At 37.9% G+C, this 72,089-nt stretch overlaps 5 protein-coding genes and 1 pseudogene across 5 annotated transcripts in view; 2 read left to right on the top strand and 4 right to left on the bottom strand.

Annotated features, from left to right (window-relative positions):
• Nucleotides 1–8,857: 8,857 nt before the first annotated feature.
• LOC137734783 (3-ketoacyl-CoA synthase 1-like) lies at nucleotides 8,858–10,923 on the bottom strand. Its single transcript, XM_068474067.1, has one exon. It carries the CDS (start codon nucleotides 10,722–10,724, stop codon nucleotides 9,090–9,092), a length of 1,635 nt encoding a protein of 544 aa, XP_068330168.1. The 5' UTR covers nucleotides 10,725–10,923; the 3' UTR covers nucleotides 8,858–9,089.
• A 7,062-nt stretch (nucleotides 10,924–17,985) lies between these two features.
• On the bottom strand, nucleotides 17,986–22,205 carry LOC137733409 (CBL-interacting serine/threonine-protein kinase 9-like). Its single transcript, XM_068472560.1, has 15 exons — nucleotides 21,897–22,205; nucleotides 21,545–21,607; nucleotides 21,266–21,337; nucleotides 21,035–21,142; nucleotides 20,834–20,914; nucleotides 20,554–20,607; nucleotides 20,339–20,464; nucleotides 20,165–20,254; nucleotides 19,823–19,945; nucleotides 19,549–19,656; nucleotides 19,148–19,264; nucleotides 18,945–19,001; nucleotides 18,708–18,782; nucleotides 18,526–18,596; nucleotides 17,986–18,410 (listed from the first exon to the last, which is right to left on the bottom strand). The coding sequence occupies exons 1-15, from the start codon at nucleotides 22,071–22,073 to the stop codon at nucleotides 18,404–18,406; spliced, it is 1,329 nt and encodes a 442-aa protein (XP_068328661.1). The 5' UTR covers nucleotides 22,074–22,205; the 3' UTR covers nucleotides 17,986–18,403.
• Nucleotides 22,206–43,224: 21,019 nt separating this feature from the next.
• On the bottom strand, nucleotides 43,225–46,428 carry LOC137734126 (probable protein S-acyltransferase 12; annotated as a pseudogene).
• A 3,307-nt stretch (nucleotides 46,429–49,735) lies between these two features.
• LOC137733853 (GRF1-interacting factor 3-like) lies at nucleotides 49,736–53,695 on the top strand. Its single transcript, XM_068473048.1, has 4 exons — nucleotides 49,736–50,068; nucleotides 52,311–52,387; nucleotides 52,713–52,797; nucleotides 52,880–53,695. Exons 1-4 carry the CDS (start codon nucleotides 49,991–49,993, stop codon nucleotides 53,258–53,260), a joined length of 621 nt encoding a protein of 206 aa, XP_068329149.1. The 5' UTR covers nucleotides 49,736–49,990; the 3' UTR covers nucleotides 53,261–53,695.
• Nucleotides 53,696–61,087: 7,392 nt separating this feature from the next.
• LOC137734125 (probable protein S-acyltransferase 12) lies at nucleotides 61,088–64,766 on the bottom strand. Its single transcript, XM_068473414.1, has 7 exons — nucleotides 64,442–64,766; nucleotides 63,186–63,429; nucleotides 62,976–63,067; nucleotides 62,551–62,677; nucleotides 62,387–62,472; nucleotides 61,999–62,064; nucleotides 61,088–61,906 (listed from the first exon to the last, which is right to left on the bottom strand). The coding sequence occupies exons 1-7, from the start codon at nucleotides 64,628–64,630 to the stop codon at nucleotides 61,790–61,792; spliced, it is 921 nt and encodes a 306-aa protein (XP_068329515.1). The 5' UTR covers nucleotides 64,631–64,766; the 3' UTR covers nucleotides 61,088–61,789.
• A 5,907-nt stretch (nucleotides 64,767–70,673) lies between these two features.
• Nucleotides 70,674–72,089, top strand: part of LOC137733887 (GRF1-interacting factor 3-like) — a 3,933-nt gene continuing 2,517 nt past the window's right edge. Inside the window, exon 1 of the mRNA XM_068473090.1 lies at nucleotides 70,674–71,009. Coding sequence (XP_068329191.1) covers nucleotides 70,932–71,009 — 78 coding nt within the window. The 5' untranslated portion in view covers nucleotides 70,674–70,931. The remainder of the gene's footprint in view (nucleotides 71,010–72,089) is intronic.

Genomic DNA, 72,089 nt, shown 5'->3' with positions numbered 1-72,089 from the left:
CCCATTTGTCTCGTTGTGCCCTTTTGATGTCCTTGAAAAATGGCTTGCATTGATTGGTGGACAGCAAGAAAAAATGGTTGAGGGTAGCTACTCATCCAATCAAGCTTTGGATCTCCTTCAAGGTAGTTGAAGATTTCATCTCTAGGATCGCTCAGATTTACTTAGGATGTGCTTCGATTCCTCGTTGGGTTACTAGGTACCCTAAGAATCTGCCTAAAGATACTTCAAACGTGCATTTGGCGGGATTGAGCTTCATCTTGTACTTTCTAAAGATGTTGAAAGTTTCCACCAAGTTATTGATGTGGTATGATCGCTGCTTGCTTTCTACCATGATGTCGTCGACATAGACCTCCATAGTTACTCCAATTTACTTCTTGAACATCATGTTTACCAACCTTTGGCAAGTGGCCCCTGCATTCTTGAGGCCAAATGGTATGGCCTTGTAGCAGTAGGTGCCTCGCTCGATCACAAACATGATTTTCTCTTTGTCGGGCTATTGCATGGTTATTTGGTTGTAGCCGAAGTATGCATCTAAGAAACTGAGCAGCTGGCTCCCAGAAGTTGAATCTACTAATAGATTAATTCGGGGAAGTGGATAAGGATCATTTGGGCATACTTTGTTGAGGTCAGTGTAGTCTACACAAACCCTCCATTTTTCATTCTTTTTCTTCTTTACTAACACGACATTGGCAATGAATTCGGCCTTTAGTAGCTTGTCAATTTCCACTTTGATGATCGTCACTCGTTCGCGTGTAAAATGCCTTCTTTTTTGGATCACTGGTTTGGCAGCGGGTCGATGTGCAACTTGTGGCAAGCTATCTTGGGGTCGATGTCAAGCATGTCAAAAAGTGACCACGCGAAGATATCACGATTTTGCCTAAGGAAAACCGTGAGTTCTTCCTTTTTCATCGGGCTCTAACGTAAGCCGATACAAGCAGTCTTCTCTTGCTACTGGGGATCAAGAATGATGTGCTCGGCGTCCTCTTCGGGTTTCCATCCCGTCTTGTCTGCTGGCGCTTTAGTTTGGACACCATCTTCTTGATTCGTCTACTGTAATTGCTATTTGGTAGCACATCATCCCCTCAAACCTCGATAGCCTCAACGGGGGTAAAGGTCTTCTTCTTTGATTCTTTAAATACTTGCACAGTGCATTGTCGAGATGCGGCCTGGTCATACTTAATTCTCTGACTCTTCCTCCTAGATGAGGAATCAAATATTTTCATACTTGACGGAAGTGATAGCTTCCAACTTTATCAGCCAAGGTCACCTTAGAATCCCATTATAGGGATGCGAGTCGCTTATTATCGTGAACGTCTGCTTTAAGACAACTGGTGATGTTTTCACGTCAAGTGTGATGTGGCCGATGGCAGTCGAAGTGTGTTCGTTCAATCCGATAAATACCTCAACTCGGCGTATGATTGTGTTTTCCAGGCCCATCTTCTAAATTACTGAGAGTTGAAATAGGTTGATTGCACTTCCATTGTCAACCATCATTCTGTTGACTATGGGCTAGTTGGACAAATACTACCAGCGCATCGTTGTGCGGGAAATCAATGCCTTCGACATCCTGCCCAGTGAATTTAACAATGGATCAAGGTTGGGTGTTGACTGCTGGACTTGCGAGATTAGTAAAGCCTACCAGATCTTCCTTTTCTTTGAATTGTTAGTAGCCCCTAAGTGCTCAAATTCGACGAATATGTCGTTAATCTGAATCGTCTTGTTGGGTGGCTCTTCATCGACATTCGCGTTCCTTCTAGGCTACGCAACCGACTTGTCCAAGTATCTATCGACCTTGTCTTCCTTCACGAGTTTCTCTAACTAAGTCTTCCAAGTGTAGCAGTCATCAGTTGTGTGACCGGGACCTTGGTGGAATGTGCAGTACTTGGTATGATCCAACTTGGAAGTATCTCATTTTTATTGTTTCGGCAGCTTGAACCATGGCTCGCTCTTGATGTCGAGGAGGATTTGGTGAATCGGGATCGACAACTTTGATTAGTTCTTGAATGCCAAGTCTTCTTTAGTCGTGGGTCAATTACCATTTGGCATGCTGCTTACTTTTGTTGTACTATTTCCCGTACTCATTCTTTTGAGCCACTGCCGACTCTCTTTGAGGCTACTCAGGCGTCTTGGCTACTGTCGAGCCTTGTCCCAAAGTGCATGCTTTTCTGCTAGAGAAAATGAGTCTGCCAGAGTTAGGTCTTCTTTCATGATCAACTCTCCAAACAGGGGGTGGTTTGCTAGGAGTCCTTTTTGGAAGGCTGCATTATTGAGTTGTCGCATTTGACTATTTTGGCCTTCTCTTCTTTGAACCTCTTCACGTAGTCACGGAGTAACTCTTTTAGATTCTTCTTCACATTAAACAGATGATCGGACTTCTTCTAGCGGTAGAATGAGTATTCTTTGGTAAAAACCAAAGAAAGATTATCAAAACTCCTGATGGATCATGGCGGTAGGGTGTGAAACCAATCTTGTGCCTTGCCTTGCAAATTGATGGCGAATATCTTGCAAATAAAAGCATCGTTGTTCTGATAAAAGACCATCGTGCTTCGGTAGTGCTTCAAGTGTTTCTCTGGATCTTCATCTCCTTTGAAAGATGTGAAATGTGGCATGCTAAACTTGCGTGGAGGCTTTGCCTGCTCAAACTTGTCCGTGAAGGGTAACCTGCTCATATTAGTCATGTCATGTCGTAGCGCTTCGTTGGTGACTTCGTTGCGCTGAAATCACGCAATCACTCACGCAAGAACCTCTCTACTTCTTCCTGAATTTGCCTTTGCTGGGGCAGAAAAGCTCTTGGTTGTCCTCTACTTTTTCCATTCGTCGATGCTGCGATAATGGTGCATGTGGTTCATTCCTAACAGGCAAGGGAATTCTTCACAGGCTACCGGTTGAACTTAAGCTGAATTGAGTGACTGCTTCTCTCCGTCCGTCATGTTGCCTACTCCGATGCGAGGTGAATGATGCTTCTTGCGAGCCTAGCCGCGAATAAACAGTTCACCTGGAAGGTTGCTCATGTTGACTACCAGAGTATGGTTCCAACCATGAGTGTATGCTCGTCCGTGGGTTTAATCGAAAGTGCACGCTCCTTTACGTGCTAAGACAGAAGTATACACTATCTCAGGGCCCAGTCGGGAATGTACACTGCCGGAACATTCAGTTCATGGTTGGTCTAGTGGCTACTTGCCAGGACGCTGCTAGAAAGGTTCCTCGTCTGCCCTTGTCCTACTTCGAGACACCTCGTCAGGGGCACGTTACATCTCGGTGCACTGCAAAAGCTGATTGACTAAGGTTGTCTGTTGTGCGAAGGTGCTTATCAACTCTATGACTTGTTGAGACAATTGTTATTCTCCATTTGGGTTGGAAAAGCTTGGACGAAATGCGTCTCCTTGGGTAGTAGAAGTGTAGTAGACTCCGGGCTCGAGATTTGAGTTGGGAAATGTCAAATTCACAGAGAAATATGGTGAAAATGTCCCTGATTTAATCGTCTGCCCAGAAATTTGGAGCCGGGGTGGTTGAACTGGTCTTAGACCGGTGTGGGCTGCTTGGAAGGCCACAGGAGTGGGGTTGGGCTTCAAGTTGAGCCACGGGAGCAGGCCGAGTTATGGGCACGGACCGAGCCATTGAAGTGCATAGACGTTGCGCTGGCTTCTCTTGGCGCAACTTAGGCTTGCGCAGCGTCTTGGGCTTGTAGGCCTTGGGCTATTACCTTGGCAGCTGCGGCTGCAGCTTAGACTCGTTGAATTTAGGCCATGCTAGGCATTTCCATGGAGCGAGCCTGGCCTCGTTACTGCAAGGTGGCACGGGCCTAGGCTTGTGGTTGCAAGGTGAAGCCTTCATTGTGGGTGTGGATCTCGTCGTGTATGGCCACGGTGGTTGTTGCCATGGTGGTACCACTCCACTTGTCGTGTTAAGCCTCGTGGATCACCGCGGTCCCAATTCTTGAACGTTGGAACTTCCGTTCGTCATGGTTTAAGAGTTTCTAGTCATTGTACTTTTCTTTTACGTTTTATCAAAGAATTTTTATAAATAAAAATCTCAAGAATAAAAACGTACAAAAAATCTACAAATGAACAAGAAAACGAAAAACCTTGAATGCGAGAGTCTTTTACAAGCGTGTGAATCAAGACTCTGAATGAAAGCACCAAGTTGTGGATGCAAATTTCCGCCTTCTTCTTCTTTGACGAAAATGCACTTGCAAAACAATTAACACCTTAGGTCAGGCCAAGAGCTACACTCTCCCTCGATGATTTTTTTTTTTTTTTGGGGGGGGGGGGGGGGGGGTGGTGGTGGCCTTTGGTCAAAGAACCTCTGATGCCAAAGTTAGAATTTGAGGGAAAAGTGTTTAGAGAAATTTGGAGATTTTTAGAAGAAGATTGGACTTAGGTTTTTTGGAGAAATGAGGGCTTTTTATAGGGGTGCGGCCAGCCCTCTTTGGAGAAAAGGGGTCCGACCATATATGGTGGTTTTTTTAGCTCTAATTGCAAGATATTTTGTCAAAATAATATCTTGCAATCAATTAATTTTGGTAATCAATCCTATTTTGAAAGAATAATTGGAGGTTACCTTGTGAGGAGGATTTGATGAGGATTGATGAAATAGGTTTTGAGTAAATACCTATTTTGACCACCTTTGACCTTGATTGAGCTGTTATTATCCACTGCTTGCGCATAGGAGTTCCGATGTGCTTCGAGGGTAATTTTGTCTTTTTAAAAATTCACGTGTCGTCTCCATATTTTTCTTGATTATTTTTTGACTCCACAACATGTCCTAATCAAATTTATTGAGCAACAAAAGGCAAACAAAAAATTCTCAACCAAAGTTGCATGTCCATAACATAAATTTTTTTTTGCATGTGTGGTCCTTCCATACCATATGCAGTGGTGAAGCTACATAGGGGCGAGGAGGGGCGGCCGCCCCTTCCCTTGCCGTAAATCAAGTCCAGGAGCGGTGGTTTCGCCCTTCTGGTCCCGTCAAAAATGGTTGTTAAAGCGGTGGTTCCGTCTGTGTTCATCTGGATTTGGGTTTGTTGTTGGTGCGCAACTTTGCTGCGTTTGGTTTTATATATTTTTTAAAAGCCAGGCCAAACAACACCGTTGGTCCTAGTTAAAAATTTTCCTTTAATGCAACGACATCGTTTAGGTACTTAATTGAAAAATAAAATTAATCAGATAGCAGCAAAACAGATCCTAGCAAGCAGAACAGATCCCATTGGCCCCCTTATTCCCCTGCTGCCAGAAATTAAGGCTTCAACTTCAAGCTTTTAAGCCATCCAAGCCGCAAGCAACTAGCCTCCAGCAGCCATTCTTGGCCCCCTTTCTCTTAGATGAAGTTTTTAATTTCCAAATTTATATTAGCCTTAACCCTAATTGCTTATTTAATTTGAAATTTTGTTTATTTTATATAGAATCATAGAGTAATTAATCAATATGGTTATTAATTATTGATTATGAATATGAAATCTTATAATTATTGATGAATAAACTTGTTATTTAAAGTAAAAATTGAATTCTTGATTATTTATTAATTGATCATTGATATTGATATTGATTAATTGAATGAATTTTGTTTCATGAATAATTTATATGATATTGGTATTGATTAAGAATCTAAGACTTTTTTTTCTTCCCATAGTATACAATTACGTAATTAAATGATACTATAAGAAACAATGCTTAAACCCTCCTCCAAATATTCCAAGTGGTCATCCTTCAAATATTTCAGGTAGTCCTCTTCGACTATTCCAGGTAGTTCTCAACAAAGCGAGGACACTTAGTTTGATGAAATAATGGCTAATCTTTTTTAAACTTGCACTCTTTTAAGTTCACCCCAACCCGCCATTTAGTACTACGATCTAGTGGTATTTCTCTTCACTTGTAAGTGAGAGGATTTAGGTTCAATTCTCGCTAAAGGCAAATTTGAGCTACATTATTGTTAGCACATCGTCAGGCTTAGCCCACTCCCCTACCCCCCCCCCCCCCCCAGTGTAAATAATATCATTTGTTCGAAAAGAAAGAAAAAAAAATCGCCCCTCCCCCTTACAATTCCTGGCTTCGCCACTGACCATATGGATAGGGAAGAAAGATAAACACAAATTCCAATCCTAGCCACACGATTTTTCTTTGTTGAGGTCCGAGGCCTAGTTATGTTAGAGTTACGTACCCTATCTTCGAGTTTGGTTTCATTTTATTTGAGGAACCTCGATGACATGACAAGGATTTTTGTTTAACAAACTAAAAGCATGTACAAGACCAATCTAACCCTTTTCAACTCTTTCAAATACACGCTAAAATGAAAGCTCGCTTTGATTGATTGCAACAGCTTTGAGATATTTGAGATACTCGTTAGCGGTTCAATCCCTAAAACCAGAAGTTTCAAACTGGGCCATAGAGTTTACATACTGATTTCGCATACCGAAGGGAGGGCCTTGGCTTGGCAGTATCAAAAATATTCTCAATTAAGGGCATCCTTAATGAAAAGGGGGCACAAAGTTTGGATTGTAAAAATATTGTAGCCGCTAGAGAGAAAATTCTACACCCTTCAACTCTAGCCTCTGGCCTTGGTGTTGGTGACAATCTCTCTTCTATCCTCCATGTTTTTTTTATCTCTTTTAATCATCTCCATCTCCTTGTTGTAGTCGCTCTTTTGTGCTGTCGAAAAAAACCTTTGTGTGTTCATATCTCACTTTGTAAAGAAAAGTCTTTTGTAGCAGTTATGGATTACTGCTTAACATAGGATTTTGTTTAGACATGAGATTGTGGTTTTTGTGATTCTTGTGCTTTATGCATTGGAAAAAAAAATATTATGAGGAGGAAGCTTAAAAGAGTACAAGGTAATCATAGTATAGTCGGCTCTAGTAAGGTCGTTCTCCTCAGGAATTGAATGAATAATTTATGTTAAATCAAATCGTAATCAATTATTTAAAAGAAAGTTTGAAAAAATGTTGATTTTGCGATTTAAAAAAATAAAAACTAATTTAATAAAAATAATTAAAGAAATTAGCAAATTAAAGAAAACAAAAGAAAATAGTTTTTGAAAATTAAATTGTAAAAGAACTAGGGTTTTGTTGTCACCTTAACAATCATACATAGTTCTTCCAATTACTTGTGCCTTACACATGCGTATTTGAAGGTTAGGTTTTCCTAATATATGCCTACTTGGACCCCAACATAGAGTGTATATCAAACATGCAATCCATCCGTGGTATTCAGATCAAATCTAAACATGCATGACTCATTAAGTTTTATGAAACCTTTGGAAAAACCATACAACCCTTAAGACTTGGTATTCAACCTAAGTGAACTTGCACGTATTAACCACAAGAAGCCTTTGTCAATTTCAGGGACCAACATCCGACCAAAATTGTATCAAATTATTTTTCTAAATATCCTAATGATGATCAAACATCAAAACAATTAGATAGTTTAAACCGGTGATTGATAATTCAAAACTTGCATGCATAATATCATAAGTAAATTGAAAAGAAACTAAATATTCTTGCTAAGGCTCGTGGCCTCGCTCTAGCAAAAGAAAATTAATTATGAACAATCATAAAGTAAAAGGAATTTTATTAAAATAGAAAAGAAATAGAAAACACCTTGAAAGAAAAACACAATTTGTCAGTCTAGCAAAGTATTGATGAGTTCTTCCTTTTCTCCCCCTCTTCTTAACCCTAATGGCTAAAAAAAAAAAACCTTATTTATACTACCACAAAATTAAAATCCTTACTAGAAAAGATCTTCTAAAAACTAGGAAACATAATAAAATAAGATAACTAAGAAATAAATTCTTATTCTAACTTTAGGAAATTTGCCCAGCTACAAGAATCCCACGTTTTTGGATTTCCAGGGCTCCAAAGCAGGCCCAAAATGACTTGAATTAAAGCTAATGTCCCAATCATAATTGCAGAAGGCCTCGAACTCAAAAGACACCATCTTGGACACCAAAAAGCTCAAATAAGCCCAAAATGTCACTTTGACAGCACTACGCTGCTCCGTTATTTCTTTGCCATAAATAAACTGCTTGGTAGAAAAATCTGAAACTTTGACACGATCGAGTTGAGAGACACATGAACGTCCTCCAATTTGAATCACTCCAAAATTCGTTCATTTGGTCACGTTTTGCTTAAGAGGAAGTTGAATGTCCTACATTGAAAGTACATAACAAAGTATCTAAGTTCTACCAAAAATAACCAATAAATTATAACTAAGATTAGGATAAAATATAAAGTATAATATCAATTCATCAGAGGTGACTCACAACAATGCTTCTTTTGCTAGCCCTGCAAGATCATCAAGGGGTAGTTTAATCGTAGTGCTTTGACGGTAGTTCATCGGATTGCAAGGTTTAGTCCTCGTGCATGTTATCTTCCTTGTTGGTTAGAGTTCTATAGCCTCTTGCTAGCTCCTTTGCTCTAAGGGCCACGTTTGACTTACTAGTCCTATGTACCATTTAGATTCATTTTCATTTTTTTTTTTTTTTTTTTTTTTTTTTAAACAAACGATAGAATAATTTACATTAAACTACAATGATGGGGTTTCAAACACAAAACTTTAAATGCAAAGATGAATATTTTTAACTAACTGAGTTACAAGTCACTTGCTTTATATTCATCTTGTTGAAAGAGATCTTAATGTTTGACCTTTTTCTCTAACCAATACATGATTAATTTCTACTTTCTGGTAGTTGGGATTTTAGATTGAGATATATTAACTTGTTCTTTTATGTGCATTGAATATAATTGTTCAATGCAGAACATATCAATGCCATTGATGTACTGGGATTTTTAATCTCCTTGTCCCCTTCTAATTGCAACTGAATAACAAATCAGTAAATCAATCTAATCGAGCAACACTACAAATTTAAACAAAATTAGCAAAACATTAAGAATAATTTTCTAAAAACCTTAATATTCAATTATTTTTTAAATAATTCATTCTACAAATTGGTATATAGGAAATTCAGTAATAAACAGAAAAAATTTAAAAAAAAATAAAGAAAAAAAAGAAAACAATCCCAGCCACAACTAATTCCACGCGCGAGAGTACAAGTGGAGCTCTTCGCCCACTGAAACAACGCTACGTGGAAAACACAGACTAAGCCATCTGGACTTTGACCGGGTACTTGTCAATCGAGTCCATCCACGGGTTACCCAACCCGTCCCCGACAGAAATCGGCCGGAGGGCCCGCCATACCGCGCTGTTACACTTAAAACCCGACCCGAAAGCAATCTGCCAAACCCGGTCACCCCTCCCGACCCGGCCCTTGGCCTCCGCGTACGAGAGCTCGTACCACAGCGAACTGCTCGACGTGTTGCCGAACCGGTGCAACGTCATCCGAGACGGCTCCATGTGCCACTCAGTGAGTTGAAGATTCTTCTCCAGCTCGTCCAGGACGGCGCGTCCACCCGCGTGTATGCAGAAGTGCTCGAACGCGAGCTTGAAGTCCGGAATGTACGGTTTGACCTTCGCCTTGAAAACCTTCTTCCTAATCAGCGTTATGAAAAACAACACCTGTTCGGTAAACGGCAGGACGAGTGGGCCCAGCGTTGTTATGTTCGTTTTCAATGCGTCGCCCGCCACGGCCATCAGCTCACGCGCCAGCGAAACGCCGACGGTCCCTTTGTCGTCTTCTCGCTGGTAGACACACTTGTAGTTCCTGTCGTCGGCGCCCTTGTGGGTCCGGACAGTGTGTACGAGCTCGTACTTGGACCGGGGGCGGTCGCGGTTCCTGTTCGATAGAAGAACCGCGGCGCCGCCCATTCGGAAAATACAGTTGCAGAGGAGCATTGATTTGTCGTTTCCGAAGTACCAGTTCAAGGTTATGTTTTCGGTGCTGACGACGACTGCGTAGGAGTTGGGATTTGCTTTGAGGAGGTCCTTAGCGAGGTCGATGGAGATCAGACCGGCGCTGCAGCCCATGCCGCCCAGGTTGTACGATTTAATGTCGGTTTTTAGCTTGTAGTGGTTGACGATCATGGACGACAGCGACGGCGTCGGGTTGAACAGGCTGCAGTTCACGATGAGGATGTCGATTTGGTTCGGTTTGATTCCTGTTTTTATGAAGAGTGAGTCGAGCGCGCCGAACATGACCGCCTCGGCCTCTGACCGGGCTTGCTCCATGGACAGCTGTGGCGGGTTGGAGGTGATTCCACGCGGCAAGTACGTCTCGTCGCCTAGACCGGACCGGTTCGAAATGCGGGTCTGGAAGTTAACCGTGTCCGGAGCAAATGCGCCGCTGTCTTCAGTCATTTTTAGAAACGACTCAACGGACATTTTGCGTTCGTCTTCCGGTTTGTAGCATGAGAAGTCGACCAGGTAAACTGGTCTAGACCGCTTGGCCCAGTAGAGACCGAAGAAGAAGAGGAGGACCCCTGAACCGGCGAGCCTGGTGGCGGCGTCGATGCGTTCGATCCGGACAGCCTGGTTGGTCCAGAGCTCTGTGATCCGTTCCAGCTCCAGACCGGTGAGCTGGATTAATACCGAGATGAAGAGCGGTAAAATGAGTATGAACAAAATAATGGTGGCTGCGTTGACGGTGTAGCCATAGCCGAGCTTGACGTACTTGAGCTTGACAGACTGTAAGAAGTCCGGCAGGCGCTGCCGTATTTTGATGACGGCGGAGGACGAGTCCTTGAACGCCATCTCCGCCGTCAATCTCTCCTTGTCCATGTTTATGCTACTACTGTTATTACTATTACTGCTGCTAGTATCAACAGAAACAGCATCCATTGATGATAAACTGGATTGAATTTTGGTTTCTCTATCTGGGTGTTTGTAAATTAAATAAACAATGAAATGATGAGTATATATAATTTATAAAATACCCAGATGAAACAAGTTGAGAGAATGCTTGAATTAAATCGAGCAGGACAAGCAAAGTCGAAGACGTCCAGAGAGAGACGTGAACTTGTGAGGAAGAAGAAATAGGGAAGTTTATATAAGAAGATATCGATGTTGGTGTTGTTCCACATGGGGCGGGGGGAGGGCATAGAAATAAGTTGGAGGTGCATGAAAGCTGGAATGACGGTGTTGAATTAATGGTGAGTCGTTCCTACAAGGGAGATTGGATAGGCAGATAGCTCAACCACCATTAGGGTTGATAGACTAAATTAATATGGATAGTACTAGCGAGACTAATTTGTAGATAAAATTTGTAAACTAAATGTCACAAATATGAGAGATTTTTTCAATATGATTGGTATACGAGATGATACATCACGTGTCACCATACAAATGATATGATATGTGTGTTAAAAAATTAATAACTCAAAAAATAAAATTTCTCACCACTTATATAAAAATACCTAATGTACCATCCGTATTTCGATCACAATGAAAATTTTCTTTGCAAATAGGAACAAGCACGTTTATCAACGCTTAAATCATAATCTAACCATCAACTTTCATGTCATTTAATTTATAAAATAATGTTTACAAATTTAATATTCCTGTCATTATCCAATTATTTGGATCCAACTTCTGGTTTTGGAAATTTGTTCTATATAAACATTATATGAGTGTGCGCGCGTTCATAGTGGCAGCTGACAATACGGCCCATGTGAGATAATTGAGAGAGAGAGAGAGAGTGAGGTTTTTTTCGAGCAAGCTCGGCCTCAATTAGATTGAAAATGAAAACATTTGATATATGAGGTCATACGTTTGAATTCAGGTCTTGAGTTTTGTTTCTTGATTCTTGCGCTACAGAATTAGAGTAGTACAACTATTGTTCCCTTCTTTCTCAGGATAAGTTATCCTACAAGAAAGAAAATAATGAGATTCCGAGGGATTAGTTTTTTATTTCATCTGAAACCCTAGTCATATTTTAGCACCAAATATAGGGTTGGATTAACTAGTTCTACAAACAAAACGAGGTCTAAGTTCTACCTAACTGACGTAATTAAATTGGACAACAGTTCAACATAGTATAGCTTACAAATCCTTTATGAAGCGGGTGAGATCCTGCAGGACTCTTTCCCTTTTTTTGTTGAGCAGGAGAAATTTTTAGTTGTGACGGGAATACAAGTAGTACACTACATGGTTTTTAGGTAAGTGATGGGGAAATTTTATTTTTTTAAGTTATTAAATTTTTAACACAAATATCACACCATTTATATAACGACACGTAATGTACCACTTCGTGTGACGGTCACATTGAAAAATCTCTCTTTGAACAGATGCACATTCTTGGCATTTCCACATATTGGGCGTAACAACTCCCCCCCTCCCCTTTTTCCAATTTTTAGTTGAACAAGAGAAATTTTTAGTTGCGACGAGAACACGAGTGGTACACCACATGTTTTTATGTAAGTGATGGAAAATTTTATTTTTTTAAGTTATTAACTTTTTAATACAAATATCTCACCATTTATATAACGACACGTAAACAATCACACTGAAAAATCTCTTTTTGAACAAACGCACATTCTTGGCATTTCCACATATTGGGCGTAACAACTTCAAACACCACCACCCCCACCCCCAAAACAAAAAAAGGCGCAAAGCAGCAGCAGTACAAATGGTCCCCAACTTTTACAACTTTAAAAAATAAAATAAAATAATTACAGCTTACATAAAATAAAATACTTTAACAAAAAATCACGAACAATAATGTAACCATTTTTTTTTTTTTTTACAACAAACAGTAATGTAACTTTATATAAACCAACTTTAATGTTTCTTCTTTGTTCATTTACTAACATATTATCGTAGCATATATTTAATGTAAAAAAATAAAAATATAAACATCCCTCTCTCTCACATTTACCTCCAACTTCTCTCTCTTCCGTAAATATTTTTTAAGAAAAAAGAATAACAAAAAAAATAAAAATAAAAAACTGTTTCACAGTTCAGGCACAAAGTTTGTGAGCTTAGGCAAGTACTTTTTTATATAATGGGAGTGTGGCGAAGGAAGCAAATAGAGGGAAGGGGTATTTTGGGCATGCGAGGAGGAGTGTGGTGGTGGTGCGTAGTGGTTGTAGGTGTAGTTGACTGACTAAAGCCGTCAAAGAAACAATAAATTGAGGTCAAACCAATTCACGTAGCCGCTAAACTGTCCACGAAGAAGAAGAAGCAATTGACCAAACAAACAAACCGTCCACTTCGCCACGTGTGTTTTTTGTTTCAGGATCGTTTGGATGTGCTTTTAAAATAATTGAAAATGCTTTTAGAGAAAATATTTTTAGATTTCAAAAGCACTTAAAGTGCTTTTTACAATAAGTATCAATTATGTGTTTCTTCTAGGAAACACTTTAAATGTTTTTTCAGAATTACTTGCATTTACTCATGATTGGTTCTAAAAACATTTTCACCAAAAGCGCTTTCAGTAATTTCAAAAGCATATCCAAACGAGTTTTTAATTAATTCTTTCATCACATGGCTAAATAATATTTAGAGTTAATTTGCAATTTGATATTTTTAATACACCGATGTATTTACATTAAGAGTTGAAGAGTCAATTTGTATCGAATTTACTGTCTATTAGATTTAATTTTAAGATTTCTTACTCATGTATTTTATTTACATCTGTGAAATTGATTGAACACTCGAATTTAAAATTAAACTTTATAGGTCATTTAGTATTATGGTCTAATGGTATTTCTCTTCACTTGTAAGTGAGAGATCATGGGCTCAATTCTCGTTAAAGGCGAATTTGAACCACATTATTGCTAGCTCATTGTGAGGCTAAACTCATCACTTCCTCCTTAGTTTAGATAATATCGTTTGTTAAAAATAAAAAAAATAAAAAAATAAAAAACTTTATAGATGCTAATATACCACAACGGATTCATAATTTCTCCTATGTTACCAAATTTTAGTCTAATGACGTCATTGGCTGATCCACCATAGGGTTAACGGGTCAGTTAATCCCTTGGCCTTGGCGACCAGATAAATTACATGGGAGTGCTTTCCATGACCCCTTGGTTGTTCGGGTGGAAACCACTTTGTGCAATAAAGGTATTCGGTGAGACTTGACAGCACTCGACATCGCCTATGTACGAAATGTTGGAGTCATCTATTCATGGACTTTATTACGTATGTCAACATATGTTGGCCGACTCGCTCGAAGTTGTGAGCACTTATTGACGACCACAAAACATAGCTCGCATATGACTTTAGCCCATCCAAGGAAATGCCACACTGAAAATTTAGGTATTGTTTATGTCCCAAAAAACTTACATGTTTCACACGCTATTTCTTTACTAACCTCCTAACAGTTTTTCTTGAATTTACTAACGTTATCTAGTAAATGCTTCTTAGATGTTTCAAAGTGCAATAGCCGTGATAAAGTTGGCGCTTATTTGGGGGGGGGGGGGGGGGGGGGGGGGGGGGGTAAAGTTGGTGAGAATTCATAGCCCTCAAGCTTGAGAATCTGCCAAGTTGGTCCTGTTTGGTAACTCTGACGGAATTTATTGTATTGTAAGGTAAGAAACAAGAGGACAGGACCAATGTTTGGAGCTGCTAACTAGAAACTTAAAGCCAATTAATGACCAAGTGGCACATTGGAAAACGACCTGTACGTTGCCAACTGTGCCCTTTCCACATTAATTGCAACATAAATATATCGGATGAGGATTATTTACTCTCATAATCTCTCTATCCTTCTATGTATTCCTATTTGAACGGTCACGGTTAAGTTACGTCAACATCTTATATTAATTTTTTTTTATAGAGATAATAAGACAAAAAGCAACGTATGAGAGGAGAGGATGAAAGGAGATGAAAATACGAGGGTAGTTCTCTTCCAAATATATCTTGGGTGGCAGTGGGCCATGAGTTGTAGCCTTGTAGGGCTTCTGCCATTTGGTTAAGGCTTAAATGTCAACTTGGTTCTTATGTTTTACTCCATCGACCAATTGAATTCATGTGTTTTTAATTTGGTCAAATTGGTCTCTGTATTTAGATCTGTTAGCTAATTCAAGATAATCTATTAAAAGATTGTTAAAATTGACATGTACTTGGCACATGAGAGGACAAAAACGTAATTTTATTGTACACTCACTAAACTTGGTCACAAGTACATAAATAGAGAAAGTCATTCATTTAAATTTTAATTATGAGATAATTGTTGACTTCTTGTTCGATTTGAGTATAAATGAGACTACATTTGTTCCAATTAAATATGCACGTAAACTTGATCACAAATATATTCCTATATGCACAAACGAAAACAAAAAGCAACTTCAAAGTGAACTCTAGCAAGACCACAAAGAAAACTAATTTCATGCTTTTGTAGACGTAAAAAATAAAACCCATGCTTTAATTCCAAACAGTATAAAATGAAGTTGCTTTGAACTCCGCCAAAAACAAGTACTACATGGTCTTTCTCGTACATAGATACCCTACTACCAAAGAAAAACTAAAACAACTCAAACTAAAATCAAATATTCTTTTTCTTTGAACTTGTAGTTGAGTTCATTGTATAAACAGCTTTGTCAGGTGGTTTCCATGAATGTGAAGTTCTAGACGTACTTGAAGTTGAAGGTGTAGTTTGTATGCTTAGCCTGGATATGCTAGGCATGTACATACGAGTGCCTGGATATGCTAGGCATGTACTTCAAAGATATTGAATGCCTATAAATTAAAACAATATAATTATTGCATTTAACCCATTCATACAGACAAAATCCAAAGGAAATATATGATAATAATATATGAAAATATGCACCCATCATTGCCAATTGTGGAAGATGGCAGAAATAGCGTGCATACATGGTATTCCATTGAGCTCCCATCTCTTGCAAATACAAGTTTTAGTAAAATTTACCAAGTGTTGATCAACCAATGAGTCCCCCACTTGGAACACTGCATTGCCACAATACACTGGTCTGAATCTACGAGACAAAGTTTTGTTCTTCTCTAACTTTCCTTGGATCTTGGGACAAACTGGACCCTCAAATTTACTAATCAAGTCCCTCTTAACTTGCAACCTTCTCATTATTTTACACTTAATCATCTCAAGCATGGTAAGTATTGGTTTATCCCTAGCAGTCAAAATCCAGGAATTGAAACACTCACACAAGTTGTTCAGCAACATATCACATTTGATCTTCGAACTGAACCTATTCCTAGCCCGCATATTTGGATCCCTCTTTTTCAACCATTTATAAGCTTCTTCATCTAACTCTTTCAATTTTTCCATCTCACAATTAAAATCTACTTCATTTGATGCCATGGCTGCACTTCCCAGTTTATCCTTCAGTGCTTGACCCTTAAAAAGTTGCTTAAAATTTCCATAGAGATGCCTCACACACCATCTATGAGATGCTTTAGGTACCACTGATTGAAAAGCCTTATCTAATCCCTATATATATATATATATATATATATATATATATATATATATATATATATATATATATATATATATATATGTAAGAAGGTATACGTTGTACATCATTGGTAATCAATCAAGCAACATAAAAGTTTTTCATATAACTTTATATATATAACTCTTAACGCGAATAAATGATATAGAATTTTTTCTTAACATTTCAATATATAGCAAAGAAATTAAAGCAAATAATTACCTTTTGTTGATCTGAAATAAAGGTCCATCCACGTTCACTAACTGGACCAAGGTCCTCAATCAAAAGTTGAAGAAACCAACACCATGACTCTTTAGTCTCCAATTCATCAACTGCATAAGCAATGGGATACATATTATCATTTGCATCAATTCCCACTGCCACAAGTAATTGCCCTGCCAAGGTATTGAATTAATATGCACGTATAGATATATAGATGTTATGTTAAATTAATACCACGTCTACATGAGTTGATGTCAAATAAAACTACAAAGTAATTATTTCCCTTGGAATGTTCCCTTAAGGTGGCAGCCATCTACACCTATCAAAGGTCTACAACCAGATACAAACCCTTGTTTGCATGCATCCAAGCACACATAAAGTCTTTGAAAATAAGGAGGATCTACCTTCATCATTATAGTGCCGCCAATATTTGTCTTTCTAACCTCTTCGCAGTACTCCCATAACTTTTCATATTGTTGAGCATAAGTCCCACTTGGAAATCAGACCACTGGTCGTATCATATGGCACAATGGTCAAAGGTCCAGATCATCGGACCTTTGAAAATCCAACGACTGAGGCGCTCAAATTAAAGAAGTCATTAGGCTCTCTGGTGTTGTACATGGCGAGCCCCCCTGTCTGCTCGGTGACGTCGTCCCATGCCAACGGGCGCACGGCCCGACAGGCTTGGTGAAGCCCATCGATTGCCTTCTTCATTTTGGGCCACTAAAGCCACATTTGGTGGGTTTTGGGGAATTTCCCTGCTCTTACCCTTGCATCCAAGGATGGGTGGACTTGTACTAAAAGTAGAGACTGAACCAACTTAGTGGCCGACCAAATTTTATTTTATATTTGTTGTGATTTAGTCGATTTTAAAAGTTATACCAATAAAAAAATTTTGCTTGAATTTCCAAGATACAACTTTACTTCATTTAACTTTGTAGAGAATTCAATAAACTGTATTTTAATGTTTGGGTGAGTGAATTTTTAAGTTCTAAGAGATTGACATCATACTAATAAAAAATAAATTACAAAATAACGATAAGAAGATTAGAAAACTCCTCATAATAATATAACAAATGCATGTACGTAAGAAGGAAGAAGGATTTGTCAATGACACATATCAAGTAGAGATTTGTAAACCTCTCTCAAGCCACTTTGTAATGCATGTATGGAGATCTTCTAATCCCTCCTATCAACATTTGCGATTCATTTTTACTAACTTGACCACAATCCGTAGGGCTTAGAAGTCCTTCTAAACATATAAAAAATGCTAGAAATATTACATTGTACCGCCACTTATAACTTATATTGATTCCAATCTATAACAAGGTGTTGCTGAATGAAGGCTCCTATCAACGAGAACAACTTAGAATGGAACATTATAGTGGCGGTGAACCCGTTTCATGTAAATCCTTATCAACGTCCACAAAAGATGAATGGTGACGTAGGTAAGAGTTGCCAAATCAGAAAAATTGTCAGAAATTTATATAAAATCACATTGAACAATAAAAAAAAATTAAAACATAAGTCACTACATGGGATTATCATGAACAAAGTATCGCATGACTGTCTAAAAATTGGAAATTACAATCAACAATGTTCATTGTTCAATCTTCCATTACAGCAGGGAATGAAGAATTTCTCACTTCACTCTAATGATTTATGATCGTTTCTTCAAAATCGTCGACGGATTCAATTCATAGAACTATACCAAAGAGAACCCAGACCACCTCAGTTCCGAGGGAGGGATTCAAGTCTCGTTACCGCAGACTACTTCAGGCTACACTGACCGATACATGCTCCCAATTTCCCTTGCATCCACGTACCACTATGCAAACAGATCAGAAGAATAGAGAGATGGACCCAAAAGAAGAGTTTTTATTATGCCCTGCACAAAAAATTTAAACATCTGTCAACAAGCCTACTCTCGTAACAATGTACTCACAAGTACACTTGAGCGAGCGTGCAGAGAGAGACGATGAGAGGGAAAGAGAGATGATTACCTCGATTCTTCGGTAGTTTCTTCAGATTTCCACACTATATCTTGTAAACCCGATGAGAAAGTTTTGTAGAACTGTACTAACAGACATTTAGAGGGCAATATCAGTCAACAGTAAGTTGGCCCTTGAAAAAGAGTATGGAAAATGTTCGAACTAAAATGTTCAAAAATAAAATGTTCGCTTGCCTTGTGAAACTCTAGTGTGTCACCACCAGTTTTCCGGAGCTCTACCATGTGCACGGAGGGTGCCACCTCGAACACCTTAAACAAGAAGTTAAGAAGAGAGTTAATTACACCATGTTTTACAATCTGGTAGTACTTAATCGAAAGTCACATCTTCTTTAGATTTTGTAAAGTCGTGACTTGTTTTTCCAAATATCTGTATCGAACACTAAACATATATACGCATGCCAAAGGCAATACCTCGGTAGCTACGGAGAGGTGGCCCTTCCTTCCATGTTTGTCTCCCTGCAACTTCATCTGAAATTGCTTGGAATTAGCAAAAGATATATTTGGAATTTATAAACGTAACAAGACAATTGTTTCAATACGATGACTTGCATATTAAGTCAAGTCATATAAGGTGTAGCATGAGAATTGAGAATGAGTATTGTAAAACTCATTACCTTGTAGTCTCTCTTGTGAACATTAAAGCCCAATGGCTTTGCAGCTTCCTCAATTTTGTTCATGATTTCATTTGCAGGGCGTTGAGAAGTAAATCGGGTTTCTCGTTTCACAAGACCCTATAGTATGGAAGTCCAAGTGATCAGAAGGCAGCAAACTCTTGCAGAATAACTTTGACAACTATAAGGAATTAGAAGGCCACTATGGGTTCTGAAACTAAGCATGCTCTTGATTCAACAAGACCTAGAAGTCCCAAACACTATTATGGCGAATCCTTGATTTCGGATCTTCCTAAACCAACTAGGATCCTTAGTTTCTGCCCGACTAACAATTGGAACAAAACATGTAATTTGCAACTCCAAATAAAATCATACTATAGAGCGCCACACCGAAGCATTCATACCATTTGCTTCTCAAATAAGTTCTCCAGATTGAAACTCTTTGACCTAGAAATAAGCTCAAAAGCATTCATTGATACAGGTTTCTCTTTCCTTTCTGTTACTAAATTTTCCTGCAACAAGCCAATAGAAAAAGGCTATTTTAGAATGTGTACAAAGTTACAAACTCAAGACAATATTCGATCAAGCATACAAAAATTTACAGATTCTTCTGACTAAAGATACCTAGAAAAATTCATGGTTGAGAGAAATAAATTAACTTCTGACTAATATTCATACCTTCGAATCGCCGAAAACAGCATCTACATCACCTAAATTCACATCCTCTTCCTCCTTAAACTGTGCTGGCTTGTAGTCTTTCTTAAACCATTCATTTTCTAAGATCTCAGGAATTGTTATCCGCTGCCATAGAAAAAAAGGGCGAGAACAAGAAAAGAACACCTAGTCAGGCTATATAACAAAAGATCGTCTGCATTTAGATCTTAATGCCCTGTAATGCCTGTATAATAAGTTTACATGCACACGCTCATATACCAATGGTCTCAAATAATAATTTTCATGAGCGTATGGAAGAATGTACTTATTGAATTTTGGCACAGGAAAAAAGGCTTTGGAGCTCACCGTTACAGGGTTTGGATCAAGTATGCACTGTATCAATTTCATTGCCCCGGATGAAAACCATGCTGGACATGAAAATTCAGCTTTGCAGATCTGAAATTAACAATAGCCATACACTAATAAGTTATCCAGAGATTCTCATCATTTAAACAGAGAAAGCAATACTTGGTTACATACTTTTTTGTACAGCGCTATAAGACTTCGTTCATCAAAAGGCAGGTAACCAGCCATGAGTACAAAGAGAATGACCCCGCAAGACCAAATATCAGCTGATGTGCCGTCATAACCCTTATTGTTTAGCACCTGATACAAAAATACCAAATGTGAGAAACAAAAGAACATAATCAAACAGCAGGGCAATAACCTGTTTTCATAAAGTAGGAAGTGAATACCTCGGGAGCAACATAATTTGGAGTCCCACAGGCAGTATGAAGCAGCCCATCTTCCTACAAAATGTGCACATTGTCTGCTTTAGTATGTCATATAACATAAGTTAAAACATATCGGCAACAAGATTGAATTGAATATTCCGACTTCCCACCAACGACAAGGTCCAAAGACACTCCTCATAGCAAGAGGATTCACTTCTGGTAACAGTACATCACTTAACTATAACCACTTCAATACAAGATTTTAGATCTACTAAAATCTTCTTGCAACAATGTTACTCACCCGCACTTGCTGTTCAAACGTACTGAGTCCAAAATCTGAAATTTTAAGCACTCCATATGAATCTAGAAGAAGATTTTCGGGCTGCAAAAATATGAGTCTGATGCTGTTAGTCATGAATAGTCTAAGAAACCCAAATATTCATTCCAGAGCATATCCAGTATAACCAATGAAATCAGGACAAAGTTATAAAGTCTGTTAAACCTTCAAATCGCGATGGTAGACGCCTCTACTATGGCAGTAATCCACAGCATTAATGAGCTGCTGGAAATATCTCCTGGCTTCATCCTCTTTCAGTCTCCCATTTTTGGCCTAAGGAAACATGAAGCTGATAAAAGATTGTTTTCTAAAGTAAACATAAGACTTGCGTCCACAGTAACAAGACAGTATTTCAGTGAAAACAGGATAATGCAAGTTGAAACAACAATTGCTTACTATTTTGTCGAAGAGCTCACCCCCATCAACAAACTCAAGAACAATGTAGATCTTAGTTTTGCTTGCCATGACCTACTCATAAGCACAAAAAGTTCACGATTCAAAAATGTGCGAAGAAATCTGTATATGCATACGGCACTGGGGAAATACACCAATGTTTTAAAAGGCGTAGGCAAAGCCAAGGCGTTTCAACTTCTCTTTTATAATGATCACAAAGAAAACACCTCTAATTCATTTCTTGAATAAAATAAAAAAATAAAATGGAAGGGATTGCATTACCTCGAACATTTGCGTAACATTTGGGTGCTTGATCAGCATCATTGTTGATATCTCTCTTTTTATCTGCCAATATACAAACACCAAAGAAAAATTAGTTATAATTTCATTCCTGCTCAACATTATTTATAACCACCTAAAACATTATTCGCTTCTTCCCAAATTCAAAAGAAACAAACATATTACTGAATCAAAGTCATTCTCTTTTTATCACCTGAACTACTCAAAAACATGCAACCTTGGCTTAGATCCCCTAATCCCCAAAATATCAACATTTCTAAACAACCAATATAAATGAATTATATATATATATATATATATATATATTTGTATATATGTATGTATATATACATACGTGTTCGACCATCTTGTGTTTGAGGACTTGCTCGCGGTCGACGATTTTGATGGCGACGCACTGTCCGGTCTCCATGTTCTTGGCGAACTTCACCTTCGCAAACGTTCCCTCTCCGAGCGTCTTCCCCAGCTCGTACTTCCCCACCCGGGTCCTCATCCTCGGCCCCTTCGCGCTCATCTTGCCGCCCTTCCTTACCGCACGTCTAAGATCCCACGGTCCGAAATTTCCAACTGGGGTCCCGCGCAAAGGATCTAAAGATTATAACTCAGTGTTTGTTGCAGCTTCTGGGTCGGGCTTGATAGGAAGGAGAAGGGGAGAGAGAGAGAGAGTGGCAGATCATAGGAAGAAGAGCAAGAAGAGGGAGGCATTAAGGTGGTGGTGTTTATCGTGTCGAAAGCGTGTTGGGCCCGCATGGGGGGATGACTAGTATCACACGACTCTACCAATCAGGCACATGCTCCGTCTGATATTGTTTCACAAGTTCCATGGCTGTCCATGCATGTCCTGCATCATCCTTAATCACCTGCTGTTATGTCATAATTTCGATAATTGTCTCTTATTTTTTTCCTTTTTTTTTATTGTTTTCCCAAAACACCCTTCTCCTCAAATGGCTGGAATTGTGGTGGACTATTTGACACCTTTGCTAATTTGGAGCCTGTTTTAGTGGTGCCGGAGTTATTCGCGCTCAATCCAAACACTCTCACAGACCGGGAGATAAGTGCGCTTTCTTTGAGGCGACATAAATCACAAAATCTTTTAATTTACAGGACAATATTTTCAATTTTAGAGTTTTTATTACAAGAAATATATGCGCACTTTTTATAATGAATCATTTTAGTTTTGATCCCTAATTAACTTAATTGTTGGACTAAAACCTTGTTTGTTTCAATATTTTGATCGAGGTCCTTAACATTATTTAAGAGATTTAACTTATGCATTTATGCATTTAATGTCCCCCAAATTATGAAATTTAAAAAAATTCAAATAATATTTTTAAAATATACTAAATACTTAAAAAATAAGTATTTACAGGAACATTATTCTTCACAAAATTATAGCAAGAAAATAATGTACCCAACCTGTCACATCCTAGCCCGGGGTCCACCACATCCTGGGCTCACTCCACCACTATAGCACAATATTGTTCACTTTGGGCCCCTACCACACCCTCACGGTTTTGTTTCTGGGAACCCGAACCCGAAGCCATGGGTACAAATACGTTAAAAAATATGGGCACAAATGCAAATAAAACTTTAAAAAATATGGGCACAAAAAGAAATTAATATATAAGTACAAATTAAAACTAAAAAGAAAATTGGTACAAATTAAAAATAAAAAAAAATAAAAAAAGGTTGCAAATTAAAAATGGGTACAAACTAAAAATAAAATATATGATAAAAAATTTAGCATGGCTAAATATAAATATAATGTAACATTTGTAAACACTAAATGAATATATTTAGAAATAAAAAATATTTTTATTATTGAAATAATCAATGACATTTATTAATACCTAAGGATCTTGATAAAAAATGGAAAGGAATAAGGTTTACAAAGTTCCCTTTAATCAATGGAGTAGCAAAAAGAAGGATGAGAACCTAATTTCTCCTTTTATAATTTACTTAAAATCAAAATAACCAAAGTGTATTATGAAGTAGAGTTGAATCAATTTAAAATGTGTTTCTAAGACAAGGATTACAAAGTGGTCTTAACATACTTTCATAATTTTTTCAAAAGAAAAAAATAATAATAATAATAAAATAAAAATACTTTCATAATTAAATATTAAAATATTTTGAAAAAATGAAACGCGTGAACTTTACCTCTTAACATTGCACGACTGCATGTTGAGGTTTGTTTGAATTGAGTTTTCTTTTTCTGTTTTTGTAGGTAAATTATATTTTACCACTTTAATTTATGGATACTTGCTTGGTTCCTCAAGTCAACGCCACCAAATGCAGCGCTCATTCGAGAGTGATTGGAAAGCATTTTAATCCGAGTGTTTGGATTTGATAGTATTTATGCCTTTTCGAAGATTCATTCCCTGTTACTGGCGAATGTGTGGTCTAGAGATTACATTTGGACAGACTTGTCTTTGGAGCTCCGTGGCAAAAAGTTGTTAGGTCCACCAACTGGTTTGAGCAGTCGAGAAGTAATTTAAGCCCAATGCTCGTTCCTTGTAGTTGGTAGACAATCCATGACATTGAGTGGTCGTTGGTAGCGCTCATCATCTATCACTGAGGTAGCGCTCTATCTACTAAATCTTTTAGGCTGACTTGTAGACCTAGTATTTCACACTTTCAGCACTTGTGGACCTTCTCTTAAGCCATCTTTGAGAATAATCAACTATACCTTATTTTAATGCGTATAAAAGAACAATGCGTTAACAATGGCATGTGTGAAATGCGTTACAAAATAAAACTCGATAGTACATTAGAATCTCGGACATATTATATAAATTGTAAAACAATTTTGTAACTAATATAATGAGATTAATTAGTCTTTATATTATTTCATATTTACAATAAGAGTATAACTAATAAAGAAAATCAAATTAGTTAATTTATATTTTGGTAACTATAATTTCATAATAGCACTGATATCTAACCAAATTGATTAGTTTGTATTTTATACTAACATTATTATTAGTTAGTCCAGTTCATACCACAATGGTAGAGAGAAGTGATGCCCTTACACACGTGGGTTCGAACTCTATTGGTTTCCTATTTAACATCTAATCTAACAAATATATCATTTTAATGAGAAAATAAAAAATAAATTCATTAGCATTGTTGGGATACGAGGGCAATTGTGTAATTGTGATTATAACCTGACTGCTAATTATGTAGGAGAGACAAACGATTTGTGGTCAAAATTAAACGATATAGATAAACACAGACGTGATTTCTCACGTGATTTCTCATACAATAATTGAGGGATGCCTCGCTCCAAGACAAAGGGCTGGCAACTGGGGATGATTTTGCTGGGGCCTTCTATGTCGTGCTTCATATCTTTTATTGATTCTACACCTCATGTACAATAATTACGTATCATCTTATCCTGTAACTTTCACTGACGTGGAACTATGTTACTGTGTCCACGTATCATGAGTGGGACATATTGTCCTTGCCAAGCCACACCGGAATTTGTTTGTAACCGTCACACAATCACGTGTTAATGTCTATTTAAATTATAATATTGTATATCATGTAGATTTATAGTAATATGTAACGTACAAGTGTAAACATCATGTACAAAAACTACTCAATCGAGTTAGGATAACATTTCATCTTTGTAACACTGTAGAAACTCCTGCCTCTATCTCCATAAATAAGCAAGAGCTGTTGTTCTCTTGGTGGTCTAGTGACCTATATCACTCATCGTCGAATTTACTATCAAGAATTGAGATTGAAACATTAGACAAATGACCATTTAATATACATCTTGTATATCAAATTCAACAATGATTGAATACGACGAAGAACACATTTCTGCCATGCAAAACCCTCTATTGGATAAATTAATCACAAAAAACTTTCTTCATTAGCCATTATGCATGCAATGGTTAAGAATTTCAACTATCCAAATCATTGAGAGCTTTATAGTAAGCAAGCTCTACACTTGTGTCAAGAATCAAAATAATCTTTTTGGGCTTGAATTACAGCCCAATTCTCATTGGATCAAAATTAGTACTGGTCCTCCTGTCCACATTCAAGCAAAAAGACATACGAGCTACGAGAAAAATTGAAAGTCAATCACGTTATAAAAGAGATAGAATGTATAACTGTGTGAGATTAGCGATTGGTCACTTTTTGATGCAAATTATTAGGTTCATTACGGGGAATGTTTGATTTTAGGGAACTTTAATGCAAAGCTTTCGGTACTATTCACTTTAAGGAAAAACCATATTTTTACACTAAAAAGTCAATCCTGATACTATTCACTTTACCCTTTATTTTTCCTTATCGTTAAAACTCAAAGTTTTCAAGCCTTTTTCATTAGTTTTCCTTTGATTTTATTCTCCAAAAGCACAAAAAGAGCTATACGTTTATACCAAATTAATTGAAAATATGTCATTGCATTAAAACCCTATTTTATGAAGCTGTACTCTTGTTTTCTCCTTCAGCACTCCTTGCCTTGTTTCCTCCACTTAGTTATAACCCCAGAAACAAAAAAGGAGGGATTGTGCAGAAAGATGTGAGCGAACTTCTGGTTGTTAGTTTTATATTATACTGCATGTATTATTTACTAGAAAATTTGGAGAATAATTGATCAGCTTGCACAATTTAATTGAAAAGAGTTCATAGAAGATTCAATGATAGATTCAAGATTCTAACGTCGGATGGTTTTAGTCAAGCTACGCTAGGAGTTAGTCGGATAGTACGTTGTTACCTAGACGGAACCTAGGCAAGGTCTTAAGTGGATTTAACTAAATTTATTATATATCATAAAATAAGTGTCTATTTACACTTACGAAAATATTATTGAGAATTTGGGTTTATTACTTTAATTAAGTTTATTATTTAACATATAACATACAAAAATATCGGAATTGTTGCTTTAATATTTTAGTGAATTTGATGGTATAAGAAGTAAGTTCAAGTGATTACAAGTTTGTAGTACTTTACGAAATATTTTTCAGATGTCACATGAATTTACAGTGAATTTCAAAAGAAATAACAGCGGTAAACATATGGTATAAAAGGTATTGGTTGAATAATACATTATTGCTTTATTAATTAAAATGTTAGGTGGCACAACCTAATTCGACAGCAATTAAAAAAAAAATTGGGAGTTTGTCAAGTGGGAAATGGAGGTAGAAAGTAATTTTCTCTTTCTTCTTCGTTGGAACCAAGGTCCAAAAACAACAAAGCCATGGTGGTTTTCTTAGGGTGTTCCGTTTCGTCTAAAATTAGATTTTTCTCTTGTTGTTCAAAGCTTCTTGTCACATCCTGGCCCGGGGCGGATCACTTTCCAGGCCCGCTCCACCACCCTAGCACGATATTGTCCACTTTGGGCTTACCATTCCCTCACGGTTTTGTTTGTGGGAACTCACGAGCAACTTCCCAGTGGGTCACCCATCATGGGATTGCTCTAGCCTCCTTCTCGCTTAACTTCGGAGTTCCTACGGAACCCGAAGCCAATGAGCTCCCAAAAGGCCTCGTGCTAAGTAGATATGAGAATATACATTTAAGGATCACTCCCCTGGGCGATGTGGGATGTCACAATCCACCCCCCTTAGGGGCCCGACGTCCTCGTCGGCACACACGTGACCAAAGGTTAGGCTCTAATACCAAATTGTCACATCTCAGCCCGAGGCGGATCACTTCCCAGGCATGCTCCACCACCGTAGCACGATATTGTCCGCTTTGGGCTTACCATTCCCTCATGGTTTTGTTTTTAGGAACTCACGAGCAACTTCCCAGTGGGTCACCCATCATGGGATTGCTCTGGCCCCCTTCTCACTTAACTTCGGAGTTTCTACGGAACCCGAAGCCAGTGAACTCCCAAAAAGCCTTGTGCTAGGTAGGGATGAGAATATACATATAAGGATCACTCCCCTGAGCGATGTGGGATGTCATACTTCTATTGCACAACATCTGCACAACCATTGTGGTCTTCTCTCTTCCACCACCTGCCCAAACCGTTGGGTCTTCCTCAGAAGTCCTCATAGGTGCTTTTTTGGACTTTCGGATGGTCCTAGACTACTCGGGTCCAAGAGCGGATATGCCCCCTAAAAAGGAATTTTTATATAAGTGAACTAGTGAAGTGTATAACAAGCAACAAAGTTTATTGTACTTTATACATACATACATACATACATATAGACAAATACTTTTACACTCTTTTTAAGCCTTTTGATTACATGACATCCAAGAGTTCTTATTTATTCATTAAATGGCATGGATGCTTAACTAATATTAAAGATAAAATAAAACTGAAAAAAAAATCTGGAAAATTAAAAATATAATTAAAAAAGGAAGATAATTTAACTGAAATTGGTTCTCCCATTTCCATTTCTATCAAGACTTGGATTCAGACTTTGAACCCTAATAAAAAAAATCATGAAACTTTTTCTCTGCCGATGAGGAAGCTTGATGGAATCTCTTCTTTCATTTTATCAAAAATAAACCCTAATAATAACAAAACAACGTACTTTTTAAATTAAAAAAAAAAGGTGATACCAGGCATAGGTAATACCCAACGTAAACAAGGATTGAGTTTTTATTTTTTATCAAAAATAAACCCTAATAATAATATAAAAAATAAACCCTAACGTTTCGAGAGAGCTTATGGAAAGAGAGGTGGTCCTAGGAGTCAGTGAGGCGGTGGAAGTAGGAAAGTCGGGAGCTTAAAGCACTGGTCGACGACATGACAGACACAGAGAGGGAGGAAAGAGAGGCGAAATAGTGGTGTAATTCAATGCCACTCCCTCTTGATGTCTCTGGTTTTTGGATAGGGTGGATCTCTTCGATACATACCTCAATGCACCAAAGAAAACTTTGTTAATTTTATTTATTCTATTAACTTTAGTTTTAACTTTCTTCCAGATTTTATGTTTTTTATCAATTTTATTTTTAATATTAGTTAAAATCCACATAAGTATCCAAGTCATTTAATGAATAAATAGGAACCCTTGGATGTTATAAAATCTAAAGGCTACAAAGAAGTGTAAGAATGTTTGTAAAAATATTTGTCCCTTGATCCTATCCCTATATATATTTATATAAAGGGGGTAAAAATTCATTACCAAGACACCATAATTATAAACACAGAGGCCTAATTATAATAAGCACATAACAAATAAGTGGACCATCAAAGTGAAGCAAAAGAACCCAAAACCAAGTTCTGGGCCCAACATCAAAAAAACCAAAACACCAAAACAAACCCTAACAACTTGCAACATTCATCGCCACCAAAATACCACCTACCCACCATTTCGACTCATTGTCCCCAACAGAAGTCTAAAATTAGGTCTAACATAGCCCTTGAACTGGATGAAGAGAAGGCTTCAACATCCTCCAAAGAGCAGTATCGAGATCTCCACCACAAATCGAAACAAACACGAGGGAGGAACCAACTTGCAAGTAACAGTGCCAGTGAAGACAGAGAAAGGGAAGAAGGTGGTGTGAACAACGAGCAGAAGCTCCATGCACCTTCCCAGGGGATCGTGAGAAATTACGTTGAAGATTTATGGGAGCAGATCTCTACGAGATTGATGAATGATTGAGCTTATGAGGAAAGGTATGCAGCGGATTGTTGGAAATCTTAGAGGTGAAGGGATGGGAAAATTAGGGCCAAATGATGGTAAAATTAGAGGAAAACAAGGGTGATAGATGAGATCAATCCAACCAACAAACAAAGGAAAAAGTAAGTTGAAAAAGAAAGAAAGAGAAGGAAAAAGAAAGAAAGAGAAAGGAGGACTGCCACTGACCCTAGCCAGAGCTAGGATTGTCGGATGTGAAAGAAAGGATGAACGGAAGAACACTCACACATCGATGAGAAACATTCTCAGGTAGAGATAACGACTTTCACCAAACGAGAGACAAAGAAGGTTATTGGATTCTACTTTATGACCAGTTTTTTAGGGCTTAAAGTTTCAAAGGGAGAAACCTCTAGATAGAATTGAGATCATCTCTGAATCTTACTGTTAGAAGCCTAAAGACCAAGAAATTCGAACTGTTCAAAACTGAGAGATCTGGGCCATAGTTTTGTGTAAGGCTCGGAACCAGTCGATTCCTGAGCATCTCCCCTCTCAATTGTTAGAGTTTGTGTGTATTGGATATTCTTCGATGGAGACTTGATACAAATCTAGAGAAATACCATAGAGTGACAGAGAATTGCAGAGAATGGTGATGAAGTTAATTTCTGAAAATCCTCACTCAAAGCATGAGTAGTTTGTTACCGTTATACATGGAAGAGGAAGGGAGATCCTTCACTCATCAAACTGAAATACAATCTCAGCCCTTAATTGCTATCACCCTATGAGATGATGATACATGTCTTAATCTATCACTTAAGCTAGATACAAATGAGAGTTGCCAAATGGACTATGATCCAAGGGTCTACATTTAAATTGAAAACAACTATTAAAATAAACATTTGAATTTTTTTTTTGGCTCCAAGGTTTAGCTGAATGATTATACACTAACACTCCTCTCTAATCCTTTAGTCGATATGACTCCCAGAAGCTTCCTTAGATATGCAAATCGATCTTTAGACAAGGCTTTAGTGAAAATATCTGCAATTTGCTCCTCAATTTTGTAATACACCAATTCAATCTCCTTGGCTTGAATTGCTTCTCGGATGAAGTGGAATTTTCTCACACATGATCTAAGTTCCTTCCACTTGTTCCTCTCCAAAGTCTTCAAGCACAAATCTTAGCTATTTTGCTTGAGAAGTAGCTTCTGCAACATTGACATATTCTGCTTCTGCAGTGGACAATGCCACTGTGTTTTGCTTGATTGATGCCTATGAAAACACACCAGATCCTAGTGTAAATGCATACCATGAAGTGCTCTTCATATCATCTTCATTTCCTGCCCAGTCATTATCACAGTAACCAATTAGGGTAGTTACCTTCCATTTTTCAAAAACAATTCCAAAGTCAATTGTTCCATGAATGTATCTTAGCATCATCTTTGCTGTCCCCATGTGTTTCTTAGTGGGATTATGCATGAATCTTGCTAATAAGCTTGCTGCAAACATCACATCAGGTCTAATTGCTGTTAAGTAGAGAAGACTTCCCACAAGCTGCCTATATTCTCCTTCATTTGCAGCTTCACTTCCATCAATCTTACTTAATTTCTCATTCATTGCAAGTGGGGTAGCCACAATTTTGCAATCTTTTAACCCAAACTTTTCAATTAACTTATGTGCATACTTCTTTTGGTGTATGAAAATACTCTTCTTAGTTTGTAGTACTTTCATTCCAAGGAAATGATGTAACAACCCCAAATCTATCATCTCATAGTGCTTCATCATATCACTTTTAAATTCTTCAAGCATTTGTGGGTGCTACCAATGTATACAATATCATATACATATAAGGAGGCAATAATGATACCTGAATCCTCCTTTGTTTTAACATACAAGGCTGCTTCACTTGAGCTTTTCTTGAAACCTGCATTGTTGAAATAGGCATCAATCTCATCATACCAGGCCTTTGGTGCCTGTTTCAATCCATACAGTGCCTTGTTTAGTTTGTACACCTTAGTTTCTTCATTCTCCTTCACAAACCTTTGTGGTTGCTCAACATACACTTCTTCCTTTAATACTCCATTAAGAAATGCAAACTTCACATCCAGTTGATACAAGCTCCATTGCTTTTGTTCAACAAGAGCAAATAAGGTTCTTATGGTGTCCAACCTTGCCACAGGGGCAAAAGTCTCATTGTAGTCAATTCCTGGCTTTTGTGAGTAGCATTTAGCCACCAACCTAGCTTTATTTTTCTGCACAGTACCATCTAGATTGAGTTTGGTCTTATAAACCCACTTGACACCAATGACTGGCTTGTCAAATGGTCTCTTAACAAGCTGCCATGTGTTATTCTTCTCTATCATTTCCAACTCAGCTTTCATTGCCTTTTTTCATGAATCATCTTTGGTTGCATCATCATAACTTTCAGGTTAAATAATACACATATTGCACTGAGCCATGATTTCACTCACAGTTCTCCACTTTTTAGGTGTATAATCATATACTTGAGACCTGTCAATCACACTTTCACTTTGAGAGATAATAAGTTGCTTAAAGTGAGAACTTTCACCACTTTCACAGATCTCATTAGCATTGTGATACTCAGTGACAGTTAGAAATCTCAGTTCATTGCTTGTAGTGCAGTTCCAATCCCAGGAAGTATTCTCATCTAATGTAACACCTCTTGAGAGAATGATCTTTCTTGAAATCGGATCATACAATCTATAGCCCTTCTCACTGTCACCATAACCCACAAAGATACACTTATGGCTGTTTTCTTCCAACTTGTGCCTGAGATTTGAAGGAATGTGCATATAACAAAGTGAACCAAAGATCTTCAAGTGAGCTATCCATGGTTTTCTACCACTATAAAGCCTCAAATGGAGTTGTTTTCTCCAAGGCTTTAGAATGACACCTATTAAGCAAGTAAACTGTAGTATTCACTACTTCTGCCCAAAATTCATATGGAAGGTTCTTTTCATGCAACATTGATTTTGCCATTTCCACCATAGTTTTATTTTTTTTCTCTCTGACACTCAATTTTGTTAGGAAGTGTAGGCCATAGTCAACTGTCTTTGAATTCCTAACTCACTGCAATATTTGTCAAATTCTGCAGAAAGGAATTATCCCATTCTATCACTTCTGAGACACTTCACCTTATAGCCACATTGTAATTCAGTCATTGCCTTGAACTTCTTAAAACACTCAAATGCATCAGACTTATATCTCAGGAAATACACCCATATCATTCTAGTGCAGTCATCTGTAAATAACAAGAAGTACATGTTTCCAGACTGTGATTCAACTTGCATTGGACCACAGATGTCTGTGTGGATCAATTCCAATGGTTTCTTGGCTCTCCAAGTTGACTCAAAAGGGAATGAATCCTTGTGTTTTTTTTTCCCATCATGCAACCCTCACATACTTTTGTAGACATTTCCAAGTGGAGCAATCCATGCACCATCTCCTGTTCTTCAAGCATTTACTCCTCATTCAAGTGTCCCAACCTTTTATGCCAAGTCTGAGAGCATTGTGTGACACTTGCTCTTAGTGCAAATTGATTTGCATGCCTCATTGTCAAAGAAAACACCTATTACTTGTCATCTGCACTCTAATTATCATATTATCAAGTGATCAGCTATAAAAAATGTTCACTACATTTCCTCCAAACACTAAGTAATAGCCATGTTCAATCATTTGTCCAACACTAAGAAAGTTCTCCTCGAGTCCAGGAACAAGCATCACTTCTTGTATGTGTTTTCTTCTTAATTTGGTCTCTATTACCAGGGTTCCTTTTCTAGCAACTTGAACAATTTCTCCAATCTCCATCTTCACTTTAGAAGTCAAATTTCTATAGATATTAATTAATAACCTCTCATCACCTATCATGTGGTTACTACAACCACTGTCAATATACCAAGAGTTGTTCACTTTCACATCAGTCACTGCATTGTAGACATAGAATAAGGATCTTGTTTCTCCAATTTGCCTTGCATAATTAACCTTCTGCACTGCTTTACTCTCGTGGCAATCTTTGTGCACTTTGGTTTATCCTCATAGCAACATTTCCCATAGTGAAACCTATCACACCATTTGCAATCTCCCTAAGTGCTATTTTGCTTCTGAGTCTAATTAGGCATGTGATCCCAATTTCTCTGAGCATTGTTTTGTCTATGAACAAAGTTAGGCTTGTGATCCTAACCTTTCCCTCTTGGCTTCCAATTCCTTTGAAATTTCAGATTTCCAGAGAATCCACCACTTCTAGATCCTTTAGTTGCCACATTTAAACTTGTAAATGCTCCCTCAGTGGAAGTTTTAGCATGTAAATCAAGCATATGCTCAAACCCCTTTAGTGTAGACCTCAAGAGTTTAGAGATTTTTAGAGTGCTCAATCACATAACAGATTGCATCATATGTTTTTGGAAGACTAGTTAGTAATTTTTGCATAATTCTCTCCCTAGATAGTTCTTCTCCATAACTTCTCATTTGGTTAATGATATCAAATAATCTAGTGAGATACACAAATAAAGATTCATTATCTTTCATGCGAGTATATTCAAAATCTCTAGGTAACCCTTGCAATTTTACACTTCTTACTTGTTTATCTCCTCAGAATTCACCCTTCAAGACATCCCAAGCTCCTTTGGACGTTTCTTTATTCACGATTCTAAGGAAGATCTGGTCCGAGACAGCTCCCTGGATTATTCCAAGCGCTCGAGCATCTCTCATCAAGATTTCACTGTATGACACCTACTCCGTCGTCTCCTTCTTCGTCTCATCATCGCAGTCTTCTTATTCTTCGGATCTAGAGGTTCAAACCATTTTTGACCAACTCCCAGAAACCATATGATTTCAGTATAGTCGTCATGCGAATCCTCCAAAATTCATAGTTTTCTCCATTGAAAATAGGAGCTCTAAGCTCAGTAGTACTTGATCCTAGAGACTTGGATTCAAGAAATCGCAATTTCCAGATTTGATTTAAGCTCAAAATGTAGCTCAATCGCACTCATAGATTCCACGCCCAGTTTAGACGCAGGAACTTGGTTCTGAGGCCATGTTAGAGAGAGTGAGAGAGAGAGCGAGAGAGTATGTGTGTGTGTGTGTGTGCGTGTGTGTGTGTGTGTGTGTGTGTGTGTTGGATATTCTTCAATGGAGACTTGGTACAAATCTGGAGAAATACTAGAGAGTGACAGAGAATTGCAGAGAATGGTAATGGAGTTAATTTATGAAAATCCTCACTCAAAGGAAGAGTAGTTTGTTACCGTTATACATGGAAGAGGAAGGGAGATCCTTCACTCATCAAACTGAAATACAATCTCAGCCCTTAATTGCTATCACCCTATGAGATGATGACATATGTCTTAATCTATCCCTTAAGCTAGATACAAGTGAGAGCTGCCACATGGACCATGATCCAAGGGTCTACATTTAAATTGAAAACAACTATTAAAATAAACATTTGAATTGTTTATTTGGCTCCAAGTTTCGGCTAAAAGATCATCAATTGGCGTTTGCCAGCCTCTAGAGCAAAGCCAAATGAGTTAATGAGTTAATGAGGACTGCATAATTCAATTTGAGTGGTCTAGATTTCTTGGCCCTTGGTTTTGGATAGAGAAATCCGATGAGGATCTGAACTCCTTTGCACAAGTACAAGTCTACAGTTGTGCACAAATCAAGCTGAAGAATAAGAAAAACAACTTTATGTTGTTGGCATTTGCAGAATGTCGAAGAAACCAACCCAAGTTATATATATGGATCACATGGACATGGTGTGTAGACGTCCTGCTTTAGGGTTGCAACAAAATATCTTTCAATTATTTAGAAAAGAAAAACGAGCAAATGAATAAAGTCCAAGAGTTGGGACTACCCAAAAACAAAACTTCCCTAGATTAACTCTACATTTAAAATTAGAAGCTCTAAGCCGCACAACCTAATATATATATATATATATATATATTTATATATATCATGTACGTTGACTGTCACATCCCGGCCCGGGCAGGACCAGTTCCCGGACCCGACTCCACCGTAACACGATATTGTCCGCTTTGGGCCCCTAGCACACCCTCACGGTTTTGTTTTTGAAAACTCATACAAGAACTTCCTGATGGGTCACCCATCCTGGGAATGCTCTCGCACGCTACTCACTTAACTTCAGAGTTCCCATGGAAACCGAAGCCAGTGAGCTCCCAAAAGGCCTCATGCTAGGTAGAGATGGGAATATACATATAAGGATCACTCCCCTGGGCGATGTGGGATGTCACAATCCACCTCCCTTAGGGGCCAGACATCCTCGTCAGCACACGCGACCAGGGTTAGGCTCTGATACCAAATTGTCACATCCCGGCCCGGGGCGGATCACTTCTCGGGCCCGCTCCACCACCGTAGCACGATATTGTCCAATTTGGGCTCCCAGCACACCCTCACGGTTTTGTTTCTGGGAACTCACACGAGAACTTCCCAATGGGTCACCCATCCTGGGATTGCTCTAGCCCCCTTCTCGCTTAACTTCGGAGTTCCCATGAAACCCGAAGTCAGTGAGCTCCCAAAAGGCCTCGTACTAGGTAGAGATGAGAATATACATATAAAGATCACTCCCCTGGGCGATGTGGGATGTCACATTGATCTTCTAAATATGCAAAATTGTTGAGTTTCGCATACTATACATAATTACATACCTGTTTCTGCAGACAAACATATAATAGTACCTTATAAACTTGTCATGTGAAAATAAATTCAAGTGGTTAAGAACGTTTATCTTTACACCAAGGGTTCAACATTCGATATTTTGTTACTAAATTGATGAGAAGAGAAAAAGAGTAGCCTATTTTACCTAAGATGTGCCTTAGTAGCTAAAGAGGGATCATAAGATATATCCTGTGTTTAAATTTTGTCAAACACATCAAAGAAATTACTTTCATTTAGATTATAGTCCTTTTTTATTTGAGGTACCAAAAGACGATTTTAGGATTTTGGTTATTTACTTCGGGCTCAGATGGAATCCCTTTGAATTATAACGGATTGATGCACATATGTTTCGTTAGGTCTCTAAAATTAGATTGAATGAATGATCTTTAAATTCAAAGTATATTACAGATAGTCAAGGTGAAAAAAAAATTAGACATATATAAAAGAAATTTCTCATTAATTATTTCATTTATGCAGAAGAAGAGAGATTAGAATAGATAAGTTAATTTTCTTTAAAAGTAATGGATTATGCAATGAAGGATTCACCTCTTTTCCTCTCAAATATTTCACACACTTTCATGGAGTTGAACCAAAATTTCTATAATTTAATAAATGAGGACGAACCCTCGGTTCCACCTCTAGTATTGCCAGCTTGCCAGCCACCAGTTTATGACCATTAGAAATATTGAAAAATAAAAGTTTAAAATGTTATGCACACAACCCCTTGGTTTATCGAACAAAACAAGCCACTTGTCAAATTACCAAAACAATGACCTATTGGATGGATTCGTGCTACTGCTTTTTTTATACAAATTTTGACACATGTTTTTTTTGAGACTCACTTCATAATGTATTTTAACGATTCGTACCGTTTATCATTTAGGTTTTCCTTAATGATCATGTCTATTAAAAATTACTCAAATCTAAAACCATATGACGACCGTTGGATTAATGATTTAGAAATTCTTTTGTAGAACTATATTTGTCTAATCCTTCACTACAAATGAATGTCTCAATGATTTTGAATTTGTCTAATTTTTTATAATGATGATTTATGAATGACGTTCCAAAAGGTAAACAGTTTCGATAGTTAAAATACATTACAGAGTAAGCCTCACAAAAGCGTGTGTAAAAAATTATTGAAAAAATGTGGTGTTACGGAGCTATCCCTTATATATATATTACAAAAATAGATTCATATAAAATCTAGCTACCTCAGATAGCTACACTTTGTGTAATCTTGATGCGTAACCATTCTCCTTTATATTTATTCTCTTTAACAAATAACAACTTTGATAGAAAGGCACGTCGGATCTTTAGCTCAATCAGACTCTTTTGTTTGTAATTGTTTGACATTGCAAAATCCAAAATCCTCCTCCTCGGAACCTCACTCCATTTATCTACCAGATTCATGGGACTCTTGCCCTCCAACCTATAACTTAACTTCCACACCTCTCAATCTTCTTCTCTTGTTCTTCTTCATCACCAATAACACCAAGGTATGTTTCTTTGTGCTTTGTTGTTTTGTTTTACGAAACTTGTACATAAGTATAAGAGAAATGTTCTCTTGTCAAACTATCTATTCAATACCGTAAAATGCATGATATAGGAGAAATGTTCTCTTATCACAATGTTTGGCTGCATAACATGGCAAGAGAACTTCACTTTACTCTACAAATTATGAATCTGATACTTAATTGATCTTTTCCTTTTACGTTTCCTTCACCAATTTGGCTTCAGGGGTGTAGCCATGAATTTACTTTTTAATCGTGGTTTGATGGGATCAAAATCAAACAAGGAAGACAAAGATGCAATAAGTTACTTGGAGGAACCAAGAATTGTGGAGCTGAGAACAGCTTGCTTTTGGTCAGTTCTGGTGAGTGTGGCAGGAGCACTCATGTTAGGGTGGTGGGAGTACCAGTATCATCCTGCAAATAGGCAGCTGTGGATGGTGCCCTTGGGTCTCATCCTATTTGCTACCCCGGCCATCGTTTGGTTCTCAGTTGTGGCCTCCGATCTCTGTAACCGGAACGACGATCATGTCACGAGAGTGAGTCAACCGCTTCACCCGCTCAATGGCTCGGTGGTTCCGGCCAAAAAAGATGAGCAATGGGGTAACCATGTGGCTCATGTATAGTTTTTAAAATATATAATGCCTACCTACAATTTGTTAACATGCGTGGAGTTTTTTAACAAGAGATTTATAAGAGCCATGTAGATTCCACGTATTTGATTGAGATTCATATATTATGTTAAGGAACCTGGAACTATGACTTGATTAAGAATCACATTATTAGTATGATTTAGTTTTGGTACAGTTGCTGTGGTAAGTTTACGAACCACTTCACTTTTAGTTTTCATTTATTTAACAAAAAAATATTTAAAATAGTTATCGAACCAATCTTAAATTTTTTTTTTTCCCTAGAAACAATTTAACAGCATTTGTAATCAATTTAAAAATCCGAAACAAGGATATTGGGTGGGATAAGTCTCAGGTTTGTGCAGTTATAATTTCATCATGGATTCATTGTTAAATAATTAAAAGGTTAGAGAGCTGTTTGAATCAAGTTTATGTTATAAACTATAATATATAGAGGTTAAGATGTTGCCTTCCCTGATATTGCACGGTTCCAAATAATATTAATACTCACAAATATAAAATCTTCCCGGGAATCTTCTCTTTCGTTACATGTAACCACTCGCAAAACAACACATATCAGGTAAACTTAAATATTGTATCTCTGTCCCCTTGTAAGAGCATTTCCAAGACTTAAAAGGAATCTTTGTGTCCCTAAAGAAATATTGTCTACAATGGAAGAGTCCTTATACTAGAATCCCTAAATTTGAGGTTTTACAATTTTATGTGATATTTTTATTAGGTGCACATTTTTTGTTTATGTTAACATTACGTTCTCATAAAATATTTTTGTGAACTTTTTAATCAAAATAAAATTGAAATTCTGACACTAATTTTTAACTAGAATGAGTGAATTGAATACGAATGAACTGAGAATAGGAGATGAAGTTGTGGTAAGTTTTGGTTATATAATTTGGTATTTATAGGAATGATGAGATAACAAATGAAAGAGCAACCCAAATTGAAAATATTAATATTTCAACGGGGGCATTGTGAAAAGAGAAAACAAAAGAACTTGAAAACTGACACACCCCGACCCAGAAAGTCCACTTGGACCCTGAATCGAGCTGTGCTGGCCGACACCTGGAAGGTGACGAAGCCATAAAATGTGATAGTGTAAAAAATGTGAATAAATTTGAATCTAAAAGTGTCTAAATACCAGAGTGCGCTACGAGTGGGAGCGATCCCATTTCACACGCGATGTCAGAGCATAAGTAAGGTACAGTAGTGTGGGTAAGAATCATACCCTTAAAAGTAGCCACCAATACTAAGATTAGCTATATATCCTCGTCGATACGAACTCAGCTGTTAAAACCTGAAGGGGTACAAAACAGAAAGTGTGAGTAAGCAGTAAAACCAAGCTTCCCAAAACTATTACCTTTCTAACAGTAATAACCCCTCACTGTAATTCCCTTATCGTTTTCTATAGGACAGTACAACATATATACATATATCCAAACCATACTCAGAAATGACCAAAACCACGGTTTGTCATCAACTCCACCATACATTAATAAGTAGGCCAAATGAACTTAATCAATACAAAGTGATATATCAGTCAGAGTCATCTAAAATGACATGTACAACTTATCCATATCTCATCAATCATGGCTAGCATATAAGTCAGAGTCACCTATAGTGACATGTACGACTTATCCATATCTCATTAATCATGGCTAGCATATAAGTCGGAGTCACCTATAGTGACCTGTACAACTTATCCATATCTCATCAATCATGGCTAGCCAATAGCTCAATAAGTATACCTGCACACGAGTCGGAACCACCTAAAGTGGTCTGTACGACAGGACTGGGTGTAAATAAATACGCTCAAGTGCTACGATCACGTGAAGACTGTGCGAATAATCGCGGGTCACCTACGAGTCGGAACCACCTAAATTGGTCTGTACGACAGAACTGTGCACCTACCTTAGATCCAAGGTGAGCGTAAGGTGCGGGAGGTGAACATCACGTGAAGGACTGTGCCCTGGCCACGGGCGGGAGCACTAACACCGGGGTGCAGGTTTATGAGCTCTCAATGCATCTCAATATAACATGTGCAACTCATGGCAACCAGTACGACAGTATCGAAGTTGCCTAACACATAACTGTAGTCGTGCTATAACGCAATCTATTCAACTAATACCATAAACTCACCTGAACTTACCTGGATGTCCTGCGTTCACCTTTGCACTTGAAAGCATTCCCAATAATTATATGCAAGTAGTATACATATGGATATACCATGATGCAATCTAATACTCAACCATGTCGTAGCATTTTCAATTATAAACAATACGGTGTGAAGTGTACAATCAATAACGCCCTACTCCCGAACTACTTATTTTCAAGGATAATTATCCATGACAACCCAATTAACACTAATTTAACTAACTAATTCACAAAACTAAAACTTGCCTTTACCAATTTCCTTCGCATTACTCAATTTCCCAAGTAAGGCTTTTGTCTCAAATATTTTATGGCTGCATCTAACGTCTCGTTAAACTGCCTACGTACCCTAAACAGGGATCAAGCCATTCGTAGTTCATATAGGTACTTCAAGCATTCACAATAATTATATGAAGGTATTATACCTAATCAATTTAAAAGTGTCGATAGAACTCTCAATAATATGTACGATAAAAAGGAAAATGTCCACTCACCTGGAGTCCACGCTATGATTCTCTAGTGCACGCATCGAGGCGTCCTGAATGATTGGTCCCTGTGACCAATTATCAAATCACATCTCAGAACTCTTATCCGTAGAATACGAAATTCACATAAAACACAACCTCAACGACATTCTAAAATAGTTTGAGACCCATTGACCACAAGTCAATAGTCGATCAAAGATCGACGGTAGGGTTTACAACCCTGTATAAGTTGACCCGGAAGATCCACACATCAGATTTCCAATCCGCAACTCCCAACAATCCACAATATGTTTCTCGAATAACATATTAAAATTTCATTACAATCCAATGGTCAGATCTCCGCCAATTGCCTAAAACAAGTGGTCGTGAACATTTATTTTACTAACTTACAAATCCAATTCAGGAAGATCCGTAAGTCGGATTCCCGATCCATAAATTCCTATGATCTTTAAATATTACGTATTATAATGTATCCAATTTTGGTGATGATCCAACGATCGGATCATCGATTTACATTTTTATCAAGTAACGTATCGTAACGAATTTAGGTTCCAACGATCAACCTACGTCATTCAAATGACAAAACTGAATTCAAGACATTCGACGTAGCCTAAAAATAGCATTGGAGGCCCACTGGCCACGCGCCGCCGCGGGTGGCGGTTGGCCGCCCCGACCTGCCGGAAAATCCAACTATTTCCAAAAATTCTCAAACTTCCCAGAAATGAAGATCTCAGTGAGTGGAACAACTTTCATACCTGCCACGAAGTCCAAAAGTGGACGGAAGATGGTCAATTTTGCCCACAAAGCCGGCGGGTGCCTAAAACTTCCCGACGTCGATTCATCGTCTACGGTGTTCCAACGGGGTCAAGGTTGGTTGGGTTTTGCTCCTGGGATGATGGGCTACAAAGCCCAAGTGGTGGCATCGGCCATCACTTTGCCGATTCGCCGGAAAATCAAAAAGAGTGGCCGGAGCACCGTTGATTTTCGTCAACTTTCGTGGCCTCAAACCGCCACATACCATGGTTAATCAAGGTGGTTCTTGGGTGGGTTTTGTAGAGGGGAATGAGAGCTTTAAGATGGTGGTGGTGGCGTAGAAAAAATCCACCGGAGTTGGCCGGAATCGACCTTGGAAAATAGGTGGTCACAAGTGGAAAAACCCACGGGAAAGCTGTTCAGTTTTTTTTTTTTTTTTCCCTCTTCTTTCTATTTCTGATTGGGCTTCATCTTGAATAACCAATTTCTAATTGGGGATTTAATTTAATTAACACTAAACATTGAATAACCAATTTTGAACGTCCGTAACTATACCGTTATAATCCGGACTCACAAACGGCTTTCGCCTATACGTTCGTACTAACGAGTACTACGAGGATATGCTAAAAGAATAAGTCTCACATATCTCAAGTCGATGGTCAACGGAAGTCAAAGTCCTTGCCTCTAGGGCAATTTCGTAAATTCACGCTTTTAAAATAAAATAAAAACGTAAAATTTGGAACGGGTTGTCACAAAAACCAACATGAGAGAGTAAACAAAATTGAAATGGTTATTTAATTGGAACAGTTAATCTTTCAATAGTAAAAAAAAATTTAAAAGCAAAAATCAATTTGGACCCTCCATTTTAAACAATTGAAAAGAAAGAAAAACAAAAAAACAAAAAAAGCAAGGTCATGTGATTGAGACTCACGCCTGCTTCTCCACTTAAATTGTCCTACTGGGTCCATCATTTCAGTTCCTTTAGTCCCTATATGTGGGTACATACACCAATATCCAGTGAGTCTCTATACTTTAGGAACTCACTTTCCGATCCATTGGAGATTCATTTTGTCCCTATATTTGTTTTATACTCATTTTATACGGTGGTTGTCCCTATATAGGGACTCTACCGGAGATGCTCTAAGAGTTGGGACTAAGTACTCATGTTACTAGAAACTTGTTTGCTTTGTTTTTAGTTACCCTTTTTGGAACTCGATTTTAATTCTCTTTACTCCCTATAATTCAAAAGTCACCGTCTTACTCCTTGGAATTCATAGTTCACACCACTTTGCCTCCTAAAACTTGATTTTGATTCCATTTTGTCCTCTGAAACTTAAAAGTCGTCTCTATAAAATTCAAAATTCACTCCACATTGTTTTAGATCTATTAATTTCTTATGTAAGTTTGATTTAGGTGCACCAAGCTAATCAAATTTTTATATCACCACATAATCGAGATTTATAATCAAATTTGTTGCATATGTGGCACAGTTTACTGTGTATTAGGTCCCACATATATTTCAGTTGTCGATCTATAAGTTTTAGGGAGGAGAGAGAGTCCACAAGTCAAATGGAAAGAATTTTGTGTTTAAATGAATAAAGTGGTGACTTTTGAGTAAGGCAAAGTGAAATCAAAATGAAATTCCAAGGGTGTAGCTAAAAATAAGCCAATTGTTTTATATGAAGATTAACCGGTAAAATTGAAAGAGAGAAGAGAGGGAGGAAGTTAATACTTCCCTTAACTAGTGATGCACACATACGCCTTGATTTATGATCAGAAAATATTTGGTGATAACATAAACCAAGTTTTCAGCCAACTTCCAGCAACGAATAGTTCGAGGAAGTAGAGCAAACTTAGCTACACATCAATATAGATTTATGAAGATTTCAGTATAATATCTTTGACGCAACTACTTCAGCACGGCTTCTTTCCGGTATCCAAGAGATTGGGTACACTGTACACATGGTTTGGACGGGGGACAAAAAATGGAGCAGAAAAACTATCTGTATAACAATTGATGCGTTGCTGACTAAGTTTTCCTGTTAGGTCTGAAGCCAACGTATAAAATTAAAAAACAAAAACCACGACTCAAATTTGGATCCTCTCCTAACTAAAAGACTAAATTTGACTAAATTGGCCACGGGGTAACACATCTTTTCAGACCCAATGCGACCAGTACGTATGAGTCTGTAAAAATATTTAAACGACTGGTGGGAGGTAAAAGTATGGGAGTTCACCAAGCATCAAGCATCAAGCATCAGTATCTAAAAGTGTTGGAAATTCCAGTCCCCGAAGAGCAGGTACGTTGTCTAAATCCTCTTTTGAGAACAGTGGTAACAGCCACAGTGCCTTGTTCGTGCCGAAAACCTACAGGATGGGGAAAAGAGTTAAAAATCATCAAATGTCTGATGGAAGAAGGGCTTACATACAGAGAGAGAGAGAGTACCACCTGCTCAAAATTCTTCTTCCTGCCCAAGTCATACTTCCATCTGATTGCTCCTCTCTTTTCATGAACCTCAAACATTGTTTCAAATAGTTGCATATGATTAAGATATGATAAATATGTGGCGTTATAAAATTCCTCATAGATTCAGATTACTTTGAAAATTTGGATCATTTTAGGCAACTATAGCAAATTCTTATTTTGCAATGCATGTAAAAAGAATTCATAAAATTAATACAGAAACTCAAGCAGAAGGTAATAACCAAATGAACAAAACTTCATTAGGTAACTCAGGTCTCAAATGGTAAGTGCAAACTGCAAAAATATTCATAAATCTCAAAATTGGTAGAAAGAAAGTAGCAGTTGAGTGTATTACCTCAACTGTAGGGGTGTTGCTAGACAGAAGGGACGCATGCATAACCACAAAACAAAGAAGACTCAGTGCAAAGGCTAAATTAAGCACTGCAACATGGTAAACAATCTGTAAGAAACAAGTAAACAATGAAAGCAGAACCAATGATTTACTCGGTGGAATATTACCAAAAGCCAAAAAAACGACTGCAAGATGGCCAGGAGATTCGGAATGATCCATGGCTTCAGAGAAAAAACCGATAAAATTTGGCAGCAAAACTAAGGTATCCATCGTCGTTTCCAGAAATGTATAAAGCTTTCAAGGCACAAACAGAAACTGGAAAGAGTGAGCAAAAACAAGGGGAGAGTAAAATAGCCAATTATCCCCACTTTTAATTTATTTGCACACTGGAAGGTATTTATTTCATAATCAATTGTCATTTCCCATATCTCTATACCACCCCCACTTCCCCCTACGCGCGCACACATCAAAGAAAACTCAAACATCTCCAGTTCCCAGCCCTAGATTCTGTGGGACTGGCGCCTTTGAACAAAAAATTTGGTGGGGAAGGCAATCTACACAAAGTTCTTATTTCGTGACTGCAAGCAAATTAATAAGAAAAGGAATATGGCATTACCAAGAAAAGAAGAAAAAACTTGTAGTTGCATGCACCAACACAATTCACCACCCAAACATAATGGTGATCCATCTTAAGTACACATCTTTGACCTACAGAGCATATAAGAAAACCAAATTATTTTCTTTATCACTTAATAGACAATTTCACTGATCGCTGAATGTAAACAATATATATATCGTCAACGTTAGCAGAAAGTTGCTTACAGACAGAGCAATGATGGTATCGTGGTGGCTTGCCATTTTGGCATCGACTACAATACCGTACTTGTGGTAGTCTTTCTCCTCCACCTGAAGATTGTGTTGAAGTGAAAGCCTCAGGGTTCGATATTTTCTGACAAAGTCACAGAACTACCAGCCTCCATTAGAGGTTTCCAATTTTCTGGAACAGAATCAGGGTCTTTAAAGACTATCATAAAGTAACTCCACAATAACATTACAAGCTGCAACCACAAATGGAAATTGAAAACGAGGGCCAAACTCAAGAGTTAATTTTCTTTCAAATTAATATTTCTACTCAATTCTGCTTTCTCAGAAGTCATAAACAAATAACATTATTTAACAATGTATTTTCTCCTTACAGTTTGCTTTAACAAGACTGAAAAAATTCTACATGACAAGAAATCAACATTCACTCTAATATTTTTTAATGGCAAAACTCCCACGGGTTCTCGATATAAGTATCAAATGTACCTCTCTATTTACTAAGTTTTTGAGAAGAGTTGTAAACCAGCTAGCAAAACTGAACCCGATATTTGATTTGTCTCCCCAAATTTCGGGTCTCATTTCAAATTAAAATGTTATTAGCTCGTCAGACATTCGAGACCAACTTCGTTCAAGCTCATCCATTAATCTAAATTAGTAAATTGTACAAACTAATCTAAATTGTGCCCATTGCAGCAGCTGTCAGTCTAATTAATGTACCTAAACGCTATCTAACCGTATCAATCAACTGGAATTAACACACAACCCACAAAACAAAAAACAAATCCTTTTGCAAAATAAAAAGTGAGTTATTTATAATTTCTAATTTTCCAAATACCCTTTAATTAAAATTAAATACAACAGAAAAAAAAAAAAAAAAAAAAAAAAAGGAGAAAACTTGAAGCATCCATGACTGAACAAGTTGAGAATTACCAGAATATGGAACATTACGATGCTGAAGAAAGCTAGAAACGAGTGGACCCCGCCGTGGAGCAGCATGGGTGCCCAAGTGACGACGACGACGGTATAGTAGGAGACGGAGATGATGGCAACAACGAGGAGGATCATGAAGTAGCCGATGACTTTGAGGCCGGAGCAGAGCCTGAAGAGGTTTATCTTCATTCAGGGATTGGGATTCGGAACGGCCGAGATATGCCGATTGGGAACTGGGGGAGGGTGATTGGCCGCCTGGTTCGCGGTGGGAAGAGGCGTTTCCAGATGTCAGGAGCCAGGATTAAGGTGTTCCGGAGTAGGATTGGAGTGTTCCGGGATTTGGAGTTGGAAGTGAGGACGGACTTCGCTGAGTGAAAAGTCGACTTCTCCTCTGACTTTTACTCCAACAGTAGTAACTGATCCTTCGGTACTTTTAGAAGGCTTATTTGTTATCGTTGAATAAAATTTCATTTGAACGGTTTGATAGGTTTGTTCAAGAGAATCCTTACCTTTTACTTTACTCAGAAGAGGATTCTGATCATTTGGTACTTTGGGCGTGTCGGAGGATCTATCATTTCGGTTCCCTCTTTCTCTCTCTCCTTTTTCGCAGACAAACAAATCATTTCTTTATACTTTTGAACAAAAAATTAATTAATTTCTTTATACTAAAATATTTTCACAGTCAGATAACAGAAAAGGCCCAGAGTTTCTTTTTAATGTTTTAGTAGAAAATGTAAATGTAGCTACTCGTATTTAATTCAATAAAATTCTATCTTTTGATAAAAAAATAAATAAATAAAAGAGATGACAAAAAAAAAGTAAATTATTTATATTTTTAGAAATATTTTTTTTAATGAGAATTTCAATAGATTGAAGATTTGGATTTTTCTCATTGAACTAAATTGATGGTTTCCAATTCCGCGATCAAATCTCTTAATGATCAAACGCAATCACTCTTATAATTCAGACAATTTAAGTACCAATTATGGACACATAAATACAATTTATTACCGTTAGTAGATTAAATATTTAGTTATTAGTATTCAACATCATTATCAAAGATATTATGAGAACTCTCTTAAAGTGGAATTCTACATGAATTTTATGTCAACCCATAGTTTAAAGTCAGTTCCTGTAATAATATTATAACTGACACACCCCGACCGAGATCAAGGAGTGCTGGCCGTCACACGAAGGTGACGTAGCCATGTGCACGTGCGGAAGCTAATAAAGTAGCAATATAAAAGTACGAATAATTAAAAACTAGCATACAAAGTACTAAAACAAGTGCTAGCGTGAGTGAGACGCTATGTTCAGAGCAAGTCTACAGCAGTCCAAAGGAAAAGATGCGACAATAGTACACCCGAAGGTGACCCTACGCTGGTGAGTGTTTGTCAGAAATGCCGGGAAAGCCCTCGGAGAAACCACCAAAAGAGCTAAGCAACTAGAACCTGGAGGGGCGCAAAACAAAAGCGTGAGTGGGCAAAAACAAAGCTTTTCAAAAACCATTTAGTAAAATACATTCTAACCCCTCGCCGTAAAACCTGTATACTTCCCAGAAATAACATATATACGTATGTATAGATATGCCAATCATGCTCAAGGGTATGCCAATCATGCTCAAGAATATGCCATGTCAAAACCTCATAATGAAATGCAAGTGCTCAGGTATATCTCATAACGATAACATAAAATCTGGCAGCCGGAGTCACTTAACGTGACCTGTACGGCTGCATATAGAGCTCAAATCTCAAACTCAATAACTGAACCTGCCCATGAGTCGGAACCACCTAAAGTGGTCTGTACGACAGGCCTGGGTGTAATACATATATACGCTTTAGTGCTACGATCACGTGAAGGCTGTGCGAATAATCACGGGTCACCTACGAGTCGGAACCACCTAAAGTGGTCTGTACGACAGGACTGTGCACCTAACTTGGATCCAAGCTGAGCGTGTGGTGCGGGAGGTGAACATCACGTGAAGGACTGTGCCCTACTCTGGGCGGGAGCACTAACACCGGGGGTGCAGGTTATGAGCTCTCTAAGCATCTCAAACCACTATTGAAATATAAACATGAATAACACTTACCTGGCACTTACCTGTGCGTCCACAGCACCCAATATGCATATGTATGTGTATGCAACTAATAATGCGGCTAAGGGTGCATAATCAATAATAATAATATGCATGGCATAAGACAAATAACCCTTTTTACTCAATTTCTGGGAAAAATATAGTATATAGGTATATACGGAAAACCAAAAGCCCACTCACTGGTATGTGGAAGGGTCGTAGCCCCCCTGCCTCGAGTGACCACGCTCGTCCTCGGGGTACGTATCACCTATATGCGAAACAACTATAAAAACGTCAATTTTAAAGCACATAACCAACTTCTCGTAATAACTTCTCATACATTGCTCAAATTGGACAAATGAATATACCAACATGCTCTACACAACCTCAGGATCACACCCATAATTTTAGAAAAAAATTTCTCCGCCGCACGCGCCCCCACGCGCCGGCTATGCGCAGGCACGTGCCTGGCACGCTGACGGCGTCAACTGACGCCGTGAGGAATATTCCGTTAGTTCTAACGGATTCCGTCAACAGCGTCAGGAATATTCCGTCAGATTTGACGGAATATTCCGTCACCTTCTCTGGTGAGCCTCCGGCGACGTCGCCGGCGCCGGAAACTGGAAAAATCTTCTAACTTCGTTTTCTCACTCGTTTCTCAACCGTTTTCCACGATTTTTACACCAAATTGAAGGCTAGAACTAGTAGAACAACGATATACTACTTTTAAAGGCTAAAAACCACGCGATCTTACCTGTGCAAACTATCCAAAACCGGCCAACTTCGAACCAGGCGATTCCGACGTCCAAATTCTTCCAACGAAGCACTCCGAGGCTCCTTGGGACCTCACCAAGTCACCTACGAGCTTCAAAATCCCAAAAATAAGCTAGATTAAATTTGCATGAATAGTACTCAAATCGGAGCTTGTGAAATCGACGTGAAAACGTCGGAATTCTTACCTGAAAATGGTACAATCGTGCTCCTCTCACCCTCACGAGCTCGAATATGGGTTTAGTTCCCTCGATCTGCTAAGGTTTGATGGGTTTGGTGTGGTGTTCGTATGTTCGAAGGAAGAAGAAGAAGGAATGGGAGCATGGGGAGAGACAGGGAAAAGATAGAGGGAGAGGAAGAGTGACAGTGTGTGTGTGTGTGGCCCAACACATGCCAACACCACACAAACAACCAAACAACATAACGAAAACAAACTAGGGGCAAAAGGGTCATTTCGCACGTACGTTTTAATAATCTCGGGACGAGATGTCACAATAACGCATTATGCCAAAAACATGAAGTGACAAAGAATATAGAGAGTTCCCTTTTTAAGCGATAGATTCTCTAGTACATAAGAGCAAGTCCACCAGAGGGTATAGCCCGGTGGACATGGGACCAAAAAAATCCAATAGCCAACCTTCCTTGCTCCAGCCCATGTGGGCAATTGGGCTAGGGGCGGGCCCATGGGAGAGGGGAGGCAAGAATCAACGGCCCAAGTGCCTGAGGGCGCTGACGTTAGGATGACGTCAGCCACATTAAAAATTAATAAAAAATTAATAAAAAATGTAAAAAAAAATTAATAACAAATGTAAAGGTAGAGATGCAAAAAATAATTACTATTTATTACGGAGAATTACTATTCGTTAGGATGATTAAATAATGAATAGTCCGGAAGGACTTTTGCAACAGTGAAGTTGCTCTTAAAGCGGTAAATGTAGAAATTATAAAAGAATTTTTATTTTTTGTTTTATTTTGTCTTTAAAAGTCGAGAAACCTCGTCGACATCCAAAACCGAAAACCGAAAAGATGTTCCCCTAAATCCTCTTTCAAAGTCTTTGTTCCCACCTCCCCCTTTCCTGTACTCTCACTCGACCGCCCTTCCTTTGTCTCTCTCTGTCTCTCAACCCCATTAATTTCATCCCTTTTCCTCTTAATTCTGCCTCTAATTGATTTTGTTTCTCTTTTGGGGGCTGATTTAGGGTTAGGGTTTTGTATTCCCCAAGCCAGAGAGAATTTTGGAAGAAAAAAAGATGCAGCAGCCACCGCAAATGATCCCCGTCATGCCTTCACTTCCTCCCACCAACATCACCACCGAGCAAATTCAGAAGGTACCCTTTTTCCCTTGTTTATTTGAAACTGTTAACTGTTAATTGTTTTCTGGGTTTTTCCTTAATTTTTTGTTATGTTAGTTGTGATTACTTGAATAAAATTTGTTAATTTTGTTCTGCATATAAGAGAGCCCTTTAGCTGACATTACTTAGGGAGGAATTCGATAAGTCCCGCTGTTGTTGTATAGTTTTATGGTGGACTGATGTATCATAGGTGATGATCATTTATAGAGTTTTGAACTACGGTTGGCTGAGAGTGTGAAGAGAACAACGAAACCAATAAGAAATTAAGAATACTGATTCATATTGTAAGCAGCGTCTATGCAGACGGAAATCAAATATCAACTCAAAAGGTGGTGTATAATTGTATCTACTTTAAGTGGTTTTCACAGAGGAGTCAAGTTAATCAACTGTTGCCCATTCAGGGTAATAGGGGAACGTTCTTCTTGTTATATGAAAAAAAAGCCCACGGGACATAGTCTTCAGTTGGTGCTTGTCGAATGTTTTGTTGAAACATTAGGGATGCTTAGTATTTCTTGTAGTTTATTCTCCTAATCTGTGTGAAGTGCCTTTTTAATGTCTGTTAAGATTTTTCCCTCGATCAGTCTTCTGGCCACTGGATTTCATGTTGAGAAGCTATCTAGTTACTCTACTGCTATGCAGATTTTGTTTCACTGGTTACAAGTCTCCCCTGAATTGGAGATCAAGGCAGACATGATATAGTTCTCTTGTCACCTAAGATGTCTGTTCTTATTTACGAAAACAGGATTCTTGATACAACAACAAAACCTTATCCCACTAAGTGGGGTCAGTTGTATGAATCCTAGAACACCACTGTGTCCGGTTTTGCTTCAAGTACTCCATATCTTTTCTTAAATTCTCTCTCTAAGTCTTCTAAGGTCTTCATCTACCCCTTTTGCCCCGAGCCTCTATCTCATAATCGCATTAACTGGAGCATCTGTAGGTCTTCGTTTCACATGTCCAAAGCATCTTAACCGATTTTCTCTTATCTTAACTTCCATTTCATCCATCTAGCTTGTATTCTATGGTTGGGATATCCATTCAATTCTCCTTTCTTTTGCAAGATAGATCCAAAATAACGAAGGGGTCGAATCTTTGGTACGTCGTGGTCTCCAATCCTCACCTCTACCTCATTTGGAACCCCATTCCCACATAACTTGCACCCTATATATTCTGTCTTTGACCTACTTAGGCGAAGACCTTTAGATTCCTAACACCTCCCACCAAAGGTTAAGTTTTGTATTTACTCCCACATGCGTTTCATCTATCAGCACTCACTATGTCTTCTGCGAAAAGCATATACCAAGGGATACCATCTTGAATATGTATCGTTAACTCGTCCATTACCAATGCAAAATGGTAAGACCTAAAGTTGAGCCTTCGTGTAACCCTATGGTTATGGGAAAGCTTTCAATTGTCCTTCATGAGTTCTTAATGTAGTCCTTGCTCCATCATACATATCATACATATCCTTTATTACTTGGATATGTGCTACTCATACTCCTTTCTCTCTAGAATTGTCCAAAGAATTTTTCTTGGGACCTTATCATACGCTTTTTCCAAATCTATAAAGACCATGTTCAAATTCTTTTGCATGCCTCTATATCATTTCATCAATTTTTGTAAGAGATAGATTACCTACATAATCGAGCGCCCTAGTATGAACCCGAATTGATTGTGTGACACCGTGTCTCTTGCTTCAATCTATGCTCAGTTACTCTCTCCCAAAGCTTCATTGTCTGAAACCCTAAGCTAGTGAGTAGTTGGATAAAGTCATAGATAAGGTTGATGTTTTTCCAAAAATTTCCATATAAGCGAGAAGCTCATTTGAAAGGTTCAATTATGCTTTTTTGAACCTAAAATTGATGAAGAATTAAGACATACGATGATCATTGCCAGCATTAGATGATAGTATCTTATGTTGTTACTTGTCATATTCAGATTTTAGGATGACTGTAGCCTTGTTTCGCATCATGTACAATGTTGCTCTCTTCATGTATGGTTTTAATAGCTGTAATTACTTTCCCCTGAATTTATAATAGGCTGATAATTACTGGCACCGTTGATATAACTTGGATCTAAGTTGTCTGTGGTACAGTTATTTTGTTGTTGATATTTCTGGATATTCACCTTGATTGTTAAGTATGCTATTGGATCTCACTTGATGTGCATCGGAATTTAAAGTATCTATTTATAATGTGTTTTTAAATTCTTGATGCAGTACCTTGATGACAACAAAAAGTTGATTCTGGCAATATTGGATAATCAAAATCTTGGAAAACTTGCTGAGTGTGCTCAGTAAACCCTCTCTCTCTCTCTCTCACACACACACACACATGCATTTGTGTGAATTATGTTTATGGTTATATGCTGGGGCTGTATATACAATTGATTGCACTTGTCTCTTATAAGTTAGAACTAGCCTCATGTTTTGTATTGGTATCATTGATAATAAGATCCTTAATGTTAAGAACTTGTTTAGTATTGCAATTGTTGCATTAGTTAAACTGATTTTACACATTTATTGATATGGGAGGGGGTACCGTTGGCCATTCATTTCATGGCAGTCTCCCTATTATGATTTTTGGATATGACTTTTCTTATTGCAAATTTGATGATTTAGGTACCAGGCTCTGCTTCAAAAGAATCTGATGTATTTAGCAGCAATTGCTGATGCGCAACCACAGGCACCAGCTGCGCCTCCCCAGGTGGGAGTAGTAAGCATGACTCGATGTTTTACTGATTCGTCTTTTCTATCCATGCTTATCATCTATGTTTCAACACTTGCAGATGGCCCCACATCCTGCTATGCAACAGGCGGGATATTACATGCAACATCCTCAGGCAGCAGCAATGGCTCAGCAACAGGGTATTTTCTCCCCAAAGATGCCGATGCAGTTTAATAACATGCATCAAATGCACGATCCACAGCAGCACCAACAAGCCATGCAAGGGCAAATGGGAATGAGACCTGGAGGGCCTAATGGCATGCCTTCCATGCATCATACTGAGGCCACACATGGTGGTGGTAGTGGCGGCCCAAATTCAGCTGGAGGCCCAAATGATGGGCGTGGACGAAGCAAAGACGCCTCAGAGTCTGGGGCAGGTGGTGATGGCCAGGGGACCTCAGCCGGTGGGCATGGAAACGGTGATGGAGAGGACGGCAAGTGAATTGGCCCTTATGGATGATTGCATATGGAAACTTGTGTCTGTTGATAGTAGGTGTTTTCCTAAAGTAGCTGCTGTGCTCGGTGATGTGTGACAGATCTGAGCGAAGCAGCGAAAGTTGTCTGGTCTTTAGTCTTTAAGCAATTAGGTAGACGAGTTGTGTTGTAAGTCCGTTTGCATGCACTGGATTTTGGCATCAGATGAAACAAGTGGTGGGAGAAGACAGATTTAGTTCACAAGTGCTTTTGAGATGGAAGCATGTGTTCTGCACGTGATGTCCGTCTCAGTTTGTAACTCATAAAATGCATGTAGTAATGCGCCACAAATTCTGATCCTATTACAAGTTTTGCTGGTAGTTTTTCGGCTTTTGTTTCGGTTTTTTCGGTGCTTGTGTGTACGAATTCTTCTTAGCCAAAATAACTTGATTGAAGTTTAGAACGCCTTGTATTTTCGTATATTTGCCAACTGAGTAAACTGTAGGCTTCTCTCCTGAACTTTCGCTTAACTTTCGATTTTTTTCTTGAACTTTTTAATTGAAAAATTAAAGACTTAAACTAATTTTTTTGGTCGATTTCCTTCCTGCTATTAGTTTTTAATTTATTTCATCTAAATTTCTGTTAAATAAAAACATGTGCACAACATGTGGTGTAGTTTAGTTGCTTTGTTTTTTTAAATAAATGAAAATCCTAGATTTTTGGAATGTTATTTGTACAAACTTGTGTGATTCTATAGCTTATATGTTAGAAAGTCTAACGAAGTGACGTTTTTGTTCTCAAAGGAGAGTCATGTGGTGTGCACGTGATAAGAGTTAACGTTAATCTATAGAAAACTAACGGTAAGGGGGAAATCGGCCAAAAAAATTAGTTCAAGTCCTTGATTTTCCAATATAAAAGTTTAAGGAGTAAATTGAAAGTTAGATTAAAGTTCAGGAAGAATATTGGCAATATACTCATTGCCAACTGGATGGTGTGATTTGTCATGCTTCAAATGAGATCAGAGCTCGAAACAGATGGTTAGATTTAGCGAAGTGAAATTATATGATGCTCCGTAGTATCAACTTTTTGTCATAGATACAAGTGGAAATTTTAATTGGTAGGGGCATATCTTTTTTGAATTTTTTTTCCCCTTGGTCCCCTCTTTGTGCAGCCATTGTGATGCAACATGCAGATTGCAGAGGCTTTTCATTTTCTATCATTTCCCAATGCCAAAGAAATAATCTGCTCAACTTCAGAAGTTTTTATTGGTCGTCAGTTTTAAAATTATTGCTCGTCAGCTGTACGATTTGGGGGAGGCAACGTCTAAATCCTAAAGAAAATTAAAATTGACTGATGTTGAAGTGTTGTTTTTTTTTTCTTTTTTTCTTTTTTAGTAATGAAATTTGACTTCATAAATTGTATAGCCGTGGTAATATGGAGAAATTTTTATTGTGACGGGAATACAAGTGATATATCATGTATTTTTATATGAGTAGTGGAAAATTTTATTTTTTAAGTTGTTAACTTTTTAACACACATATCTCACAATTTGTATAATGACACATCGTGTACCATCTCGTATGCTAGTTACACTAAAAAACCTCTCGTTAACATGGCATTCACATATGTAATGCTTACACCAGCTTTGAGAGATGTACTTTGGATGTACATCAAAAGATATCAAAATATATCTTTAAATTTGTGATGTTATGTTTTCTTTTCGTATTCGTTGATGTTTGAACCATTAGACATCAAAAGATATCGAGAGAAAGGGTTGTAAGAAAAAAAAAAAAAATGTAATATGTTGATCTTAAAGCATCTAGATGGAATGGAAATGTATCATACCATTGTTTTTGGTGGTTAGGTCTGTAAAACTTAGGAATTCAGGTTTTTCACTTTAGTTACCTACCCAAAAACTGTGAGTTGCATGTATATATAATATCTTCATGATTACATTGTGGGTTTGAAAAGTCAAATTACATGGAACTTTGAATTTGAAAATTACTAACAGAAAGATGAAAAGATTACAAACAGATTACGAACAGTTTGACTACAAAAGACATTTGAAAACAAGTCCTATAAACATGGAAGACCAATGGGATAAGATTTCCAAGCACACCAAAACTCCTCAAGTTACGTGGATAGTACTGATTGTTGACTTTGTCTAACAGCCCCTTACAAGCTAACAGGCAATGGAATTACTGGAAGCTTGGACACTAGCAACTTAAAATGAGATGAAGACAACCCTTTGGTAAACACATCAGCAAGCTGATCCTGGGAACAAATATAATTAACAAACAAATGTCCACACACCATCTTCTCTCTCACATAGTGATAGTCAACCTCTAAATATTTAATGTGTGAATGAAAGATTGGATTTGAAGCTAGGGTTTAGGACCACATAGTGGGCTATGCAAGATGCACATGCAAATCCTTGTAGAGATCTAAGCCAGGATAATTCAGCTGCAGTATAAGCTGATTACCTATACTCATCCTCAGCACTCGAGCGTGAAACTGTTTTCTGCTTCTTCGAACTCCAAGACACAAGATTAGAACCCAAGTAAATAAGAGAGCCACATGTGGAATGTTGTGTGTCTGGATTGCCAGCATAATCTGCATCTGAGAACACTGTTAACCGTGAACTTCCAGGCTTGTATACAAGTCCATGATTATGCGTGGCCTTCAAGTAACTAAGAATCCTCTTCACAGCCATCTAGTGAGTAGTTTTAGGGGAGTGTATAAATTGGCATACTTGATTAACGACATAGGACAAGTCTGGCCGAGTAATAGTTATGTACTGTAGGGCTCTAACAACACTTGGATACAATTCTAGTTTGTCAAATGGATCACCCACATATGCAGTCAGTTTTTGTCCAGATGAAATTGGAGTTGAGATGGGTTTGGCTTTTGTAAATTTAGTACGTGTAAGTAAATCCAAGGCATACTTGGATTGACTTAGATGCATAGAGTTACCATTATACTTCACTTCAACACCCAGGAAGTAATTTAGTGGTCCCAAATCTTTCATAGAGAACAGTGTGCCCAGTTTCTTAATCACTCATGCCATTTGATAAGAATTGTTCCTTGTGATCAATATATCATCTACATAGATTAACAAAATAAGATACATGCCTTTATCAATGTAGACAAACAAACTGTAATCACATCTAGATTCTTGAAAGCCAAGCTGAAGCAAAAAATCTGAGAACTATCGAAACCAAGCCCTCGGGACTTGTTTTAAATCACAAATGGAGCGTTGCAACTTACAGACATGATTTGGGAATTTTTTGTCAATGAACCTCGACGGCTGGCACATATCTACTTCTTCATTTAAATAACTATGCAGGAAAACATTTTGGACATCAAGTTGCCTAACATACCACCTCTTTGAGACTGCAAGACTAAGCACAAGTCTTATGGTGCTGTGCTTGACTACGAGACTAAATGTCTCATTGAAATCCAATTTTTTTATGAAAACCATTAGCAACTAAGCAAGCTTTATGTCTCTCTACGGTACCATCTGTACGTCTCTTAATTTTGAAAACCCATTTATTTGGCGGCAAGTTCATCTTGAGATGATATGGAACCAAACTCCACGTTCCACATCTTTGCAAAGCATTAAATTCCTGAACCATTGCATTCCTCCAGTCTTGGTGCTTAACAGCCTAACTCAAACATGTAGGTTCAACAGGAAAATGATTAACATTTACATGCATAGCATACTTAGGATTTGGTTTTTGAATCCTAGATTTGGAACGTGTCATCATACAATGTTCAGGAGCATTAAGACGCACGGATTGCACTAGCACAGGTTCTGGAGGCACTAACACTTGCTCATTTGATGGTGGAAATGGCCCTAAAGGCTAGTTAGGTTCTAAAGTCACGGTGGGAATAGGATTGGTAGATTCTACATGGGTTCAATATGTGGGAATAGTTGGATAAGGGCTGAGAGGTGGTGGAAAGTGATGTGGTTAGATTAGAAGAGGTTTCTTGGGTCACGGCTAAAGTAGGCTGGTTAGAGTTAGGTAGTTGAGGCAGATTTGGAGAGTGGGATAAGGGAAATGTAAACAATATGTCAGGGGAGGGAATTGTACATTGTGTGTCAACATTTTCTGAAGGAGATGTGAGTCCCTTAAAAAGGAAATTGTCCATGTTGAATAGGATGTGGTGAGACAAATATATACATCTTGTGGTTAAGTCAATGCATTTGTAGCCTTAATGATTCAAAGAATACCCTAGGTAAACACAAGATTTGACTTTGGTTGAAGCTTATTTTATGTGTATGGCATTAACCAAGGAAAACATCGACAACCAAAAACTTTTAACATTTCATATTTGGGTTTTCTTTGAAAAAGTTTCTCATATGGTGACAGATTAGACAAAACACGAGTTGGCTTTCGATTTATTAAATATATATGTGGTAGTCAAGCATGCATCAGACCAAAATTTTGTGGGCACCTGAGATTTTGAAAGCATACCAATACTTGCTTCAACAATATGTTGATGTTTTCATTCCGTAATTCCATTATGTTCATGATGTTTGGGATATTAAAACCGTTGAGAAATGCCATTGAGTGCAAGAAAGTTTTGGAAAGCATGACTTTTATATTCACCACCTTCATCACATTGAAGGGTTTTAATTGACAAATTAAACATTTTTTCCACTTTAGCTTTAAATTCGACAAAAATTTCAAGGACTTGAGATTTGTTTTTCATGGGAAAAATCCAAAAATATCTAAAATAATCATCCACAAAAGGCAAATAATAACGAAAACCTTCATTGGAAATAATTAGAGAACACCATACATCTGAATGTAAAAGTTGCAATGGAAATTGAGAAACAGACTCAAAGACATTGAAAGGTGACCTAGTACTCTTTCCTAAAGGACACGACTCAAAAAAAAAAAAAAAATAAAGAAAAAAGGAAATTACATTTGAAGTGCCAAGAATTGGTACCAACTTATTTAAAATTTAAAACTTTATTGTTGAGTTGGCAAGATGACCAAGTCGAGCATGCCACTTTTGAACTAAGACTCTAATTCCCACAAAGGTTGAAACTGGATATTTGACTTGTCCACTACCACTTGGAAATGGGTATAACCTATTCTCACATCTCCCTCGGAAAAATGTCTTCCGGGTCTTGAGGTCCTTAACAAGGAAAAAATGTGGAAATATGAGTAGGTAGCAATGGTTATCTAAAGTAAACCTATGTGCGGAAATAATATTTGTGGAGGCAGTGGGACAATGAAGGATGTTATTTATGTCAAATGACCAAGCATTAGTATATAATTGATTAGAACCATAGTGCGATATAGGGATGACAGAATCGTTACCTACACCCCTTACACCATCATTACCATTGTATCCCTTTGGATTGACCAAATTTTGGATTTCTGGAGTAATATACGCATTTGCACCAGTGTCCAGCAGCCATGTTCCATTTGGTTGCTTGTTAAGAGTGACAGGAGAGGATGACGCCATTGCTGAGAAACACTTGGTAGCAATTCTGGCTTCATATGCACCATTCATCCTTTGGTAGCAATCAAGTGTTGGATGCCCAGCTTTGCCACAAATTCGATACACAATCCTATCACCATTTGAAACAAATTTTTTGTGTGTTACCTGATGTATTACTCTAGTTAATGTTGTTACGAGGGTTATAACCTCATTGGTTGAAGGTTGCACCACGATTTGGTGGAAATCCATGTCTTCCAGAGCCACAAGTTCGTCCACCACCACAACCTCTTGTAGCAACGAATGGATTAACAGGAATATTCTCAACCACAGGAGGATTTTGCTCTGCCATTATGCATTCCGTAGTCAACAGTAATGCCTCAAGGGTGGGATAAGTAATGGGTATGTCACGAGCTTGAGCAACACTAATAGTCATCTCAAACGCCTACCCTAGATTGTTCAACACAATCTAAACTACTTCATCATCATTCACAGGTTGCCCAACTAGGGCAAGATTGTCAGCTATCGCATTCATGCGATCAAGGTAATCCGCCACACATAGATCACCCTTTTTAGTCTGCAATAATTCTTTTCTTAAAAGCAAAATGCAATTCTGTGAAGAAGACGCATACCTTTGCTCAAGAGCTTCCTAAGTAGCTCGAGCAGTCTGTTTGCTTGCCACCACAGACAAAACAAAAGCAATTAAAGATCCATTGATCCAACTAAGGATCATTTGGTCAGGTATATCCCATTAAATCCCTACTCTTTAGGATGGGAAGAATTTAGGCCAATCCCAGTAGGTAGTTGGTCCTATCAAGCTTAATGTGCACTACAATAGTCATAGAGGATAAAAAGGATGGAAATGGTTATCTTGGGGGGGGGGGGGTGTGGTTGGTAGTTGGGGAAGCAGTATCTTTGTTTTGAGCCATGGAAGCAGTGATGGAAAAAGAAAGGATGTGGTTGGTAGTTGGGGAAGCAGTATCTTTGTTTTGAGCCATGGAAGCAGTGATGGAAAAAGAAAGGTCTAAGATCCTTGTCGTTAGACAAAAAATGCTCTAGAAACCATGTAAAACTTAGGAACTCAGGTTTTTCACTTCAGTTACCTACCTAAACAACTGTGGGTTGCATGTATATATAATTTCATGATTACATCATGGGTTTGAAAACCCAGATTATATGGAATAGTTTAAAAATAATTTAACAGCATTAGTAATCAGTTTAATCAGAAAGAAACAAGGAGATTGGTTGGGATAAGTCTCAGGTTTGTGTGGGTGTAATTTCATCATTGATTCATTATTAAATAATTAAAAGGTTAGAGAGCTGTTTGAATCAAGTTTATGTTATAAATTGAATTAGAATAATGTTATTCTTACCACAATTTTATACCACATTTCTTTATCATCTTAAGTGGCAGATGAGTTGGACAAGCTACATCATTTAATTTAAATTTTTTATTAATTAAAACACTTAAACAATCTTAGGTGGAAGAAGGAGACTCATCGTATACCACAATCATTATTTAATTAACAATATTTTTATTAATTATTGATTAACATTTTAATTAAATGTTAATTAATTTAGATGATGTGGTTGTCCAACTCATCTGTCATCTAAGATGGTAAAAAAATATAGTATAAAATTATAGTAAGAATAACATTATTATATAAATTATAAAAAAAAGTAGAGGTTAAGATGTTGCCTTCCCTAGTATTGCATGGTTGCGAATAATATTGATACTCATAAATATAAAATCTTCCCGGGCATCTTCTCTTTCGTGACGTGTAACCACTCGCAAAACAACACGTATCATGTAGACTTAAATATTGTACCTCTGTCCTCTGTCCCCTTGCAAGAGTTGGGACTAAGTACTCACGCTACCTGAAACTTGCTTGGCCTGGTTTTAGTTACACTTTTTTAAATTTGATTTTAATCTAATTTCATTTTTGTAATTCAAAAGTCATCACTTTATTTCTTGAAATTTATGGTTCACACCACTCCGTCTCTTGAAACTCGATTTTGATCTTATTTTACCCCCTGAAACCTAAAAATCGTCTCTACAAAACTCAAAATTCGCTCCACATTACCTTCGATATGTCAATTTCTAACGTGAATTTGATTTGAGTGTGCCAAGCTAATCAATTTCTTTTTCATTTTTTTCATCTCTTCAATTTCTTTTAAACTTAATATTCTCTGATTGTTAGATGTTAATTCATAATCGAAGTTTATAGTCAAATTTATTGCAAATGTGGCACAGTTTTATTGTGTGTTAGGTCCCACATATGTTTCAGGAAGTGACCTATAAGTTTTAGGGAGGAGAGAGTTCACAAGTCAAATGGAACGAATTGAGTTTCAAGGAATAAAGTGATGACTTTTGAGTTACAGAAGGTAAAGTGAGATCAAAATGAAATTCTAGGAGCGTAGCTAAAAATAAGCAAATTTTTTTGCTGAAGATTAACAGTTAAATTTGAAAGAAAGAAGAGAGGGAGGAAGTTAATCAAAACTACCTTTAACTAGTGGTGCACACATTCGCCTTGATTTATGATCAGAAAATATTTGGTGAGAACATCAACCCAGTTTTCAGCCAACTGGACATCCAAATTATCACCCCAAGCGCACATGAACATCCCTTGCAATGTGAATATGAGTTACTGGAAATCACAATTTCCGGCAACGAATAATTCGAGGAGGTAGGGCAAACTAAGCTACACATCCATATAGATTTATGAACATTTCAGTATAATATCTTTGACGCGACTACTTCAACACGGCTTCTTTCCCGTATCCAAGAAATTGGGGTACACATAGTTTGGATGAGGGGCAAAAAATGGAGCAGAAAAACAATTTGTATAACAATTGATGGGTTGCTAACTGAGTTTTCCTGTTAGGATGATCCTTCTGAAGCCAATTTTTCTTCAATTTTCAAAAATATAAAACGAAAACCACGACTCAAATTTAGATCCTCTCCTAACCAAAGACTAAGTTGACTAAATTGGACACGGGGTAATTAACACACCTTTTCAGACCCAAAGTGACCAGTATGTATGAGTCCATAAAAATATCTAAACGGCTGGTGGGAGGTAAAAGTATGGGAGTTCACCAAGCATCAAGCCTCAGTATCTGAAAGTGTCGGAAATTCCAGTCCCCGAAGAGCAGGTACGTTGTCTAAATCCTCTTTTGAGAACAGTGGTAAGAGCCACAGTGCCTTCTTCGTGCCAAAAACCTACAGGATGGGGAAAAGGGTTAAGAATCATCAAATGTCTGATGGAAGAAGGGCTTACATAAACAGTGAGTGAGAGAGAGAGAGAGTACCACCTGCTCAAAATTCTTCTTCCTGCCCAAGTCATACTTCCATCTGATTGTTCCTTTCTTTTCATGAACCTGAAACATTGTTTCAAATGGTTGCATTTAATTATACGATCTAATAAGATATGATAAATATGTGGCGTTATATAATTCTTTGTAGATTCAGGTTACTCTGAAATTTGGATCATTTTAGGCAACTATAGCAAGTTCTTATCTTACAATGCATGTAAAAAAAAAAAAAAAGTTCATAAAATTAATATAGAAAGTCAAGCAGAAGGTAATAACCAACTGGCGAAACTGTATAAATTAATTCAGGTCTCAAATGATAAGTGCAAGCTGCACAAATGTTCATAAATCTCAAAAACAGTAGAAACAAAGTAGCAGGTGAGTGTATTACCTCAACTGTAGTGGTGTTGCTAGACAGAAGGGACCCATGCATAACCACAAAACAAAGAAGACTCAGTGCAAAGGCTAAATTAAGCACTGCAACAAGGTAAACAATCTGTAAGAAACACGTAAACAATGAAAGTGGAACCGATGATTTACTCGGTGGAATATTACCAAAAGTCAAAAAAATGACTGCAAGATGGCCAGGAGATTCGGAATGATCCTTGGCGTCAGAGAAAAAATCAACAAAATTTGGCAGCAAAACTAAGGTATCCATCGTCGTCTCCAGAAATGTATAAAGCTTTCAAGGCACAAACAGAAACTGGAAAGAGTGAGCAAAACCAAAAGGAGAGTAAATAGCCAATTATCCCCACTTTTAATTTATTTGCACGCCAGAAGGTATTTATTTCATATTGTCATTTCCCAGCTCTCTCCACCACCCCACTTCCCCCAACACAACACACGTCAAAGACAACTCAAGCATCTCCTGTTCCCAGCCCTAGATTCTGCCGGATTGTGGCCCTTGAACAAAAAATTTGGTGGGGAAGGAAATCTACACAAAGTTCTTAATTCGTGACTGCAAAGGAATATGGCATTACCAAGAAAAGAAGAAAAAACTTGTAGTTGCGTGCACCAACACAATTCACCACCCAAACACAATGGTGATCCATCTTAAGTACACATCTTTGACCTACAGTGCATATAAGAAAACCAAATTATTTTCTTTATCACTTAATAGACAGTTTCGCTGATCGCTGAATGTAAACAATATATATATCGTCAACCTTAGCAGAAAGTTGCTTACAGACAACAATGATGGCATCGTGGTGGCTTGCCATTTTGGCATCGACTACAATACCGTACTTGTGGTCGTCTTTCTCCTCCATCTGAAGGTTGTGTTGAAGTGAAAGCCTTGGGTTCGATATTTTCTGACAATGTCAGAGAACTACCAGCCTCCAAATTTTCCTCGTCTATTAGAGGTTTCCAGTTTTCCGGAACAGAACCAGGGTCTTTAAAGACTACCATAAAGTAACTCCACAGTAACATTACAAGCTGCAAAAAACGAGGGCCAAACACAAGAGTTAATTTTCTTTCAGATCAATATTTCTACTCAATTTGGCTTTCTCAGAAGTCATAAACAAATAACATTATTTAATAATGTATTTTCTCTTTAAAGTTTGCTATAACAAGATTGAAAAAATTCTACATGGCAAGGAATCAACATTCACTCCTTTAATATCTGTCAATGGCAGCGTGTTGAAATTGCGTCCCACATTGATGAGAGGACGGACCTTGCTTGTGCTTATAAGTAAATTGGGCTACTCCCCATATTGCCGATTGGTTTTATGGTGAAACCTAAACTTTCTTCATGGTATCAGAGCAAGTTGCTCCACATATAAAGCCCAACAGCCATACATGCTTCATGTCACCCAATTCGTGATGTCCACTTGTTTGGCCTGAAAATTCGCCACACGTGAGGGGGCATGTTGAGAATGCGTCCCACATTGATGAGATGATGGACCTTGCAAGTGCTTATAAATGAGTTGGGCTACTCCCCATATTGCCAATTGGTTTGTGGAACCTAAACTTTCTTCAAAGCTCCCACGGGTTCTCGATATAAGTATCAAATGTACCTCTCTACTTACTAACCTAAGTTTTTGAGAAGAGTTGTAAACCAGCCAGCAACTGACCCCGATATTTGATTTGTATCCCCAAATTTCGGGTCTCATTTCAAATTAAAATCTTATTAGCTCGTCAGACATTCGAGACCAACTTCGTCCAAGCTCATCCATTAATCTAAATTAGTAAATTGTACAAACTAATCTAAATTGTGCCCATTGCAGCAGCTATCAGTCTAATTAATGTACCTAAACGCTATCTAACCGTATCAATCAACTGGAATTAACACACAACCCACAAAACGAAAAACAAATCCTTTTTGCAAAATAAAAAGTGGGTTGTTTATAATTTCTAATTTTCCAAATACCCTTTAATTAAAATTAAATACAACAGAAAAAAAAGGAGAAAACTTGAAGCATCCATGACTGAACAAGTTGAGAATTACCAGAATATGGAACATTACGATGATGAAGAAAGCTAGAAACGAGTGCACCCCGCCGTGGAGCAGCTTGGGTGCCCAAGTGACGACGACGACGGTATAGTAGGAGACGGAGATGATGGCAGCAACGAGGAGGATCATGAAGTAGCCGATGACTTTGAGGCCGGAGCAGAGCCTGAAGAGGTTTATCTTCATTCCGGGATTGGTTGGGATTCGGAACGGCAGAGATATGCCGATTGGGAACCGGGGAAGGGTGATTGGCCTCCTGGTTCGCGGTGGGAAGAAGCGTTTCCAGATGTTAGGAGCCAGGATTAAGGTGTTTGGAAGTGGGAAGGGACTTTGCTGAGTGAAAAGTCGACTTCTCCTCTGACTTTTACTCCAACAGTAGTAACTGAGTTTGGTACTTTGGGCGTGTCGTAGGATCTGTCACAAACTCATTCCACCGTTTCAGTTCTCCCTTTCTTTCTCTCTCCTCTTTCTCAGACAAACAAATCATTTCTTTATACTTTTGAACAAATAATTAATTAATTTCTTTATACTAAAATATTTTCACAGTCAGATGGCAGACTTCTTTTTAATGTTTTAGGAGAAGATGCAAATGTAGCTACTCTATTTAAGCCATTAAAATTCTATTTTTTGACAAAAAAAAAAAGATGGCAGAAAAGGTAAATTATTTATATTTTAGAAATATTTTTTTAATGAGAATTTCAATAGATTGAAGATTTAGATTTTTCTCATTGAACTAAATTGATGGTTTCCAATTCCACGATCAAATCTTAATTATCAAACACAATCGCTCTTATAATGCAAATAATTTAAGTACTAATTATGGACACATAAATACAATTTATTATTGTTAGTAGATTAAATAATTAGTTATTAGTATTTGACATTATTATCAAAGATATTATGAGAACTCTCTCAAAGTGGAATTCTACATGAATTTTATGTCAACTCATAGTTTAACGTCAATTCTCGTAATCATGTTATAACGCATTGTGCCAAAACACATGAAGTGACAAAGAATATAGAGAGTTCCCTTTTTAAGCGGCAGGTTCTCTAGTACATAAGAGCAAGTCCACCGGAGGGTATAGCCCGGTGGACAGGGGGCCAAAAAAACCCAATAGCCAACCTTCCTTGCTCCAACCCATGCGGGCAATTGGGCTAGGGGCGAACCCGTGGGAGAGGTGAGGCAGAAATCAACGGGCCAAGTGCCTGAGGGCGCTGATGCACGGCTGACGTTAGGGTGACGTCGGCCACATAAAAAAATTAATAAAAAAATGTAAAAAATTAATAAATAAAAAATCTGAAAAAATATAAAAGTAAAAAAAATGATTTAATTTTTCTATAAACAATGTTCTAAAAATCGGCCTAGGCGCTAGGCGATGGAGCTCCGACCCGATTTAGACCAAAACGTTCAGTTTGGCGGGGAGGACTTAGGCAGCCGCCTAGGCGTCCTCCCCGCCTAGGCGCTCGCCAAGCGGGTAGTTTAGGCAGTTTGAATCTCGCTGCAAATCCCAAACTCGCTGCAATTTTGCAAACCCTCGATGAATTTTGCAGCTAGTCTTTGTGAAGATAAGGGAAGAGAGAGTGCGAAGAGGAAGAGAGAGTGCGAAGAGAAAGAGAGAGAGAGGGAGTGAGGGAGGGAGATAGAGAGGAAACATTTCATTATGTGGTGCCGCAAGTTGGATTTGAGATCCAATTTTGAGGTTCTGATTCTTCTAAAAGGGCGAAGAAGAAGAACGAAAATGAGGGAAGAGAGTGCGAAGAGAGAGAGAAAGAGAGAGAGAGAGAGAGAGACTAAAAGATCCAATTTTGAGGTTCTGAAAAGGCCAAGAAGAAGAAACGAACAAGTTATACAAATGACATTTCACTTTCCAAGGTAAAAAACTGGTGATGACTGAGGTCTACCTTGGGTGATGTGAAATAGGGTGGACAACTACTACTTGAAGGGTGATGACTGATGACTGAGGACCACCCACTTGTGTGGGCTTTTTATATAAATGTTATATGTCATCACACACTTATGAGTTTGGGATATATTATATATATATATATATATAAATTATAAATTATTTACATCTGAAATAGTAAATTTAATTAATTCATATAATATATAAGAAATTTACCTAAATTCTCCTAGGCTCCTGCCTAGATCCCGCCTAGGCGCTAGGCGTTAGCCCACTACCCGACTAGCGCCTACTGTTTTTTAGAACCTTGCCTATAACTATCTTATCATTATCTTTGACCTTACACCATAATTTTATATTTTCTCAAGTTGAAGCATCCATGACTGAACAAGTTGAGAATTACCAGAATATGGAACATTACGATGATGAAGAAAGCTAGAAACGAGTGCACCCCGCCGTGCAGTAGCTTCGGTGCCCAAGTGACGACAACGATGGTATAGTAGGAGACGGAGATGATGGCAACAACGAGGAGGATCGTGAAGTAGCCGATGACTTTGAGGCTGAAGCAGAGCCTGAAGAGGTTTATCTTCATTCAGGGATTGGTTGGGATTCGGAACGGCCGAGATATGTCGATTGGGAACTGGGGGAGGGTGATTGGCCCCCTGGTTCGTGATGGTAAGAGGCGTTTCCAGATGTTAGGAGCCAGGATTAAGGTGTTTCGGAGTAGGATTGGAGTGTTCCAAGATTTGGAGTTGGAAGTGGGGAGGGACTTTGCTGAGTGAAAAGTCGACTTCTCCTCTGACTTTTACTTCAACAGTAGTAACTGATCACTTTTAGAGGCCTTGTTTGTAACCGTTAGTTAAAATTTCAACGGTTCGATGGGTTTGGTCAAAAGGATCCTCACCCTTTACTCAGGAGAAGATCCTGATCCTTTGGTACTTTGGGCGTGTCGGAGGATCTGTCACAAACTCATTCCACCGTTTCAGTTCTCTCATTCTTTCTCTCTCCTCTTTCTCAGACAAACAAATCATTTCTTTATACTTTTGAGCAAAAAATTAATTAATTTCTATATACTAAAATATTTTCACAGTCAAATGGCAGAAAAGGTCCACAGTTTCTTTTTAATGTTTTAGTAGAAGATGTAAATGTAACTACTCGTATTTAAACCAATAAAATTCTATCTTCTGACAAAAAAAAAAAAAAAAAAGATGGCAGAAAAGGTAAATTATTTATATTTTTAGAAATGTTTTTTTTTAATGAGAATTTCAATAGATTGAAGATTTGGATTTTTCTCATTGAGCTAAATTGATGGTTTCCAATTCCACGATCAAATCTTAATTATCAAACACAATCAATTATAATACAGACAATTTAAGTACCAATTATGGACACATAAATACAATTTATTACTGTTAGTAGATTAAATAGTTAGTTATTAGTGTTCAACATCATTATCAAAAATATTATGAGAACTCTCTCAAAGTGGAATTCTACATGAATTTTATGTCAACTCATAGTTTAACGGCAGTTCCCGTAATAATATTATAACGCATTGTGTCAAAAACATGAAAGTGACAAAGAATATAGAGAGTTCCCTTTTTAAGTGGTAGATTCTCTAGTACATAAGAGTAAGTCCACCGAAGGGCATAGCCCGATGGACAGGGGACCAAAAAAACCCAATAGCCAGCCTTCCTTGCTCCAACCCATGCGGCCAATTGGGCTAGGGGCGGGCCTGCGGGAGAGGGGAGGCAGGAATCAATGACCCGAGTGCCTGAGGGCACTGATGCACGACTGACGTTAGGATGACATCAACCACATAAAAAATTAATAAAAAAATGTAAAGAATTAATTAAAAATGTAAAAAATTAATAAAAAAAATCCGAAAAAGTATAAAAGAAAAAAAAAATTGATTTAATTTTTCTATAAACAGTGTTCTAAAAATCGGCCTAGGCGCTAGGCAGTGAAGCTCTGACCTGATTTAGACCAAAACGTTCAATTAGGCAGGCAGGACTTAGGCTGCCGCATAGGCGCTCGCTATACGGCAGTTTAGGCGGTTTGAATCTCGTTGCAAATCCCAAACTCGCTGCAATTTTGTAGAGCCCCTGAGAGAGAGAGAGACTATTAAACATTTCATTCTATGGTGGTGCAAGTTGGATTTGAGATCCAATTTTGAGGTTTTAATTCTTCTGAAAGGGCGAAGAAGAAGAACGAAGGTGAGGGAAGAGAGTGCAGAGAGAGAAAGAGAGACTAAAAGATCCAATTTTGAGGTTCTGAAAAGGCAAAGAAGAAACGAACAGGTTATATAAATGACATTTCACTTTCCAATGTAAAAAGCTGGTGATGATTGAGGTCTACCTTGGGTGATGTGAAACAAGTTGGACAACTACTACTTGAAGGGTGATGACTGATGACTAAGGACCACCTACTTGTGTGGGCTTTTTATATAAATGTTATATGTCATCACCCACTTACAAGTTTAGGATATATATATATACACGTATGTCTGTATATTATATTATATGTATGTTATATAAATTATAAATTATTTAGATAATATTTTGTATTTTTTTTCCTAGGCAAGCATATTATATATGTACATAAAACATTCATATTTGTATGTTCTTCTATAAGAAATAACATATTATTCAATAATTATTTACATCTGATATAGTTAATTTAATTAATTCATACAATATTGTTTGGGCCCAAAATAATATTATCGGGCCGAGCGTAGATTTATGTTCGGCCCAAGGCTTTTCCAAGTATACTATGGGCTGCCTAGCGGTCCTGGGTTGTTCAGTGAAGGTGGTCGAGTCCTATTGCAAGAAGGAGTGATGGGTCGAAGTCCCAGTACGATAAGGGGTCCTAATGCAATATGGATTCTCGACCAGCAATGGATACGGCCTAAAAAGGGGGGTGAGTTCAAAGTCCTAATAAGAGTAGGATTGGTCGAGATAGAGTCAGATCAGAATAAGGAGTCTTAGTCCGAGTATGGTTTCAACTTGATTGTAAGGAAGATTTGTTGCTATAAATAGAGAGTAGAGTGCATCATTCAACTTTTCTCCAATTCAACACACAATTGCCCTACGCAAACCTCTCAAACATCTTGAGATTTTTTTATTTTCTTTTTCCGCCGACACATCTTCAGTTTGGATAAACAGCATTGTGAAGGCAACCAGCGAACATCTTCAGTTTGGATAAACAGCATTGTTGCCGTAGAATCAGCCGACTAAGGAGCACCTTCAGTTTGGATAAATAACACTGCGTCGAGGCCAACTGGTTACCTATCCAAGTCTCGGTCGAGAAGGGTTTTCAAATCCTTATTGGCAGAGGTCATGTTATTAGCCTTCTCGATGAAGTAAGGTGTTACAAGTTATGACATTCGGCACATTGAACGCCGAATGATTTTAGGATTGGATACTCACAAGTGAGTTTCAGAGTTCGGCATTCTGACGGCCGAACCACATTTACCATCAAGACATACATCTCCTTTGAGTACTTGTGTCCATATAGTTTGATGTCGATTCGACGTGCTTATACTCTTACGAATATAATCACTGTGACCGAATCCGGCACCGACGATTCATGAACTTCGCAGAACGAGCAACCTTGTCTTCAGGCTCGAGAACCTAAAGGTCGAGACTTGTTCCTTCCTCGGCCGTAGTTGAAAGATCAAGAAGTCAGCAACGCGCTCAAAGCAACATCAACAAATTTTACTCCTCGGCCGAGCTCGGCCGACGAGTTGGCACGCCTCGCATCAACCGAATGACGTAGTTAGCTCATTAGTTATTCGGCATGCGCGTCGCGTAGGCTTTGTAATTTTTAGGGTCAACAAATATATAAGAAATTTACCTAAATCCGCTTAGGCGCTAGCCCACCGCCCGACTAGCTCCTATCGTTTTATAGAACCTTGTCTATAAATATATTATCATTATTTTCAACCTTACACCACAATTTTATATTTTCTCAAATATTTTGAGTTGTAATTTCTTATTTAATGACACGTGGGGCAACGAGACAGATTAAAAATCCTATCTAAAATTACAAACAAAATTATTTTTTATTATTTTATAAAATAAAAAATACTAATATTTTATTACCTATTGCCATAACTATTCAATTTAGAGATGTAGATGCAAAATATAATTATTGTTTATCAATGATAATTACTATTCATTTGAGGGGATTTAATGAGCAGTTGTCCTGAGGCTTCCAACACTGGAAGTGCTCTAACATGAGTAATTTTTGTCAGCTTATTAAAGCTGTAAATGTAGAAATTATAAAAGAATTTTTATTTTTTGTTTTATTTTGTCTTTAAAAGTCGAGAAACCTCGTCGACATCCAAAACCGAAAACCGAAAAGATGTTCCCCTAAATCCGCTTTCAAAATCTTTGTTCCCACCTCCCCCTTTCCTCTACTCTCACTCGACCGCCCTTCCCTTGTCTCTCTCTGTCTCTCAACCCCATTAACTTCGTCCCTTTTCCTCTTAATTCTGCTTCTAATTGATTTTGTTTCTCTTTTGGGGGCTGATTTAGGGTTAGGGTTTTGTATTCCCCAAACCAGAGAGAATTTTGGAAGAAAAAAAGATGCAGCAGCCACCGCAAATGATCCCCGTCATGCCTTCATTTCCTCCCACTAACATCACCACCGAGCAAATTCAGAAGGTACCCTTTTCCCCTTGTTTATTTGAAACTGTTAACTGTTAATTGTTTTCTGGGTTTTTCCTTAATTTTTTGTTATGTTAGTTGTGATTACTTGAATAAAATTTGTTAAATTTTGTTCTGCATATAAGAGAGCCCTTTAGCTGACGATATTTAGGGAGGAATTCGATAAGTCCCGCTGTTGTTGTATAGTTTTATGGTGGACTGATGTATCATAGGTGATGATCATTTATAGAGTTTTGAACTACTGTTGGCTGAGAGTGTGAAGAGAACAACGAAACCAATAAGAAATTAAGAATACTGATTCATGTTGTAAGCAGCGTCTATGCAGACGGAAATCAAATATTAACTCAATATTTATTGTCTGTTAAGATTTTTCCCTCGATCAGCCTTCTGGCCACTGGATTTCATGTTGAGAAGCTATCTAGTTACTCTACTGCTGTGCAGATTTTGTTTCACTGGTTACCAGTCTCCCCTGAATTGGAGATCAAGGCAGACATGATATAGTTCTCTTGTCACCTAAGATGTCTGTTCTTATTTACGAGACCAGGATTCTTGATACAACAACAAAGCCTTATCCCACTAAGTGGGGTTAGCTGTATGAATCCTAGAACACCACTGTGTCCGGTTTTGCTCCAAGTATTCCATAGCTCCAAGTACTCCATATCTTTTCTTAAATTCTCTCTCTAAGTCTTCTAAGGTCTTCATCTACCCCCTTTGCCCCGAGCCTCAATCTCATAATCGCATTAACTGGAGCATTTGTAGGTCCTCGGTTCACATGTCCAAACCATCTTAACCGGTTTTCTCTTATCTTATCTTCCATTTCATCCATCTAGCTTGTATTCTATGGTTGGGATATCCATTCAATTCTATTTTCTTTTGCAAGATAGATCCAAAATAACGAAGGGTTCAAATCTTCGGTACTTCCTAGTCTCCAATCCTCACCCCTATCTCATTCGGAACCCCATTCCCACATAACTTGCACCCTATATATTCTGTCTTTGACCTACTTAGACGAAGACCTTTAGATTCCTAACACCTCCCGCCAAAGGTTAAGTTTTGTATTTACTCCCACATGCGTTT

This window comes from Pyrus communis, chromosome 5, assembly GCF_963583255.1.
Source record: "Pyrus communis chromosome 5, drPyrComm1.1, whole genome shotgun sequence".
NCBI lineage: Eukaryota > Viridiplantae > Streptophyta > Magnoliopsida > Rosales > Rosaceae > Pyrus > Pyrus communis.
Note: the sequence above shows the minus strand (reverse complement) of the source record. Positions and strands in the feature narration are given on the sequence as shown.

Coding starts and splice junctions, on each gene's coding strand:
- LOC137734783 (XM_068474067.1), bottom strand. CDS start 10,724: ATGGATGCTGTTTCTGTTGATACTAGCAGCAGTAATAGTAATAACAGT.
- LOC137733409 (XM_068472560.1), bottom strand. CDS start 22,073: ATGAGCGCGAAGGGGCCGAGGATGAGGACCCGGGTGGGGAAGTACGAG. Junction 21,608..21,896: donor AACACAAGATGGTCGAACAC/GTATGTATATAT, acceptor GTATATTGGCAG/ATAAAAAGAGAGATATCAAC. Junction 20,608..20,833: donor CGTTTGAACAGCAAGTGCGG/GTGAGTAACATT, acceptor CACATTTTGTAG/GAAGATGGGCTGCTTCATAC.
- LOC137733853 (XM_068473048.1), top strand. CDS start 49,991: ATGCAGCAGCCACCGCAAATGATCCCCGTCATGCCTTCACTTCCTCCC. Junction 52,388..52,712: donor AAACTTGCTGAGTGTGCTCA/GTAAACCCTCTC, acceptor TTGATGATTTAG/GTACCAGGCTCTGCTTCAAA. Junction 52,798..52,879: donor CACCAGCTGCGCCTCCCCAG/GTGGGAGTAGTA, acceptor CAACACTTGCAG/ATGGCCCCACATCCTGCTAT.
- LOC137734125 (XM_068473414.1), bottom strand. CDS start 64,630: ATGAAGATAAACCTCTTCAGGCTCTGCTCCGGCCTCAAAGTCATCGGC. Junction 62,678..62,975: donor AGTTTTTTCTTCTTTTCTTG/GTAATGCCATAT, acceptor GTGCCTTGAAAG/CTTTATACATTTCTGGAGAC. Junction 62,473..62,550: donor AGTCATTTTTTTGACTTTTG/GTAATATTCCAC, acceptor ACCTTGTTGCAG/TGCTTAATTTAGCCTTTGCA.